Source organism: Heterocephalus glaber, unplaced genomic scaffold (genome assembly GCF_053883595.1).
Source record: "Heterocephalus glaber isolate CG9 unplaced genomic scaffold, H.glaber_assembly_v1.0 deba00000594, whole genome shotgun sequence".
NCBI classification, from domain to species: Eukaryota; Metazoa; Chordata; class Mammalia; order Rodentia; family Bathyergidae; genus Heterocephalus; species Heterocephalus glaber.
Window position 1 is genome coordinate 903,895 of NW_028258151.1, and position 72,089 is coordinate 975,983.

Here is a 72,089-nt window from a genome sequence, read left to right on the forward strand (position 1 = left end):
CCTCCTGCCTCAGCTGCCCAGAGTGCTGAGATTACAGATGACCACCACCATGTGCAGCTTTTACTTTCTTTTAAAGTACATCACTTAATTCTCAATGTACATCAACTTATTTTTGTGAATTTTTTCCCTAAAAAGATGAGAAAGAGAGACTAACAGTAAATCCAGTTGAATCACATATGCTGTCCTGCCTATCTAGGGTGGGGTCAGGGTATGATTGTGAGCCCTTGAAATGATCATTTCTCACCTGGCTTCCCTCCTAGCACTCCAGATTGCAGGTTGTATTATTGTTCAGCAGAGCAAAGGGAGCGCTGGGATGTCTGCCTTCCTTGCAGCTGAGCACTTTTTATTGTCTCCCCAACTAGCAGAGAGGTCTGTGGATTTTACATCACAATCATTCAGGATCATGGCTCTCTTTATCCCATGCCATTTCCAGCTCAGTAGGTTTCACTGTACTGAATTTAGAACTGAAGACTTGTGTGTTTTAATTTTGTTTTAACTAATTACATTTTAAATGTATTTTATGAAGCAGCTTTGGGAAGTTTATTAAAATCCATTTAAAAGAGCCGGGGATTTAGCTCAGTGGTTTTGCCGCCTGCTGCACAAACGCAAGGACCAGAGTTCTATCCCTGGTACCAAAAAAAAAAAAAAAAAAAAAAAAATCCATTTAAAAAGAAGGCTTTGCAGAGTTCAAATATACTAAATTAAATGAAATATTCAGGATTACCTCATTTAGTTGTTGACTCCCTAGAAATTATACCTGGTGGATTTCTGGAAAGAAAATGGTTCTTTCCCAGAGGAAGGAAAAGGAAACTAATGGAAAAAGCTTAAAGAAGCAGAACAAACTGAGGAAGGAGACTCTGCCTCTAGTAATAGCAGAGGAGGCAACGCCTGCTGAAAACCAGTTTTGAGAAAAGTATCTTATTTGCAATCTACTTAGATATAATTTACTTGCTTGATTGTTCAGTATTTAGGAACACAGTAGTGTTTCCCTGCTAGAATGTGAGCTGCACAAGGCATGGGTCTTTGTTTTTGCTGCAGTGACCTAAGCCTCCAGAATAGCATCCAGCACATACCAGCTGTCACGTAATCACTGGTATCTGGGTGAGTGAATTATCTACAAACTCTTCCGTCTTGGAAGTGCTTACTTTCTTCCTCAGAGGAGCTCTCTTTAGGGTCCCTCCTGCACCTCTCCCTCTTCCTGCCCAGTGTCCTTGCAATGCATCTGAGTTCCCTGGAGAACAGTCTTAGGAGGCCATGGTCAGCTCCCCGGAGAACAGTCTTAGGAGGCCATGGTCAGCTCCCCCTCCACAGTGTAGTAAAGAGAATCCCTGGGGCACAGTGACGAGAAAGTGAGCCTGTGGCCCTCTTGGTCTTAGCTGGAAAGGAGAGGGGAATAAAAAAGGAAAACCAATTCAAGGACTTAATCCTACTGAGACCACAAACTGGGAGAGAACTTTGAGTGTGGGTGCCACACTGTACCCCAAGTTGCTCTGATTTGTTGTGGATTGTCTCAGGACTGATGGTAAAGGCTGGAGTGAAAGGCTCTGTAGATAATAGTCTCTCCCCATCCCCTTACTGAAAGAGTACACTGGCTACAGTATTGGATTGAAAGAGATAAGAAACTAAGTCATAATTCTGAGATATCTCATGACCTGCCTGTCCGCGAGTGACAGCCTGGCTGGCAAAATCAAAATGGCCCAAGAAGGGGCACTGTCAAAGCACAAGGGTGCAGGAGAGCAGACAGGAGGAGGTTGTACTTGCTGACCCGCCAGACCCTCCTTCGCCCACCACCTCTCTTCTCCTCTCTTATCCTTTCTGTAATCTTTTGCATACCTAATTCCATCCTAGCATGAGCTTTTTGGAGGACTTGAACTGATTTACCCTCAACAGCCTGCTAACTAAAATCCTCCAGTATCGGTGCTGAAGAAAGAGACTGTGGGTAAATGTGCTATCTTCTAAAAGCCTTACTGGGAATAATGTACCCCCAAATGTAGATGGCAGGTGCCAATTCTGATCATGTGATGGCATCACTGAGGGAGGTTAATGATCCGTTTCATAGGTAGCTTTGGAATATCTTTAAACCTTTTAAATAGGTATATGATGTCAGATGTGTTTGCAAATCTCCCTGAAGAAGGTGGAGAGCTTTTAGCACATTCATCTACAAAGTTATCAACAGTGCCGGTTAGTTAACTTGGTAGTTTGTTCACAAGTGACGGTAACTTAAAATCTACATTACATAACTTATTTTATGCAATAATAATGATGCTTCTATTTCCCACCCCATGCTAAATGAACTTCAGTTATCTCTAGAGCTCTGCCAACTAAGACTTCAGTACACAGAGAACCAGTGCTACATCCTTTACCTAACACCACCCTTTAAAAGAAATTATGCCCTAATTTACAAAGTTCCTAGCAGAAAAGAAAAGTACTTGAGAAATCAGTAGGTTAATTTTTTGTTTGGGGACTAAATCTCAGTTGAAGATGCTTCAACTCCCAGCCCAGACAGTGCCGCCCATTAACCCACAGGGAGGAGAGGCGGGAAGCTCCTCCAGCAGCTGTTCTCTGGGACAATGTTTCCACCAGCATCACTTCCATCAGAAGCAGGCAGGACATCTGTGTCAGCAGCACAAGTGTTCTGTGTCAGCATCTCTGTTTCACACTACCCGCTAAGTGCATAAAGTTTAATTAGACCAAAGGCCAGGAGTGGTTTGTTGATAGCTCCACCTGGAAGCTATGGCCTCCTAGGAGAGTATAGTTCCTGCCCCACCCTAGGGAACCCTCTATGTCAGGAAAAAGCCAACCGCTCACAGCTCATGGCTTGTTCCCTACAGGAAACTATTCTCAAAAAGTAATAACCTCACCCCTGAATCTAGTGGAATATTTATGGGGAGCTGGGAATCCGTAATTTGTCTGGACACTCACAGACACCTCTGTGCTCTGCTACTGCTGACCTCAGCCAAGGCCCCTGAGTTCATCCCAGGCAAGTTTATCTGCTTTCTCTCTGACTTCAGTGGCGGGAGGGAAGCAGACAGCAGACAGCCTGAGCTCTCTGTCAGGCGTCAGGCAGGACTGAGGGAAGGGACAGATTGTGCCTCTCACAGACAGTGGTGAGAGTCCTAGGATGAAATGAGAACTCCCCTCCCTTCCCCTCTTCTCTCAGTGTTGAGTCTGCATGAAAAATACTTGCTCTGGAATCTCCATTTTTTTCTGTTCCTAGTAGGATTGAGTGATCAATCTTGAAAAATTCAGAAGAGATGCTGCAGGGCAGGGAAAGGGCAATGCAGATTTTGGTCTTTCCAGTTACCAAGGGGAGAGTTAAACCCAGTAAGTTTTAGAACATATCGAAGTACTTGAAAACCTTTTTAAGAAATAAACATAAGAGGGGACTTAATAAAACTGTGCTAAGAGGAGGAGAAATCAGAGGTTTCGCTGTGATGATGACAATCAGATACTAACTTCTAACAAAACAGTTACTACCTCCAGCTACTACTTTCCTGACTACTAGCTGAGTGCCTTATATTTCCAGATCTCCTGGAACCTTCTTTTTCTAAGAGGAACAATCACCTACATCCTGTGTTAACATATCTGTTCTGAAGCTCACACACACACACACACACACACACACACACACACACACACACACACTCCAGCACTTTTAAAGCATTACTCTTCATTGCAGAAATGTCATAGAATAGCCAAGAAATTTAAGACAGTTATCATGATTTAGACCAAGTAAAAGCTCTTGTCTTGGGTTTTAGACATTTGCTTGAAAAAATCTCTATGCCAGGCCCTGACAGAGACTCAGAAAGGACAATGGATCATTTAGTGTGGGGCCACTCATGTCCTCAACCAGTAGCACTTAGACTATTCCGCCAAATGACTGAGTAAACCCCACTAGTTCTTGCAAAATATGATAAACATGATTTCTTCTGTTTTGCCAATGTCTAGTTAATATTTTAAATATATACTTTCTTAGCATTCCCGGAATTACAGACATGAGGATCAGGGTAAAAATACACAGCATTCGGTGGCACATGTTACTTTGTTAATGCAGAGTAACAGTTTTCACTTGGACTGCATCTTTTTGAAGGATTGCAAAGTGCTTTACTCCTGTCACTGCAGAGACATTATTCAATCACTTTGAAGACATAAAGAACCAAAAAAAAATCTCTGAAAATGAAAGAAGAGAAATGCTTTTTCTACTAATAAAAAGGAAAAGGGAAGGTCATAGGAAATTACAGACTGCTGGTCTTATATGAGCACCAAAACAAATGACCAAATAAGCCTCTACCACACCTCCTAACTAGCAGTGAACACAACTCTTTAGTGAGCATCACACCAACTAGGATTATGTTGGGCTTTGTTTCTGTTATGTTTTGTTTTTTGTTTGGAATCACACTTAATGTCAACAGGTTTTTGAATCCAGCATTAAATAAACATGATGCTATGCATGAGGAGTGAGAAGACATGGGTCTAGCCTTGTCTCTTCCACATGATTCCGAGTAAACCTCACTTATCCCTTTATTTGATGGATTACCCACCAGTAAATCAGATAATACTTTTAACTTGTCAGTGTCTCTTTAACTTCAGCCCTTAAGAAGCTTAAAACTGGGACTCCAAATCCCTAGGATATTTCCATCTCTAGTAAACACTCCACCTAGACTGGCTACCAGACTCACAGGATCCCACTGCTGGAATTCGTCCCTTTGGTATGGCAGGTTCAGCATGGAAAATGGTCACATCTGAAATCTAGGGTCCGACTGCGTGTCCCTAGCTGATCAGTGCAGTGCGCACACTTCATTCAAACAGGCTCAATCAAAGGCTTTCTCCCAGGACACCAAATGGAAAGACAGAAAGACTCACAAATATTAAAAATGGTCAGTTTAGAGAGTCCAGAAGACATTTTTTAAACTGTGAAAGAAAGGAATGGAACAAAAAGGAATGGAATGGACCGGGAGTGCTGGGATCCAGATGTTCAGCTGTACAACTCTCCACCTCCATCTGGAGTCTGCCAGGTGCCCTCGTGTTCTGAGACCCAGGCCTGTGGGTCATCCTGAGGGCCCACAAGTGGATCCTGGCTCCAGGAGGTACCAGGTGAGGGAACCACTTTGCTGACTGCTCAATGTTTCTTTCATGGATCAGATGAGCTTAGGCTACCAGGATGATATATGAACACGCTGGTCCCTGTGGGAGAACATCACTACCAGGAAGAACAAAGTTGGTTTTGTGAGACTTTTGTTACACACTGATGTTTATGTTACTCATATAAATATATAGATATTTGTGTAAATATTACATATACAGCATTTTATATAATGTAGAATTTTTACAAATATATTTTATGTATTCAGTTTACATCAAACATATTTGTTACTATGAGTTGTGGTAAAACATATGTTCCTTGGTGATCTAAAATACTAGTCCCTAATAGATTAACGTGTAAAACCAGTGTTGGTAAATGGCAATAGCAGTGCATAATACAATTAAAGTTTAATTATCGAAGCCAAATCAATAATTTGGAAAAGGAAGATATGAAGGAAAAACATCTATATAAGATGTTTACTTATAATTTCACTCATGCCATTTTGGATGCATCAGTAAGTCTAACAAGCAGAATAAATACATTATCCCTTCTAGAACTAGACAGAGCTGGAAACTTTCAGCTCAGCTTGAGACAGACAGGTAGTAAAGGCACGGGTGCACAAGGTCTTCTCTCAAGCAAAACCAACCAAATTTCCATCTCAAGGCCCCACTCAAGTGTTGGAGCCTAAATGCTAATGCAAAGATCTCAAAGTCTGACCTTCATATTTCATCACTTCTACTCCATCTACCATTTTGTATTGGCTTTTTCAGGTCTATCATGTTATTGATCAATAACTGAATTTTTAAATCCTGTAATTTTATCATTTAATTTAGATCTCTTAATTCCATATGGAAAATAAAATTAGTCAGAATAAATAAATAGAAATCAAAAACTCGAGCAATTTTACATTTGTATGACTCCAAGACATCATAGGTATGTTTTTAAATCACTAATTCCTCCAGTCAGTCATGTTGAAAGTCAACTTGTTCTGTAAATGTCTAGTCAAGCCTAAAAATTCAAACTCTGTGACTCAGGGCTAAAAGGAAAGTTTTAATGCTTGAAAAACATCATCTACCTCATGATTTTTTTTTTTTATTATCAGCTTACAGGAGCTCATTATATCAGTATTCATTCCTCTTCAAAATGCATCCATGACTTACTGTCATATGTGCCGTATCTCCTTCAACTAAAGGTTATTCTCTTTGATATTTCCGAACACACACTCCTTGCTTTAAAAAATGGAGAGTAACTGACAAGTGTGAGAAAATAAGCTTAATCATCGTATTTTTTGACACTAGCATCACTCTTTCTGCTGTTTTTTCTTTGAGACACTGCGCCTCTTTACGCTTGTGCTGGGTCTGCATGTTTACGACATCTATCACCATAAGCCATGCCTGCCAGGGTACAGACACGGCGCCAGAGGATGGAGCGACATTGCGAGCTGAAGCCCTGGTAGACTGTGTCAGAGTGAGTGATGGCGGGGAGGCGTGGAGGAGAACAGCAGAGCCTGTGGGTTTCTACAATGCTTTATCTAGATCAGAATCTGTGCAAACCTCCTGTGTTGAGTGTTTCCTTGAACATTTTTCATATTCAACAGAAACCAAAATCTCATTTTTAAGGCTAGATTGTCCACCACCCCTAGTTATGCAACGAAGGATATTTTTCAGTGTTGTGTTTTCAGACTCGATGGGTACACAGTGATTTGGTATTTAATTCTAAGCCCACTCAATTCTTTCAGGAGAGGATCACAATCTTGTACGAAAGTGATATACCTAATGGAAAATTGCAAGTATTGGCTTTTCACTGCCATGTCTTTTTTCATAGAGGGGAACTGATAGACTCTGCTCCTTTATTTCACATTTCTGAGCACAGCTGCAAAATCCTTTATGATTTGCTTCAGCACCTGCTTTGCTTAGCTCTTGAAGCTCTTCCACATCTACCACAGATACCATGCATCCCAATCCTTTCAGTTTTCATCTCCAATAAACTGTGTCCAGGGAAGTGTGGTAGGGAGAGGGGAGTAGAGAGCCATGGGCTGCAGTTCCACATGTACAACCACTTCTATGTTAGGCTTTGGAAACTGACTCCAAATGATATCACACACAGAGTCACACAAACACACTGACAGGACATCCGCCATCCATACAAGGCTAACTGTGCCCCATGGCTGATGGCTTTCTAGAATAAACCCTGTGATTTATTTTGTGAATAGCATTTTTGTACGTATTAATGTTTTAATATATACCAGGATCTTCATAAAAAATTTTTATGCCATTTCCTTCATTTTTAAAAATCCAGGACTTTAGACTGGAAGTGGCTGAAAACCATGTGAGTAATATTCTTTCATACATCCTTGCCCCGGCACTTGCCAATTCCTTCCTGCCCTTTGCTGTTTTTAAAGCATCAGCTCCTTCTTGCCTCTGGCCTGGGGTCAGAATTTTTTCCTCTGCTCTCAGAGTACATCTGAATGGAACCCGTCACATTCTGCATTGTATGTTTTCATACAGGAGTATTTACCCCTCTCACACACTGTGAGACACAAAGGCAGAACATTACTTCTGTTAAACCTGAGTTGCCAAAGCAACAGGTCCTTTTCATTCCCTTTCTAAAGCGCACAACTGGTATTCAGGCGGCACTAACCGGTGTGACCAGCTGACATGGCTTAGAATTTCTACAGACCTCGTTGTCCCTGTGGAGTTGCATCTTCATCAAACGTCTACTGCACTTATTCTCACATCTTTATGCCGGTTTTCCTAGTTACTGTAAGCATGAAATTCCATTGAATATTAAACAAACATAAAACAAGTAAAGCAGAAATGCATGTTCTATTTCTGTGGAAGGTATGCTGAAAGCTTTGGGAAAACTAAATAAAGGAAAATCACAAATAATCTTGTGAAATTCGTTATGGGAACAACCACTATCCACAATGGAGGGAAAGGATTCTGTGCTCGGATTGGTCACGGGTGTCTTCAAGTTTGCTCCATCTTCGAGAAATCACAGCTGATAAGTATGACATATGCATGTTCTGAGAACATGACAAGCGCTCCAAGCAACAGTTTCAGGCCAACAAGAAGTCTTGCTTTTACATCCACATACTGGCAAATTAATTTAAGGGACAATAAAATGTTTAAGAATGCCTCTTAAACTTTCTTAGCAAACCTTTAGAGATGAACTGACAAATCTTTGGTAAAAGGCCTACTGAACTTTGTCCTAGCTCTTAAGGGTCACTAAGGCAGGGGAAAGAAGTCCAAACCAAACTGAAACTAAGGAAAGCAGGCCGTCCCTCTCTGATGGCAAAACTGCAATGTGCACCAAGTGGGCCCACAGCCCAGAGTCAGCTTGTAAAACCATGGAACTGATACAGGCTGAGAGATGGAGACAGAAGCCCAGTCAGTTTAGGTCCATTGGTGTCATTCCCACAGCCAGACACACAGCTTTCATTCTTGCACTGATTACACCCATGGCATGTTAAATTTTTAAAATGCTGAAATATTAAATAAAGATTATACATTAAAATAAATATTTTATACATTAAATCATTTCTAGTCAATATTATTGGACATCTCCTCTTTGCAGGCTCTAGCAAACAAACCAGGCCACAGCACAGGCCCTCCTGGAACTTATGGGCAGTTCCCTAATGGCTAGAATAGATTTCAAATATAAATTTTATAGTTATTTTACAATAATATTTATATTAATGTATTCATTATGCACTAAGGACTAGCTCCAATGGGCATTAAAGAAGGTTAGAATATTTTAAGAGAATGGTCGTAACTCTTTGGTTAAATGCCAGTGAGAATAACTGTACACTCCAAATCATATCCCCGTGCCATTGTCAAACTCGGTCTTTGGTTTGGTGGAATTATAAGACTTAATAAGTAAAGAAATGTCCTAAATTGGCATGGTATCAGTGTACCAGGAGTAGCCTCATTTGGTCTGGTTGCTGCCATGCAGCAGTGCTTGTAGAACTTTAGACCACGTGAGTCTGGAAGGGACCTACCTGAAGGAAGGGAAAGCACAGAGAAGGTAAGTGAGTCCCCCGTTCAGTGAGGTGGCACAGCCAGCAGCTCTGAGCCAGGCCTTTGGATGCCTAGCAGATCATGATTGTGTGGAAGTGCATCAAAGGTGGCTTGTTACCAATAAAAAAGTAGTGACACATGAACATTATGCCTACATCCACAAATTAGATCAAATGTGTGATTATTCCTGTAATGTGATGCTCATTTTAATTCCAGGATTTGTTCTTGAGCTGGAGAGAAAAGCATCAGTCTCTTCCTTGCTAATAATGAGCCAGGAATCGAATCCTCCCTGGGAAGCCCTTGGGAGAGGGCTGTGCCTATCAATATTACCAGCCAACCACCTCTTGTCACTGGGGAAATCAAGGCTGAAAATCATGTGAGGTGGTTAAAAAAAAATCCAGGACTGGGCTCCAGTATCTTGAGATTTATAGAAGGTTTTGTTTTAAAATCAATTTATAATGAAGAATAAGCTGAATTCTCAATCTTCAAACAACAAAAAAGAGAAATCTTAACACATGTTTATTAAATGGCCCAAGAGGAAGAAACCTATATGAACTGAAGCTGCATCTGTTATCTCTTTAGAATCCTTTCTTCTGTCCCTTGAAGAACAATCACACTGATCCAGAGGGAATTTTATTTTGATCCTTTGTAACATAACTTCTGCTTATTGCAAAAGAGATTAACATCTTGCCTGAACTCGGGCTTTGTAATATGATGTTAGAACATGTCAACTAGTGTCTTATTCAGATACCTCAAATAAGCACGACACTATGGACTGAGGCCTGCTCCCATAAGCCTCAAGGTTCCAAAGCTTTCAGTGTCACCATCGACAACAAAGCAGTCCACAAGCCCCTTGGAAATGCTCAGACTGCCACAGCATCCACCGTAGGCCTATTTATACTTCACAATAAAATCTAATTTGTAGTTACTGCTGAGAGTTAGGCTGCCTTCAGCCAAATTCCTAAAGAAAATGAGGACCTCAGAAGTAAACTTCTTAAACTTCTTAAAACAAGCATGCAATCAAAATTTCCAGCAGCTATGGGGCTTCCTAATTCAGCTAATTTAATACATGCTACTCAGCAGTTTTAAGGAGAGATATTTTCTAGACTATAGTGAGATCTCTTACCATTAAGGGGAAAAATTTTGAATAGAATGTGATTCATATAATATTAATGACTCTGTCTAATTTACAGTTTAGTAATAAGGTTATTTATGCTGCCAGAAGCATTTCATGACATTAGCGGTGGAAAGATAGCGGCAGACAGGAAGGCCAGGCCAGCCCAGTGCCATTTAGCAAATGCAGATCGGCAGCACCCTGCAAGGCTGCACATGGGACTGTGGCCAAGGACAGTGACCTTGACACCACAGTTTTATATGACATGCAGAAGAAGAGAGAGAGGCTAAGTCAATCTCTGTCCCATATTTTGGAACAAATGAAGAGCAAAAGTTGTCATTTAGATGAACACAGACTAGATGGAGATCAACTAGCTGCCTCACCTCAAATTTACCTCTTTTGCAGATCAAATGAATCCTTTCAAGTTTTAAAGTACAGATTTTTAAACTAGTTCTTTGCACATTGGCACAAGCTATGCTCTTAACCATGCTATATTCACATGCGTAGATGCACTGTCTGGTTACACACTGTTTTATATTCCTTTATCTGTGATATTTTATATTGTTTCCTATACTCAATTCTAAGAAGTAATAAACACATCTCATCCAGTGCTTCTCTATCTCACCTGCCACAGTAGTAAATAGAAGACTGATGCTGAAGAAATATTTGTAAATAAAGAAATACAATGGCAAAGTCTTGCCTGAGAAAAGCTTATAATATAGTCATTTTCCATGATCAGATATAAGTTCTACAAAAAGAAGGAAGTGATGGCATAAATAATTCAAAATAGTGGATAACTGGAAAGTCATTGATATTGTACTTTGAAATGCGTTAAGGCTGGCCACAAGTTTATAGGGCCATTTATTGCATAGCCAGCAAAGGATGAGCCTTGTGCTGTGTTAAGCAGAAAGATGAAAAGGGCACGACATACTTTGTCTACGCGCCACTCGTCCTCCAATTCCTCATAGCATTCCAATACCCTCCTATGGGGCCTGCCCTGTTAGATGCAGTGCTGCTGGACAGTGATCTAGGCACCACTTCAGGCTCCTTCATCTAAACTCCCTGCTCCTCCCTGGCCCACACAGGGGCTGGTTTATCTCTTACACTCAGCCACTTACATCCTCTTTTCCAGTACTTTGCATTTCAGGCCCTGTCATACAAAAGCAGAAAAGAAAGGGAACTCCCTGGCACTGATGCCTACATGGGCTGTTCACAGGGTCTGCTTCCAAGAACTTCTGGAGATACCGAAGTGCTGCAAGTATCGAGTATGGTTCTTGTGATTTACCTATAGTTTCTAATGAATTCACTTAATAGAATTCATTAAAGCGATTTGCTATTGTTTGTACCTTTCCTGCTGTGTGGGGCTAGTGCTTCCCTTAGAACTGTAGAAAGTGAAATCCAGGTCGCAGGTGCAGAGTGCCACAGTAGAGTCTGAGAGGAGCCCAGGAGTAGAGGCAGGGTCAGAGAAGGTATGGGATAAGGAAGAAAGGTGCTGCTGTGCACTAGTCAAAGGGAAGCAGTAGGCAAGGGATAAAGACAGGCAGGAAATGCTGGCAACCACAGAAAGAAGCGCATGAGCCCTGAAGTTTCAGATTGCTGCAGCCTCTGAGCTAGCTGAGACCCTGGGGCCAGGGCCGGTTCTCAACCCTCAGCCCTGAGTATGCTTCCATGGAACTCTGTCACTTTAAAGAAGCCCTGTGTATTCTTTCAAAACTTTCAAAAGCAAAATATACTGGCCAAGGTATGGGCTCTGGGGCCCAAATGCCTGAATGCAAATCTCAGTTCTTATTTAAATTTTTTTATCTCTAAATTGAGGCTAATCGTACCTCATAGGATTTGGATAAAATTATAACATAATAATCCAAGCATAGCTCTCAGTGCAATGCCATTCACCATATCCTACAAAAACTTTCCTCTCCGGTTGTCTTTACTTTCTCCCCTCCTCTTTCAGAGAGTCCATGTTCCTGGGAGCTCAGGGCCTCTCCCTCAGCCCCTCCAGCAGCTGGGCCAGGCACTCTGAGCAGCCCCTGAGGGTGCCTCTTGGTCCTTCCTGACTTGAGAGGGGGCCTTAAACCCCTGTGGAGCAAACTGAGCCGCAGGGAAGAGAAGAGAGAGAGGCAGGTGGGGGAAACCCCTCCATCCCCGTGTTGCTCCGGTGACCTGTCTTCGGGAGTCTCCAGCTGACTTGCTGAAGGACCCGCTTTCCAGTTTCCCTTCTTCCTCACTTGCACTTCCCTGCACCTCCCAAATACTGAGATTTTAAAATTCCTCCTTGCTTTAATTTCTACATCCCAGATCAAGACAACCGTTATTAGGATTGTTATTACTTGAACCAAATTTGTGGGTCTCCCTCACTTGAAACCAAAATACCAAAATAAAACAATGGGGCAGAATACACATCTTACCGCAAAACCAGATACTGAAAAACAGAAAAAGTGCTCAGCCACTCAGCACTGTGACCTAAGGATTTTTTTAGAGGTTACTAAAGGTATTTTTTTTCTTTTTGGTGCTGGGGATTTGACCCAGGGCCTTATGCATGCTAAATGTGCTATTGCTGAGCTACACTTCCAGCCCACGATGGTAATTTTGAAGAATAAACGCTTCTTAGAATAGTTTACTAATAACTATAATAACTTACAACAAGATGCTTTCTGTTAAAAGCTCTGATTTTTCAAGTATATGTAGAAACAAATTCTTAGAAAAATAAACATTTATCTCCCCCCTTCTTCCCTCCTGCACCTGAGAAAACTTCATAGGCCATTTACCTATATCTTCCCCATAAATTGATGCTCAAAATTTTATCCTCTTGAAAAGAAGCCCATGAAGGATCATAGTTTGCATGGGAAATGATGTTAAAAGTGTTTAATAATATTCATCATAGGTAAAGACTGTTTATAAAATTATATAACATGGATCTGTTTTAAAATACAGAAGTGGTGCTGCCACCTGCCTCGCAAGCTCAAGGTCCCGAGTTCAATCCCTGGTACCAAATAAATAAGTCTTCAAAAATTATTTATCCTCGGTGAAACTGGAATTTCCTAACGTCTCTCACTATGTAGAGAATTCAGTGGTGACCTTGAGCTCGTGGAGATCCTCCTGCCTCAGAAAGTCTTGAGTTTGATCCCCAGAGGCCAAAACATATTTTTGGGAGTCGGACATGGAACCTGTCGCGTAGGCTGCGCCCCAGCCGGACCATACCGCGTGGGCTGCACGGTATCTGAATCTGAATCTGCACAGCAAAGGCACCACAGGGGAAGGCCATAAAGGCCACTGTTATGAGCCCCAGAAGATAGAGCAGAAGTGAAGAACAGAGAGGGCCTCTCTGAGTCTCAATGAAAATTGAAGCCCACTGGGAAAGTGAAGAAAATCTCTTCAATAAAGACACATTGGACCATCATGGTTGCTAAGTTAGTGGGATCAGCACCTCCCATAGAAACCCAAACTCGCTTAGCGGGTAGGACAACTGGAATCTGCAGTAGAAACTTGCAGGGTTTAATCCTGCAGGAGGTCAGGGACCTCAACTTGGGCTTTCCAGCCAGAAATCAGCCTGAATCTCAGTAGACTACAGCTGGCTTTCTGAGACTAATCGACTTAGACCTACACACTGCTACCCACATTGTCTACCAGGACAGCAGAAATATATCCTGAGGAAGACCTTATATATATATATTTTTCTTTTCTTTTCTTTTCTTTCTCTCTCTCTCCCTTCTGGCTCTGTATTTCTCTCCCTCTTTGTTCCTGTTCCTATCCAATTTTGAATTGTTTCTCTCTTTCTGTACTCTCAACTCTCACTATTATAGGAAGGTGAATGCAATTTCTAGCTTCCCTAGTGTTGTCAGTTTGTTCTGTACTGTCTTTGTTCTTTGGCTCAGTCTTTTCCTCCTGTCTTCAACAGATTCCCACAATTTGTGTGATCTTTCTGTGTCCTCTAGCCTCACCTCTAACCTTTCCCTCTCCTATCTCTCTATCCCTCCCTCCCCAACCCCTTCTAAATCCTTATCCAGAAGGGTAAGTTTGCCATATTGAAGGGTTTATTTACTACAAACATATTTTGGGCTGACCCTAGATTTTGATCTAGCTCATGCAGTTAAAGGTGACAGATTAACTGCTACCACAAATTGTCATTTTTTAAGCTGTGTTTGATGGTATTGTTGATGCTGATTGTGTCAATTGGGATAAGGTGTCCTGATTGATCTGGTATTGTCCCTGGTATACTGAAAATGAGATTGCCTAAGAGGCATTAAAGACTCAAAACCTAAAAAGTCCACCTATACCTGGAAGATATCTGTAAGAAGCAATCACTCCATAAGGGCTCTAAACACAAGTAAAAAACGATACAATAAAAAATACTGAAGTATCACCCCAGGAAATAAAGCAAAACAACCAACAACAAAATTAAAAATGAGAAGACACCTTAGCAAGACACAAACCTAGACTCCCAGCTCATCAAGGGCAAATTCTAGGGGAAACAAGGTGAAAAAATATGATAATCAACCACCTGGATACCCTGAGCTGATAGCACAGGAAGTAACAAAACCGATGAATGAGGCTCTAGAAAAATTCAAACCAGAAATAATTTCCCAGATAACTACAGAGATGGTAAGCAGAATGAAAGACATGATTAGGGATTCTAGAACAGAAACAGATAAAATAGATGAGCTCAGGACCATGCTGGAAGCCATAAATGCCCAGCATAGGAAAGAAATGGAATACATGAAACAGACTCAAACAGATATCCAGGAGATTAAAAACTCCATTGAAAATATTCACAGCAGATTGAGCGAATCTGAATATAGAATATCAGATATAGAAGGCAAGACTGCAGTTAGTGACCATGAAAACAGAGATTTCTTCAAAATAGTAATGGACCAGAAGAAATCAATCCAGCAGCTGCTAGATGATGTGAAGAAGAATAACATAAGACTGATAGGAGTCCATGAAAAAGCAGGAGAAAGTACAAATGACATAAAAAACCTCTTCACAGAAGTAATAGCATAAAAGTTCCCAGACAGAGGTAGAGAATTTGATATACAGCTAAGTGAGGCATATAGAAGAACTCCAGCTAGCCATGGTAAAAAAAAAAAAAAGCTATACTTAGACATATAATAGTCAAGATTCTAGAAACCCAACAGAAGAACAAAATCCTACAAGGAGTTAGAGAAAAGAAACAAATCACATATAAAGGAAAGCCCATCAGAATCACAGCAGACTTCTCAACACACACCCTCAAGTTAAGGAGAGCCTGGAGTGAAGCATTTCAAGCCCTAAAAGAAAGTAACTTCCAACCTAGACTGTTGTGTCCTGCAAAATTTATCTTTCAAACTTGATGGGGAAATTAGATACTTCCATGACAAAGAACACCTGAGAAATTTCATGAACACCAAACCAGCACTCCAAACAATTCTAAACAATATCCTAGAAAAAGACAATGAAGGGCACAACTCCATGTGGCCCAACAGAGGGAAGCCATTAGGCAAGGCAAGAAACTAAAGGGAAAGAGGGAAAAATAAAAAATAAAAGAGACAGCATCAGTAAAACATCATGACAAGGATGAGTCGATATCTATCAATTATAACCATCAATGTTAATGGCCTCAATCCACCAATCAAAAAAATAGACTGGCAGAATGGATTAAGAAGTAAAACCAAACAATATGTTGCATACAAGAAACACACCTAATTTAAAAAGAAATTCATACACTGAAAGTAAAAGTATGGAAAACAGTTCTCCATCTGACAGGAACCCAGAAAAAAATAGAGGTAGCAATATTATTTGCAGACAAAGTAGATTTCAGACCAAAACTAATTAAGAAAGACAAAGAAGGTCACTACATCCTTGTAAAGGGAACAATCCAAGAGGAAGAGATGACAATCATAAATATATATGCACCAAATACAAATGCCCCCAACTATACAAGACAAATATTAATGGACATGAAAAACCAAATAAGCACTAATACAATTATAGTGGGGCATCTGAACACCCCACTGTTACAAATAGACAGATCATTTAAACAAAAAATCAACAACAAAATACTATAACTGAACCAAACTTTTGAACAAATGGGCTTCATAGATGTCTACAGATTGTTCCACCCCACAAAATCAGATATACATTCTTTTCAGCTGCACATGGGTCATTCTCCAAAACAGACCACATGCTACCTCATGGGACATGCTTAAGTACATGCAAAGGAATTGAAGTTATCCCCTGTATATTATCAGACCACAGTGCAATAAAATTGGAGATCAATAGCATAAGAAACTCCAAAACCCCCACAAACACATGGAAATTGAATAACACTCTCCTGAACAACCAATGGGTCAGACAGGAAACTAAAGAAGAAATTACAGTTTCAACAATTAAATGATAATGGCAATACAACATACAGGAATCTGTGGGACACAATGAAAGCAGTTCTATGAGGGAAATTCATAGCACTGAATGCCCATATTAGGAAAACAGAGAGAGCTCAAATAAACAACCTAATGCTGAACCTCAAGCTCCTAGAAAGAGAAGAGCATAACAAACCCAAAGCTCATACAAGAGAGGAAATTATAAAGATCAGAGCAGAAATCAATGCAATGGAGACTAAAAGAATGATACAAAAAAATGAATCAACTGGTTTTTCGAAAGAATAAATAAAATCAAAAAACCCTTAGCCAACCTTGTGAAAAAAAGGAAAGAAAATGCTCAAATCCATGCAATTAAGAATGAAAAAGGTGAAGTCACAACAGATCCAGCAGAAATCCAGACAGAATCATTAATACCTACTTTGACAACCTGTACTGTAATAAAATGGAAAACATAGAAGAAATGGACAGATTCCTAGATACATACAAATTACCAAATTTAAAGGAAGAAGTTATAAAAATTCTAAACACCCCAATTACAATCAGTAAAATTGAAAACATAATTAAAAATTTATCAACAAAGAAAAGCCCAGGTCCTGATGGCTTCACTGCTGAATTCTACAAGACATTTAGAGAAGAACTATTACTACTACTCTTTAAACTCTTCAATGAAATTGAAAGGAAAGCAATACATCCAAATTCATTCCAGGAAACAAGTGTTACTTTGATTCCAAAACCAGGGAAAGACCCAAACGAAAAAAGAGGACTACAGGCCAATCTCCCTAATGAACATAGATGCAAAAATCCTCAACAAGATACTGGCAAGCAGAATACAGAGGGTCATCAAGAAGATCATACAACCTGACCAAGTCGGATTTATCCCAGGGATGCAGGGATGTTTCAATATACATAAATCAATAAATGTAATACACTATATTAACAGAGTCAAGGACAAAAAAGCATATGATCATCTCAATAGATGCAGAAAAAGCATTCAACAAAATACACACCCATTCATGATAAAAACATGAGAGAAAATTGAAATAGAAGGTCTTTATCTCAACCTTAATAAGGCTATCTATGAAAAACCAATAGCCAACATCATACTAAATGGTCAAAAACTGAAAACTTTCACGCTAAAATCAGGAACAAGACAAGGGTCCCCACAATCACCACTCCTGTTCAATATAGTTCTGGAAACATTAGCCACAGCAATTAGACAAGAGAAAGAAACAGAAGGAATGAAGATAGGAAAGGAAGAAGTTAAACTGTCATTATTTGCTGACAATAAGATACTCTACATAGAAACAGAAGGAATGAAGATAGGAAAGGAAGAAGTTAAACTGTCATCATTTGCTGACAATAAGATACTCTACATAGAAGACCCAAAAAACTCTACCAAAAGACTTCTAGACTTAATTGACAGATTCAGTAGAGTAGCTGGATACAAAGTAACAAACTCACTGAGAGAAATTAGAGAAACAATTCCTTTTACAATAGCATCCAAAAAAATGAAATGTATAGGAATCAATCCAACAAGGGAAGCAAAAGACCTCTACACTGAAAACTACAGCACTCTGAAAAAGGAGATCAAAGAGGATATAAGAAAATGGAAAGACATCCTTGTTCCTGGGTAGGAAGAACCAATATAGTGAAAATAGCCATACTTCCATAACTACTATACAGATTCAATCCAATGCCGATTGAAATGCCAACAACATACTTCACAGAACTAGAGAAAACAATCCAAAAATTCATTTGGAACAAGAAGAGACCTAGAATAGCAAAAGCAATTCTAAGCAAGAGAGACATGGCTGGGGGTATCACAATCCCCAACTTGAAACTATGCTGCAAAGCTACTGTGATAAAAAGAGCATGGTACTGGCAAAGAACAGACCTGAGGATCAGTGGAATAGATTAGAAGATGCAGAAGCAACTCCAGACATACTCAGCCACCTCATCTTTGACAAAGGAGCCAACCACCCTCATTGGAGGAAAGATAGCCTATTTAATAAATGGTGTTGGAAAAACTGGATTTCAACCTGCCAAAGATTAAAACTAGACCCATACCTATCACCATGCACTAAACTAAGATCAAAGTGGATTAAAGATCTAAGTAGTAAAACAGAAACACTAAAATTGTTGGAAGATAAGTTCGGTAGAACTTTTGAAGACATTGACATAGAAAAAGACTTCATGAACAAAACCTCAGTAGCATGGAAACTAGCACAAAGAATCAACAACTGGTATCTTATCTTATTAAAAAGCTTCTGCACTGCAAAAGAAACCACCAACAGAGCTAACAGACAACCTACAATATGGGAAAAAAATTTTAGCAGCTATACCTCAGACAAAGGACTACTATCTAGAATATATAAAGAATTGAAAAAAATCAGACCTCCCAAATTCAAAGACCCAATTCAAAAATGGGCATCTGAAATGAACAGACATTTCTCAGACAAAGAAGTAAAAGCAGCAAACAAATATATGAACAAATGTTCAACATCACTGGTCATTCGAGAGATGCAGATGAAAACACCACTGAGATTCCACCTCACCCCAGAAAGAATGGCTGCTATCAAGAAATCAACTAATAATAAATGCTGGCAGGGTTGTGGGGAAAAAGGAGCCCTTCTTCATTGCTGATGGGAGTGCAGACTGGTACAACCACTGTGGAAATCAGTATGGAGATACCTCAAAGAACTAGGACTAGAGGTCTCATTTGACCCAGCTATCCCTCTGCTGGGTATCTTCCCCAAAGAATTAAAATAATCATACCACAGCAATATATATGCACCCATGTTTATAGTAGCACAGTTTGTAATAACAAAAGCTTGGAAACAGCCCAAGTGCCCATCAACTGGAAACTGGATAAAAAGATGTGGGGTTTTTTTTTTATAAAATGGAGTACTACTGAGCCATGAAGAACGAGAAACTGGAGACATTTATATCTAAATGGATGCATATTGAGGCCATACTCTTAAGTGAAATATATAGGACAAACATGTAAATACCGGATAGTTTCTCTAGTGTGAAAAACTGAAAGTGTAAATAAGGATTAAAATGAAAAATTGATAATGTGAAATAGGAAGAAAAGGTTCAGAGGGGTAGGAGAAGTGGGAGGGGAAAGGGAAAGGAAAAAATATGAGAAAAGGAAAAAGTGGAAACAATGTGTTTGTAAATAGGGAAGGGTGGAGGGGGTTAAGGGAGCACAGGGAATGGAAAAATAAGAACCAAGATACATCATGTACAGGTACAAGCACCCAATGATAAATGTAAACCTACTGTATACCTAAAATGTACCAATAAAAGAATTTTTTAAAATCAGAATTATACCTTACGGTCAAAAAGAAATAAAAAGTGTTCACAATGGAAGTTTAGGCTGGTAAGCAAAAGATAATATTAGAGTAGTTGTTAAGATATGGATCCTAGATTCAGGCAGAGTAGATTCAAATCCCGGCTCACTCTGTTCTAATGCTGCGTCCGTGGCTAAAAAAATAAAATAAAAAATAAAGCTTATTCTACAGCTTTAACATTAATTGTCCTCTCTATGTTGTGGTAGATATGGCAATAATATAGAATACACGGAAATTGGATATAAGGATGAGGGATGGAATAGATAGATGGGATAGTATAGGACAGATGGGTTACTAGATCCCATCTAAGAGGCCATTTTGAGGAATGAATGAAGTGTTTTTTATCTTAGTAAATATTACCATCACCCCCCTGGTTGTACTTCCTTGGTTTCACTTGTTCACACGTTCCCCTCATCTCCCTCCTCTAATGGATCACAATTCCTATCGCTTCCTCTCTGAAATGTATCCTGCACCCATTCTGTTCTCTTTCACCTCCACTACAGATTTCAAAGCCACCATCATCTCCTGCCTGAAGCACGGAAATGCCCTCCAAATGTTCCACTCTGCCCTCTGCAAAATCCATCCTCCATACCACAGCCAAGTGAGCATCCTGTCACTCCTCACTCGGACTCTCCAAGGGCTTCCCGCCACCCTGAATGTTGGCATAAGGCAAATTTCTGTCACCTACAGGCTCTTATGACCTTGCTGTTCCTGTGATCACTGCCCCCAGCTCATACCATGATCTCCAGCACACACGGGCCTTGCTGTGCAAGCAGATCGAGTGCATCCTCGCCTTGCTCTTCTACAATGTTCTTCCTCTACATCTTGCAGGACTCACCCCACCTCCTCACACAGATTTTGTTATATATGGTGCTCTCTTGGGCAGCTTTAAATGCCCTTTCTTTAACAGACCCAACACCAGCTCTCTTTATTCCTTCATGCAGAATTACTTCCTCAAGTGACGTATTGCTATCTATAACTCTCTAATCAATTCAGTTGTTTAATGCCTACTTGCCTCATTAGAACACAGAATCTGTGAAAACAGAGACACTGTCCAGCTGAACAGAGTGAATGACCTCGAGCTGAGCTCGCCACAGCACCAGTTTCTCTATCAGTTCCCCACGTAAGGATCATGAGTTGTTTTTGCAATGCGGAAAAAAAAATAAGCTACCTTTTACTTTTTTTGGTACCAGGGATCGAACTCAGGTCCTCGCACTTTTGAGGCAGGCGGCGGAACCACTAAGCTAAATCCCCAGCCCTAACTTTTTCTTTACCATGTTATTCCTTAAAAACATTCATCTATCCCAATACTAAGGTCTTGGATATTTATTTTCTATATTCCTTCAGTGGCACTGTTGGATTTCCACATGAGACCTAGTTTCTAAAATACCATAACTTTAGCAAGATAGAATTCAGTGGGCATGGAGTCCAGGTGTCGTCCTGAAGGACAGAAGACTGAGGGCCAGCTGGCTGGGACAGACAGCCCTTCTGGCCAGAGGGGCAGAGTCACAAGAACATGTCTCCGGACAAGGAGCTGTTCCCACAGCTGTGGACAGTGAAAAGGGACACCCCTGACCCAGTGGGTGAAGAGCTTTGTGAATGACCACAGTGTCCTTCCAAGGAACAGGAAGACAGAGGGTGCCTGAGCTGCTAAGACAGAACCGAGCCCAGAGCCTGGGCCGGCAAGGTAGTTGCTGCAAAAATAAGATGCAAAAATAAGTCTTTTTCCAGGAAGGAGTCTAGACTTATCAGACCTGATGTACTCTTCTTGAAGTGACACTCAAGCTCTCATGTGATTTTAGACCTGTTCAGTATTCCTCAGGTGCTCAGTGCCCTGGGGAGGCTTTCTGGTTCCCTTCAGTGTCTGCTGTGCCAGGGATTTGCAGTCCCTTGACCTGAGGTCAGGGTCAGGAATGAGTGAGGAATGGTTTGGAGCCCCATTCTCAACACTCAGGGCTGAGAGACCAGCTACAACTAGCCCAACTCAGAAATTCTTGGCTAATCTGCATTTTACTGAAATAACTCCCCAACCTGAGCCTGAATGATCTCCATTAAAAACACCCTAAGAGCCCCCGAAGGAGAGAAATCCCATTGCCAGGAAGCCCCAAGCTTCCCTCCAGGCATCTTCCAGGGCCATCCATGGCTGCCCACCTGGGGTGGTGAGCTCTGGTGCCCAGGGATCCCAACCCCAGCAGATCCGGATCCTGGCACAGTAATTAACATACATCACAAAAGGGAGACTCAGAAGTAAAACAAAGGGATTAAAAAAGTTAAACTGGAAGTTTAAAATGTGAAATGTGTAGCTACGGATGCTAAATGGGTCAACTGCTTTGCAACTGACATTGAATTGGCTTTGGGTTCATAATGGGACTTGAATATTTCTACATGGCCCTTAACAGGCACATAAAATTTCATTACTATGAAAGAAATGCATTTTCAGTGTTGATGGATGGGGGAAAGAATACTTACAAAAAAGGCAAAAACAAGTTTATGGCAAACTTAAGTTTGTTTTCTCAGAATACTGATAAAAAGCTTCAAATAAGTTAGAATAGCATAAAATGATTATTTATGTACCAAGGTGATTAGAATGGAGTCTTTTTCACTTTGTAAGAAACAATTTTAGACATTTACATAAGTGAATTCTGTTTTGAATCTCTGGCAGAACATTTACCAAAGAGTTCCTAGACTCCTTGATCCAGACATTATTTGCCAGGTGAATTAACTTCTAACATTCAGACTTTCTACTTTTACATGGAAGATTTCCCTTTATCCTCTGCCTGGTTTGGACCTGGTGACATAAACATAAGCAAGTCTGCACCAAACAGATGGCATGGTCTCATTGTTCATGTATTCGCATCTGGACTTAGTTTCTCTGGGTTCACATTCTGACTGTGGCACTGCTGGATTATTAGTTGTGTGACACTGGGCAAATTACTTAGCTTTTCTATGACTTTGTTTTCTCTGCTTTAAAATATAATACTACCTAATTCAAAGATCAGGAACCAAGGAGAAGTAATACAAATACCCTTTCATCAAAATCATCCAACTAAAAACAATTTTTAGGATTTGCATTGATTCACAAGATCAACATGCTCCAGGGTTCCTTTCAGACCACTAGGGCCTAGTAGTTTCTACTGTTCCCCCTCATCCCACCCCCACTCCATCAACTCTGCGTAGTACAGGGCCTGGCACAAAGCAAACCCTCTAAAACTGCCAACATTAGCTGCTCATCAGATCCCTTAAAAGTAGCCTCCTTTTAACAGGACACAGCATCCAATCCAGACCTTCTGAGTACAGATGCACAACAATCAGGCTTTCCCAGGCATGTTGTCTTGACCTCCATGTCCCTTACTGCCGAAGCACATAGTTACACCTGTACAATTGAAGACAACTCCACACTGAGCACTACCGGGCACCAGGCACCGTCCTTATTACTTATAACATGACCTCTCTTTGCTTTTAATCTTGGCTTTACTGTGGGAGAAACAAAACTGTCAGGTGGCCCCTGATGCCAATATCCTTATAGACAGATAATTCCATTTCCAGGTATTCTTCAGTTCTTAGTAACAATGTTTGATTCACCCACAATAATTTAGTATTCAATTCCAATAGTACTCAGTATTTTCATAAAGAAAGGCAGTGGCAACAATTTAAACACATTTTTTAGGTTTAACTTTTTTATTGATGTGTGCTATACATGCAAGAAGAGATAACTCTACAGCTTCCTGTATTGTCACTAACCAAACACACTCATGCAAAGATCATCCAGATAAGGAAAGAAAACACCATCAGTGCTTCAGAAATTCCCCTTAAACCTCCTCTCACCAATCCCCCCACAAGAATAACCACCATCCCCAACTCTAATCCACCTCTGTGCTCTGGCTGCATCTGCACCCTATGTACGGGGGATCCTAGAGAACAAGTGCAACCCTCCGTGAGCACCGGCTCTATTGCCATGTAACTGCAGATGGTTCATGGTAATGCCCTGTGGAATCCCATTCCTGGATATGCTACAGTTTACTTGTTGGGCAGTCTGAAGCTGTTGCAGTTTATGTCTCTTGGTGCACACATGCACACTCTGCTTGAGCATCCTCCTGGGGGTCAGTTCCTGGGCCACAGCTATACCTGTTCTCTGCTGTAGTAGCTACTACCAAATAGTTTCCCCAAGTGGTGATGCCAACTTGCACCCTGTATCAGTCAATGTGCATCCACTTCCTCCACATCCTAAGCAAAGCTTGCCATTTTCCTGTTTTCAAATTCTTAGCCACTCGCCTAAATATGAATCAGCTTACTCCTTACCCTGTGCCACAAAGCCTGCGCATCTCAGCATACTCTCTGGTGCTGGTCCAGGATAACCATGTGTCTCAGCACACTGGGCCACCAGAAAGATAGGCTTGCACAATGAACAGCCTAAAAATAAAATCTCACCCAAAACAAATCCTGGAAAGTCCAGGTAGGTCTCCCCTGGAAGTTTCTTACAAGGTGGTGACATTCCAAAACTGCATACAAAGCAGGACATGATAAGCATACCTTTTTTTTTTTTTGCAGTACTGGAGGTTGACCCCAGGGCCTTTGCACTGAGCTACATCCCCAGCCCTTGCTATCTCTTTACTCTGAGACAGGGTCTCACTAAATCACTAAGTTGCCCAGGCTTGAACTTGCAATTTTCCTGCTCCAGCCTCCCACCATGCTGGGATTACAGGCATGTGACACCATGCTGGGCTTCTTGGCAGATACTTAATCAGCTCTATCTAACATCCCAGTGCTATGTCAACTGCCCAAGCTCTACCCCTTCTCTCTTCTCTCTCTTCTGTGCTGGGGCTCATCTCCTCCTTCTATTCCCCTTTCTGATGCTTTGTGTCCAACTGCTGCCTTTGGAACTCTCTTCCTCTCACTCCACATTCTGAAAAGTACTCAAGTCCAAGGTAATGGTCTGCCTTAGGGGTAAAGGAAGGGCAAATCCTAACACTATAATTGGGTTCTTCTTATTAATCCCCGCATTGTGGGGGGATTTCGATATGCTACTTTCCACCTATCTTCCATTCCAACCCGAGGCCCTGATAATTCCTGTCTGTGGGTGGTTTGGCCAGGCAGTGAGCAAAACAATATGGAGCCCAAGGCTTTGCACACTACACTTTGATAAATCTCAAGTCTTCAGAGGGGCCTTTCCCTGTGAGTCCTGGAGGAGGCCAGGAGGAGAACCTTGCCTTTGAGAAGCAGGGAATCTGAGAGAAGACAGTCCCTCCTCATTGCAGGAACAGGACAAGGCCTCTGAGGGCTTAGAGTGGCATCTGCTTATGTGGTGTCCTGGAGCTTTATCAGAAGGTGGCTGGATGGACAATCTGTGTACAGAGCCTTTGTACCAGCTAAAAAGTCACAAAAGGCAATTGTAACCAGTATGTGTGTACTAAATTAGACAGTGCTTTGTCCAGGGGAAATGAATGGGCCCCAGGCCAGAGCGCTGCACCTGGCCATCGAGGTACAGCTTAGCCCTGAGCCCTCTCTCCTCACCATCAAGCATTTTGGCAGAGCATGAAGGGCACCACTGTGCACAGTGTTCTGGCAAGGGTGTGGCCAGAGCTCAGAGGAATGGCTCCCTGGTGCACTAGCAAGGACAGACCCCAGATGGCGGCAGCCTCAGCCTAGGAACAGGCCCCAAGGCTCCATGCTATGGAGCAAGAACCATGCACCATGATAAGGGACCAACTTGTAGTTTATGTGTCAGATAGGACCATAATGACCCAGCACTAGAGGCCTTTTTCCTGGTCCTGAACCATGTAATTTTCTGAACATTGCTATGATCCTGAAAGAATCAGCAACCCAAACAAAAATTGGGTTTCTTGGCAGCCAGGTAAGGTGAACCTGGTGTCTATTTAATTTGATTTAAAGGCAGTAAGAACTGGGATGTTTCTTGTTCACTTGAGTTTATTTCTTCCACCTGTCATACCTGAATTATAGTTAGTTATTTTTTAAAAAATAACTTTTTGACAAGCAAAACAATAATATTCAACTTGCAAAATGACAGTGAAATCACTCCTGGTTAGATCGACTTAGGTAGATTTTAATTTTGTCTATGTTAACACTAAAATATAATCTGAACTTTGAATGTAATCCTGTACAATTTTATTGATATGGGACCTAACAAGAGGTTATAAACTCACAACATAAAGCACAAGGTATCCAACATTAGAGTAAGTAGAAATCTGAAGTTACCATGTGGGTATTGAAGCAGATTACTTAGGAATGCTTGATCTTTGTTCCACTGCTTTTTAGATGCCTTTTTTTTTTTTGCCTGAAAAGCAGAAATATATGAAATGTGGCTATTATCTTATCAGACACTGAATCATTTGCAAATGTCTGCAACTGAAATGTTTATTTTGTGAACACAGTGGTGTCTTGTTTTAATGTCATTAGACAGTAGTACTTGAATATTATCTCGCCTGATTTTGAGATGGTCAAATCCATAATGATTGAAGTTAATATTAACTTTATATGTCATTGAGAAGCATAAACATCACAGTAAAAACACGCAACAAAACATCTAAGAAGAATTAAATTAGTGTTATTAGCATTTAACCTAGAATAAGTATGGTTTTCCAATAGCTTTTCTTTGAAAATAAAAGTTAGATAATAAAACAAGTATTAATTAAATATGTGACACTTTTTCCTTTGTAGACCATTCATGGAAAGGGCTATAAGCATTATTATGTCTTATTGTAGCAAATAAAATAATAATAAATAGTAAGAATGACAGAAAATCTGATCCATCAATTATGTTGCAGACTTTCAGTGCCTTTCCTCTGAAGAGTTCAGAGTACTTGAAAATGGATTATCTTAATATATTCCATTTTCTGGAAGGGTAAAAGACAAATATAACTATCCCTGATGCATAATAAAGGAAATGAGAGCACAGCTTAATAGGTTGTCAAGACCACAGTCAACTGTTAAATTATTCATATACATGTACATTTAGCGGCTCCATGTTTTTTAAATAGCATGTTTTTCTTTATTCTCTATGTTTCAAAATGCCTTTAAAACTTTAAGACAAAGCTAAAATATTACTTCTTCCATCAATCCCCCCTTGATCTTCAGGAAGAAATAAATGGCCAAACTGGCTATTATTAACCAGTTCCTGAATCTCAGTTGTTTGGATTTGGAAGAATTTCCTTAACTTGTGTTCAAATACAAGCAAAACTAAATACAAAATCCACCAGGAGTAGAAGGTATGATTGTATTTGGGAGCTGTAGCATCCATAACTTTTTAGATTTCCTGTATTATCCAAAGCTTTTGTAAATGTAATTTTTGTAATTAATTATTAGAAAAGCAAAACAAAGCAAATAATGGGGGAAAGGACATAAAGTTTTCTGAGATATCACTTTAATCTACAACTAAGAGCAGTTCCAAGACTAGGACACAGAAGCTATAGCTGAAAAGGGGGAAAGGACTTTGGATAGAGAGACAAAAATCCACCCCAAAGAACCCCCAAATTTTATTTCCTTCACGTGTTCTATCTAGATGCTACTCTGTTCCTAAGGCAGTGCAGGGGATGTGCAAAAATACTGGGGTACCTGTGCCAGTTTCAGGCAAGTGTAAGACACTGGTCAGATAGAGATGTCTACTGAGAAAAATAATCTCTCTTCATTAGATAAAAGGGAAGGACTCACTTAGAGCCTTCTGGTGGGAAGACTCAGCACAGAGTCAGTCCCAAATGGCTGGAGCCCAACAAATGCTTCTTGCTCCCACGTGTGAAGCTGAGCGTGAGTGGGTAACAGTGCCCGCAGGCATGCAGTGGTGAGGGGAAAGGTCAGGCTGCCCAAAGGGTCTTGAACACCGCAGCGCACTCAGGAGAAGCCTTTCTCTCTCTCTCAGTCTTGAGGTGAGCGCTGGACTGGGGGCAGCTCTGCCCTAAGAAGTAACATGGGCCCCTATTTCCCTCTGGAGCCTCTGCACTGTTGGGAGAGGCTGGAAAGTTGCAGGCCCCAGGGTGAAATCCAGCCTATTTTTGCAAATAACATTTTATTAAAATGCAAGCGTACTCATCTGTGTCTGCATCATCTTTAGCGGTTTTCACACAACTATGCAGGGACTACATGGTCACAAAGCTGAAAATATTTCCTATTTGGTCCTTCACAAAAAGTGTGCCTGTCCCTGCTCTAGGCCAGTGGGCTCGCTGGGCGGTAGGGGCGACATGGGGGGGACATTTAACTTCCCATCCGGGGACGAGAAAAGCACACAGTCGAGACTCCAAGGCTCAAACCTAGGAACAGCACACATTACTGCTCTCACCTTTGACAGCAGAGCGAAACAGAAGAAGCCTGGATCTTGCAGGACAGCTGCCAGTCTCCAACATGATGCACTTGTTTTGTCCCTCTGCCTCGGCCGGGGTCACGTAAAGTAACACACACCCGGTACATGTATGGCCACTTCCTCGTGTATGCCATGTCCTGGACCAGGTAAGAAACATCTAATTGCTACAAGCAGGACAATGCATTTCTGCTACTGCTGTCAGAGAGGCCAGTGAAGTACAATTTGGTACAAGGAGAGAAGTGTAAGAGAATGTAAGAAAAGTGAGTGTGGAGCCAACCCAAAGACAGATTGGGTTTTCACTGTACCACACAGTGACCTAAGCAACTAGGCACACAAGAAGTGTTGACCACACACAAAATATCCCTGGAGCCTCCAACAAGTCCCCGTTTAAAAAGGAAAAAAAAGTCTGTGTATAAAAAGATCTAATGAACAGTCACAATCCCAAAGGGACTTAACACTCCCTTTACTCTACAACTATATGAGATTAAAAGTTAAAAAGCCATCGAAGTTGATCTTTGTATTAGGATAATTCCCCACAGCAAGTTTTGCTATTGTCTTTGATTCCATTTTAAATGTCTGTGCACTGTGCTATCCTCACCCTTTTCCTAGAGGTGATTCCCATCCCATGGGAGCTTTTCCCAGCACCTGGGATATACAGTGCAACTGAGAGAGCAATGAGTTAGAGGTCCTCGCTCTTCTGCTTCCCAATCACAGGAACTTGAGGATTCATTCCACACACTCATTCAAATCGTGTGCCTTCCCTCCTGCAGGCAAGGCTGCTCTGAGAGACAGATACCAGAGTTGGAGCTACTGCCCTCTGAGAGGCTGTGCTTTGATGCTAGAGAGACTGAGAGGAAGGTGGAATTCCATCAGTGGGCACATGCAGGCTGGTCTGGAGGATGAGACCTCAGATGCAATGAAGAAGGAACTTGGCAGAGAGGGAAAGGAGACATGAAGGTCAACAGGTCAACGGCAGCCAGAATATCACCATCACCGAAGACTGGCTAGGAAAGAAGACGGAAGAAGACGGAAGCAGACCTGGAACACCAGTGAACCTGATGTCTATTCAGTAAGCAAAATGACTGAAAGTTTCTATGAAGAGGGGTGACTTGACCAAGGACCTTTATGGGATTACTCCCATAGCAGCAGGCACACGTGAATGCACTGCAGTTAGAGAGACTAGTTATAGGCTCTGAGAGTCAGGAAGCTATGAGAACAAGGCAGATGAGAAGAGGTGATCAGTAGGGAGCAAATTCAAGGAAGTATTTTCCCTATGCCAAAGCCGATCCAAACAATTAGCTCACAGAGGCCATACTCAAAACATGATGAAGCAGAAAATACAACACTTAAGATGACAGAAAAAAGGACATTTCAAAATTGATATGGCAAGGCCAGGAATTTAGTTCAGTGGCTCCATGCCTGCCTTGCAAGTGCAAGGTCCTAAGTTTGATCGCTGGTACAAAAAAAAAAAAAAAAATTGATATCGCAGAAAAATAACTCACCAGAATGTGTCTCAAACTTCTCTTGATGTTTATGAGGATTTTAAACTATTTTGGAAGTAAGAAAGGCAGTAAAACTAAAACTCTGGGCGGGGAGGGGGGGATGGAGGAGCAGGTTCCTCCGGAGTGAGGCCTTGGAGGAAATCACTCCTCTCTTAGGTCCTTTGTACTCACCAAAGCTAAAGGGATTTTCTAGGCTCTGCTTTTTAAATTTTTTTTTGACTGGGAAGACTCTTTCTCTCCCTCCCTCCCCCCCCTTCTGTCCTTCCTTCCTTATTGTACTATATTTTGCATACAATAAAATGTACATATTTGAAATGAACAGTTTGAAAAGGTTTGATGATGCATATACCATATAACATTAAACTATGAAATATTCCCCTCAGCCGCTCTCCTCCTCTCCCCAGTTCCCTTGTAATTCTTTACAATCAGGTAACTACTGACCTCATCTCTATCACTATACATTGATTCTCCAGCTCTAGAACCTCATATAGCTCAGCAGGTATTCTCTTGTGCCTGGATTCTTTTGTTCAGAATGTTTTTGAGATTTATTAATGTTTCTGCATATATAAGTATTTTATTGATAAGTCAGTTGTGTGAATATTCCACAACTTGTTTATCCATTCATCTCTTAATGGATATTAAGGTTGTTTTTAGTTTGGAATTGTTGTTTATAAAGCTACCATGAACATTCATATACTGATGTTTTGTGGACATAGGTTTTCATTTTTCTTGGGTATAGATTTTCATATATTTGTATATGACCCAGGGTCATATGTTTAAACTGACAAACTGTTTTCTAAAATAGTTATAATTTTACATTCTCAACAGAAGTGTATGCATTCCAGTCGCTCTCGTCTTTCCAACCCTTGATATTGTCAGCCTTTTTCTATTTAAGCCATTTTAGCAGGTTTATTGTTTATTGCTCCTGTTTCTAATTGTCCTCTTCTGACCATAAACAATGTGATCATGTGCTTACGCTCATGTCCTTCCTAGCCATTATATATTTGTGTGTGAGAAGTACATGCTCAAATCCTTTACCCAATTGTTTTATTGCCATGTGTCTTAATTTTGAGTTGTAAGAATAATTTACATATTTTGGAAATAAGTCCTTTGTCAGATATATATATATATATTTTTCTTATAGTCTATGGCTTGCCATTTTATTAGTGATATTTTTAGGAAGGTATAACTTTTAATAAAATCAATTTATCCACTTTTGCGGTTAGAGTTACATTCTATGTGCAAAATCTTTGCCTCCTCCAAAATCTTGAAAACCTTTTTCTTCTACAAGTTTTATATGTTCAATTTTTACTCTGGTCTATAATCCACTTTCTTTAGGCAATTATGTATGATGATCAAGGATCTTCTCCCCCTTATTTGAATATGAACATGTTCCAGCATTGTCTGTTGAAAATATTGTCCTTTTCTTATCACATTTCCTTGGCACCTCTGTCAAAAATCAACTCATTCTATGATTGTTGGTCCTGTTTGAAGCCTCCACTCATTTATTTCTCTCTTATTCCAAAACCACCCTACCTTGATTACATACCTTTAATAAAGCTTGCAATCATGAAATAAAAGTCCTCTAAATTTATTTTTAAGAATTACTTTGCAACTCTGGGTCCTTTATATTTCCATGTATCTATTAGAATCAGTTTGCTAATTTCTAGAAAGAAGTCCTCTGAGACTTTGAATGAGCATCTATTAAAATGTATTGATCAATTTGTGGAAAAATTTCAGTCTTAATGAGTTTTCTAGTCTACAAAATATGGTATCTTTCCTTTTTATTTATCTTTTAAATTTCTCTTAACAATCTCTTTTAGTTTTCAATGTAAAGATCATATACATATTTTGGTAAATTTATCAATATGTATTTTAGACAGCTGTCTTAGAAGTTAACTATTATGGGAAATAATCTTACCCATTATTTGTCAGTTTTATTAATTTAAATCTCAGAATAGCCATCTTTTCAAATTGGTGCTAGTGGAGGAAAGGTGTAAGAGGGAGGAGGAGTATGTCCCAATTTGAAACATTTCCAAATAGAAGATAATTTCTTGCTATACTAGGAAAATACAATCTGTAGATGAAATTTCACTCAACTCTGACTTGGAAGAATTTCAACATATTATATATACAACTGAGACAGTAAAAGTGAACAGCTCTCCCTGGTGTCAATTATGGAGCTACTTACCAAGATAATTAGGTCTTTAAGGTTGAAAGCAGATCCATCACGGATTATCCTGTCTGTAAAGCTACATATAGTTACCACTTTAAAATTATCGGATCTGTCACATTAATGTGCACTATTAAAATGTTTTCCTTGGGCTGCATATTTCTTTTAGCAGATTTCCCATATTTTAGTTTGAATCAGCAATAGCATTTGTGCAATTACAGAGATTGCAGGAGCCTAAAGATGGAAAATAGGTAAAAATGTTTTATCAGCAGAGTTTTATCTAGATGGACAATTTCTCTTTAAAGTGCTTTTGGGAAATCTAACTACCTCACTGAACTTTTTGTCATCCACACAAAAACAGTGATGATAAAGAGGAAACTAACTTTCTGAAGCATTAAATATTATATTATTTCTCTCACCAAAACCCCTGATGGGTATTTTATACATTTTCCTTAAAAAGTAGATTAGCTGAGATTCCTGAGATAAATTATAAATATAATAAGATTAACTTACACAATGCTTTTTCTATTTGTGATCTCAATTTTTCTCATATCACTCAAATTAGATAAAGAAGGATTAGGTGTTATCTAACCAGAAAACAAACTTTAAACAAAGATCAAAGAGATAGTGATTTATTGTATAGAGACTTGGCTCACTGGTTTTCCTTTCTATCCTTTCGTCCTTCCTCTTCTCTTTTTGACTTTGGCTTTTAAGAAGACACTCAAAACTCCAAATAGTAAAGAAATATTAGCAATAATAGTAGTTAGGTTATCCAGTTTGCATTGGAAATAAACACTGCAATTCTACAATCTTCAAGTCTCTGCAAGGTGAGTGTTATTATCTCCACTTTACAAAGAAACTGAAGCTGAACTGAGTGTAAGTAACCATTTGCAAGGTCATATGAACAAGTCAAGAAGATGAGACTGCAGGGAGATAGATCTTTCTCAAATGGGAGGGGATAGAGAGATAGATGGAGAGAGGGGAAGGGAGGGAAAGGGGATGAAAAAGGAATTGAGATGTATTTTATACATGTACCAATTCCACACAAGGAATGTAAGCATTTTATGCTGAAACATGTAGAAAGGAAGGAAGGGAGGAAGGAAGGGAGGGAGGGAGGGAGGGAGGGAAGGGAAAAAAAAAGTTGAGACTCAAACTTCAGAGCCAAATCCTTCTGCATCATCAGATGGCTCCCACGCTGTCCATTGCTCTACAGGGCTAGGAGTCTACATGATGTGGCCTCTATTGGGAGCAATCTCCACACCAAAGGCTATCGGCTCCACCACGGGCATCACTGGGTTGAGATTCAAATGGTCAGAAGAGCCTAATTGAACACTAGCAGCTACCAGTCTAAGGAGCAGACTCGCCCACCACTCCTACAGCTCCACCTGAGACTACCCAAAGGACACCACGGACATCTCACCTCTTCTCTGCTGGCACGAATTCCTTATGGACCTCAAGCCATCTTGGGCAAGCAAAGGGGAGTGCAAACTTCAAATAACTAATAATTTATTGAAAGAAACAGGATTACTCCAAAGAGGCTGCTGTACTGGCTCTGACCCCAATTTTGTTTGTTTAGGGGTTTTTTTTGGTGGTACCGGGGATTGAACTCGGGACCTTGCACTTTTGAGGCAGGTGGCAGAACCACTGAGCTAAATCCCCAGCCATCTGATCCCAATTTTGGAGAGTTTGAATGTTTAAATGGAAAAGAGACATAAACACAAAGTAATCGAAATATTGCTATTGTCAAGTCTGGGACATGCTGATAATTAGCAAAAAGGGACTCATGAAGATCAGATGAGCTATGAAAAAACAGAAGCTACATTTCTTACATATCTGTGTTTGGTGTTTTGTCATTTTATTGTACTTTTATAATTTGATTTCATTAGCATAAACTAAAGGACAAACCAAAGGAGGACTAATCCTTTCCACAAAATTAAGCTCAGTTGTTTTCAAAATCTACAAAAACACTCATCTTTCTTGGGGTTGCTTATGAAGAAAGTTAAAACCATTTGAGCTATCTCCATACTGATTTCCACAGTGGTTGCACCAGTCTGCACTCCCACCAACAATGGAGAAGGGTTCCTTTTCCCCCACAATCCCGCCAGCATTTGTTATTGGTTGATTTCTTGAAAGCAGCCATTCTTTCTGGAGTGAGATGGAATCTCAGCATTGTTTTCAACTGCATCTCTCAGATGACCAGTGATGATGAACATTTTTTCATATGTTTATTTGCCGTTTCTACTTCTTTGAGAAATGTCTGTTCATTTCAGATGCTCATTTTTGGATTGAGTCTTTAAATTTGGGAGGTCTGATTTTTTTAAGTTCTTTATATATTCTAGATGGTAGACTTTTGTCTGGAATTAAAAGCATCATACCACAGTAATATAAGTGCACCCATGTTTATAGCGGCACAGTTTTTAATAGCTAAATCTTGAATACAGCCCAAATGCCCATCAACTGGTGACTGGATAAAGAAGGCATGTGGGTTTTTTTTTTTTTCTTATAAAATGGAGTACTACTCAGCCATAAAGAATGACAAACTAGAGACATTTATAGCTAAATAGATGCACACTGAGGCCAGACTCTTAAGTGAAATAAATAGGACACACATGTGTAAATAACAAATAATTTCTCTGGTGTGAGAAACTGAAAATATAAATGAGAACCAAAATGTATGATAGATAAAGTGAAATAGGAAGAAAAGGTCCAAAGAGGAAGGGGAAGTGGGAGGGGTAGGGGAAAGGAAAGAAGGGAAAGGAAAAAATATGAGAAAAGAAAAAAATGGAAACAAAGTCTTTGTAAATAGGGAGGGATGGAGGGGTTGAAAGGAGGGCAGGGGAATGGGGAAAAAAAATAAGAACAGCAATATATCATGTAAAGGTACAAGTTCCCAATGATGAATGTCATTATATTGTATACCTAAAATGTACCAATAAACTTAATAAAAAAAACCATTTAAGTGATCATTTACTTCCATCCACTAAAACTTCTACCGGGCTTCCCTTTAAGGAATCTTTAAAGTAAGAGAGTTTTTAGTTTCAATTTAGTTGTCAACATGCAGAAAAAAGAAAGGCTCAAAACAAAAAAGCAATATAATCTGAAAATTGAACATTAAGAGGAAAAACTACTCCTTCGAGTGTGGCCTTCACTGTCAATCAGAATTTCTGTCCAAACTGTAAAAACAGAAGGAGAAAGCCTGCTTTGCTGTGAACTGCCGAGTGAATTGCTTTTATTCTGCCAAACACCCCAGATGGTTTTCTTACAGAAACTTCCATCTCACACTCACATTTGTTTATTCCCATGCATGTAACTCTGCCAGGGTCTGAAACAGGTACTTCACTGATCCACTGAATATGATTTTTAAATTACTTCATCTTAGCTAAACTTTCAAGCCAGGGCTGACACTGTAACTTCACTGAGTACTTGCCTGGCATGCTTGTGGATCTGGGTACAATCCTCATCATGACCCAAAAATAAATAAAATAAAATAAAATTTCAAGCAAAGCAGCAAAAGAGGGGCCATGTACTTCCTTTCCCTTTTTAAACCTTGAGTTTGAAGCTGCTATTACATTAGTTTAAACCAACTAACAACTAAGTGACCCAAGAAACCATACATTTGTAAAACAAAATATTAAATATTTATGAAATGTTTCAAGACAAATCTTTGTACTGTCATACAAATACTTCATTTTAAGGCTGTCTTGAAAAAGACATCTTTTTTTCAGGAGTAGATCAGAAATAGCTGTCTGTACACATACACATCTTGTTTCCAGATATTATTGTTAAATACATTTTAAAAACATTTAGTAACTGTTATTGAGTGTTTATTGTGGGCCCTATGTTAAACAGTCAAGGAACAAAAATACACTGTGGCATTCTGTGCAGGATCCATTCTGCCTTGGTGGTAGAGAGAAGACTGGAGTCTTCTGTAACAGACAAATAGATGAAAGCAGTGAAGATGGGTTGGAAACAAATCCAAGGAGAAACATAAACAGAATTTGCTATCCAATTGGATACAGTGATGAATAAGAAGTCAGGAAACACGCTCCCAGTTTGGGGATCAGGCAATGCTACTCGATGAGATTAAGAAACATCAGGGCCAGAATAGTTAGTGCAGCAGGCTCCATGTTATCCAAGAGATCTAAAGAGCTACTGTATCGCTGCTGTCAGAGATAATGGTATTCAAAGACCTCTTCAGAGGCCCAGTGGTTTGTTTCACAAATGAAAACGTTGGAATCCTTTCCAGAAAGGATTCATAAGCACTAGCAGGGTGTCAAAAGCATCAGATGGTGAGAAAACCTCTTCCACAAACAGTACTCACGTCTTGGATTCCTACTGCAGTACGGGTCAGTCCACTGCTTGGGATGATGCTCTGGAATGGATCTGATTATGGATATGAAGGAGAGCAGATCTGGGTAAATGGGGCCATGCATATCACACCCAGTGAGAGCCCCAGTGCAGGGGTTCACTTTGTAGCCTCTTGCATCTGCAGTGTTTGGGCAGGGAAGTCATGACACCTGTCCACACCTCTGCTTCATTTCTGTAAAATTAGGATTCATACTGCCAACTATAAAAATTTGTAATTTCCCTTCCCATTTCTGGACATTGAAACAGATAAAATTAGAGGGAATGTTTGAAATTCATCCAGAGTTTTGCTTCTCAAAGGAAATGAAAATGTTAAATTTCTATTCAAGTCAATAAGAATTTATTTCATATCTTGTTGGTAGTACATGTGTAGTATTTGAGATAAAGGGGTGCACAAGACCCAAGACCTTTAGTGATGCTATTTTAATGTCAAAGTATGAAGACATCTACAATTTGGAATTCCAAAAGATGAATACTTACTTAGCACAAGATTATTTGTCCTTGTGGGTCTGATTATAAAAGAACAATGGCAAGTTGGCCACCACATTTATAGAATTAATTATATATACATTATTAAATAATGTTCATTTTTAAGTGGCCACCTACCAAGATATGAAGCAAAAATTTATTTGGAAGATTAGAAATTAAAATTCCCTGCTTTCAATAAGAATCAAACTGACAGTGTCCTAAAATAAATTAAGATGGTTTCCTGACTGTGACTGTAAGGCTTCACTTCCTCCTCATACTCCAGCCCTTTTCCTGCTGGAGAAGGAATCTCTCCAAGAAATTATTGAGGAAGGAAGAGCTGCTTTGTACATTACATTCACAGTGGGGAGACTTCTGTAAATATCAACATGTCTAAGATAAACCATCAATTCTGTACCTGAAAGCTTTCTTTAGTGGGAAGTAGAATTTATGACATTTATTTGGATCTACATGGGTTGCATTAGATACTGAGTTCCACTGACATAAATGCACTCCAATTCCTGTTGTGATCATGCGTTTTGCCATTTCCTACAACACTAGCACCTACTATAAATGTCAGGAATATGCCCTCATCATTTCTCACTCTCTCTAATCCTTCCAAGGAACTCACAAACTAGATATGTACTCCTACGGAGGAGAGTTTGCAGGGCTTTCCCATGGCTACCTAGCCAATTATAAGTGATGACCTTGCCATATGTACCAAAGTCCATCCCTCTTCAAATCCTGCTCTGTCCCCATTAAATAAAATGTCTCTTTGGCTTTATCCCCCATCCTGTTTGGGACTTTTCCTTGAACTTCTCTTTCCCACAACAGTGAAATCACCCATTGGAAGATATCAGACAACCTGGGTGTTCTAAGGAGAGCTGCCAGATCTCCTGTGGCTCATCCATCCACCACAAGGCCTCTGCTGACTCCCTGCTTCCTTCTCCAAAGCTGAAAATAGACGAAATCAGCTATTTCGATCACAACAAAAACACAACATGCCATTGGAGTACAAAATATTTGTGTATTTACCAGTGTTGAATATGTGATAGGGTTATAAAAAATAGAAAAATGCAAACCATTATAGCAAAATTAATAAACTCAGTCTTCCCAAGTAGTTAAGTTGAATCCACATTGGTTCAGTAATCTGCCTCATTAGTGACCCATTTTAAAATTCTGTTCCAATTAATCCTACACATTCATGGGATAATCCCACGGGCAAGATAATCCTTAGATGTTCTCTTTATTAGTCTGACTCTTCAATCACTAGCATCAAAGCCTATAATCACACAGAAGAACCAAACCGCTCTTTATCAGTTTTCCCAAGCCAGAATTTCCTTCCACACCAGCTCACCTGCTTTGCATCCACCAGGGGCTTAAAATGAAGAAAATGTTGTCAGTCTTTTTTCCAAAGTTTCTCCCTTATTAAATTTTATATTTTTGTAGAAATGCAAGCTGCATTTCTCACTAACCTGAGAATCTCCATTTTCTTTTGATTTTACATTGCCTTCAGATTTGTCTGTGTGGAAAGAAACCCCTTCAATTTTCTATTACCAGAACATGTCCATTCTTCCCCTATGACAATAATTGCTTGTTTGCATTCCTCTCTCTATTAAACCATTCATCTAAAAGGCTTCATTAAAGTCATGCTCAATCACCACTGCGCCTGTTATCCTTTTTCTTTCTCTCTTATCAGCTTCTCAATTATTCACAGTGTGACTTCATTCTCTTGGCACAATATATCCTCGGCTCTCTCCCCTCCCTTTTCCTGCCTAGATAGGTCAATATAGCCACGCTCAACTGTTCTGCTTTTGCTCATTTTTATCCACACTGTCCTGTGATTCCTAGAGCTACCTTTTCACTTTCATCTCACAACTGCATTTTTCTTAATAAAAAAATCTGACTTCCTAAAAACACTTCCCTGCTTAAGCAGAAAAAAAGTCATCTCCACTAACTGTTCCTAGTCAGGAATCTGTGTGAAATACACTTTTAAAACTGCATTGGAACAAAGTAGGAAAGAAGAACAAAATAAGCACCCAATGGGCCAGGGATTTAGCTCAGTGGTTCAGGTGCCTGCCTTGCAAGCACCAGGTCCTGAATTCGACCCACGGTACCAAAAGCTAAAAAAGAAAATAAGCACCCAAGTATTTGCACATGTGATCTGCCCTGTAAAATCACATGATAAAAATAACCACATGCAAATAAGATTTCACCCCTCACAATAAAATATTTACTCGATAATAGGAAATATCAATCTGATATATTAATAAAAAAATTATGTTTAATCATAGGAAAACAGCAAGTCATTTTTTCCAGCTTTTTAAGGATATTTTAATCATGTGAAACCATCATAATGTAATGTAGGCACAGTGCTAAAATGTTACCAAAGATAAAATGGTTTTTATTAGTTTTACAGGACATATATTTGGAAAGAGTTGTTAAAAATAATTACTCTGAAGGACCTCTAAATATATTGAGAAACAATATTTTGACAAACAGCAGTAAGCAACAGAAACTATTGCTCTTTATACACTTTTGGCATCCTACTGCCATACAGTTACAGATTTATAAAATAAGCATCTTAACAGTGCCACACAGATCCAGAAACTGGTTACAACTCGTACCACACACACACAGCTTCTTGCCCTTCATGCTGAGCACAGAGCAGATATGGCCCCGGGGCCACTGGAGCAGTGCTTCCATGACAAGGACAACCTATCTCTGTAAGAACCATAACCACTTCCCTGAAATGTCTGAAATACAAGGGCACCATAGCTTCACAGTTTGAAACAGTGCCTGGATTCAGTCCGATCTACCTTTGTAGGTAATAAAAAGGAGAGCCAGTGTCTTACTCAGGGATGGGGAGGGAGGCAGGCTTTGTTCTCCCCGGTTTCTTAGTTATAATGCCACACAACATGCTGTCCACTCTCCAGCACAGGAGACAGGTGCTTCTTCCCTAGCTCTCCTATCACTGGTTCTCTTATCTAGAGCCACTCTGTCAATTTAGCTCTTCTTAGTAAACCACCAACACGGGAATTAAACTTGGATGGTGACCATTTGATGACTTCCACCAGCCACAGCAGTGTCCAGGAGGAGTGGACAAAACTCATGGTGCCCGCGAGAACAGCAGTGGGATCTGTTTCCATAGCAACCCCTAAGCCCCGGGGCACTGACACCGACAGCACAGAGCACCCAGAGCCTCTCTGACCGTTTCTCACTTGCTTCCAAGAACTCCGGCATGCGCACAAACTTAAACTTGGTTTCGTCTTTATTTCTGTGATTTCTTGTTACTAGGTCTCATCTTTTTATTCCTTTGTTTTCTTTAACATGAAACTAAATGTTAGCCCTGAAAAAAATGCTCATTTAACCAAATGGAACATTTCTTAGCCCAAAGCTTATTGAAAAACGAATCTCTCTAGTTAATACAAACTGTTCCACAAACTTCTTTACAATTTAAAAAATGAAAATGATACACACTATAGTTTATTTTTCCATAAGGTTCTCTGATCTAGAACAAATAAGAGCTTTTGGCATAACAAGTGAACACGAATGCTTTTCTTGGAATCATTTTATTAAAACGTATATATGAAAGAACAGCCCAAAAGAAGTTTTGCTCGAAGAACTTGGGGACAGTGGTAATTTAATTCTTCCCACGATAGCTTTAGAGATATAGGGAAAATTTACATAGCGGATGCCCAACTGCTCATAATTTTCTAAACAACTACAAAACAGTGGCAACGAAATGACAGCGCTATTTTGTGAAAATGGACACCTGTTCAAATTGTGTGTGGCCTTCCTCCCCAGAACTCAGAGATCTTGGGCCCAGCATCCCCACGCTCCTAGAAGGCTGAGGAGCTACGGCGCCATGGAAGAGGACAGCGCCAGGGAGGAGCCCACTTCCCCAAGATACCCACCCTGATTCAGCTGACTTCTCCCTCTCTGGACTCTACTTCCAACAACGGATTGGGCTGCAACACAAAGCACTTTATTAGATTGTCCACATGAAAACTTTGATACAAGAAAACAAGCATGTAAAGAAGTTTTTCCCTCAAGTAGCCAAGACAGACAAACTTCACAACAGAATACAAAAAAGTAGAAGACAAAGAACACATCCTCTAATCTAGGATAAAACCAAGAACAGGGTTTTTCAAATGGTCCTAATAAGATTATAGCATAAAAATTTCTCAAATTATTTTTAGATTGCTCCAAATATCTACTAGAATTAAAATTTTAATAGTTTTTCTAATACTATTTTTGCATCTATATGCATTAAAGAACAAGAAGTAAAACATAAATATTACTGCAGTAACTAAAATGTTTAAAGTGAAAATTACAGTACCTACCAAAACTAAGACAAAGCCTAAATAAATGTAACCACACAAGTTAATCTCTCCTACTCTAAGCCCTTTTTTTGTCAACTATATCACAATGCTGATAATGCGGTGAGTATACCTCTCTATGAACCAATGCTCTTGTCTCAAATGACAACTGCTCCAAAATAATAAAGCACTGAAGTAAATGTCATTAACATAATTGATGCTCATGGTTTGGAAAGTTCTTTATGACAAGCTTTCACAATGAATAAAAATGTGAATTTCTGAATGAAAACCCCTTACATTCATAAAGGCACAACTGGACACCTCCAGGCACTCACATAACTATATGATTATTCATTTCAATAAGAGATTTCTAAAAACAGTCTGTCCCTGAACACAATCTGCTGGGTAGGTTGGTAACCGGAACAAGGCAGGAGGCAAGAAAGTACTCACTGTCACCCTGGAGATAATTCACACAAATCTGTTCCTTTAAAAACAGCACAGAACTCAAAGCTGGCAGAAGTCAGCAGATACACGTGCCTAACTTCCTAGGTCCAATATTGACTCGGCCATATTTCTTCTCTACAATTGCACCCACATTTAAAATGATCCTTGTATTTCTAATTCCGTCCTACCTTATACGTAACACATATGCCCCAAAGAGAAAGGAGAATTTTCTAAGTGAAAAACAAAATAGAGATCTTCAAAACCATTCTTGTAACAAGGGATTCCCTATTTATACCAAACAGACATGAAAGCCCTGTAGATATAATTAAGCAAAATCCAGAGGATCTTTCTTTTCTTGGGTTACAAAATACAGACTTTTAGAAGAGCCTCAACTATAGTTTAAAAAAATTGCTTGACTTAGTTACTAAGTGCATTATAAACTCAGTCATAACTCTACTTATAAACTCGGCAAATTTAATGGTGAAACAATTAACCAATATTCTCTATCCATAAATCTAAACAATTTTTGAACATCTGATGTGGAAGTTTATTTCCCAAAATGATTTTTGAAAAAGCTCAGATGTAGCCCTGTACTGTTTTTCCTTTTTCACCAGCTCATACGCCTACTCAGATTAAAGTTTAAAAGCTAGAAGCCAAATAGGTAATTTGCTATGATAAGACACAAAACAATGACTAGGACAGATTTTATGGCATTTTTATATGATTATGTTTTTAAAAATGAGCAAAAACTCTTAGAACTTCCCTAGGAACTCCTGAGGTGTAGCTTTTATCTTCTCCTTAAACCTGGAAAAAAGCAGTCTCAAAACCTAAAACAAAACAATATAAGTTTTGAACTGACAATTAGACTTGATTTAGTGAGAGCAGACAGATCTTCACTTCTATCATAGTTACTCTGCATTTCTTGAGACTGAACATAAAAATGTATGTTACAATAATCTTAATGTTAGAAACTCTTCTACTGTACAGAAATATATCTTATCATGTCACTTTACAGTATTTCAAAATAATTTCACATAATCTTTGATATATGAAAGCACAAAATACTAGAAATGTATTAGACTTATCAGACAATATCTATTTGCCATGATATGCAAATTAGTATGTTATGAATAGCCAATATTTAGCATCCTTGCAGGCTGTAGTACAACAATAAAGACTATATATTTGCAAATATTCAATAATGTTTCTAGCTATTTGGCCATGCTCACTGCATTTTCTGTAATATGTTCTCTGCAAATTTTGGCAAGCATGTGGTTGTTTTTAAAAATATAAAACATAGGAGTTAAACTGGAGGCCAGTTTCATATCTAAGACACATACATATCTATACATCTTATTTAAAAAACTATTAAATGTACAAAGTATTAATAGAAAAAATTCTATCTTCAAAAGGAATGACATCCCCTTACTTGTTCTCCACTAAATAATTCTCTCTTTATTTACAGATTAAATGTAGGAAACATAGTATCAGATATGAATATGCATTTTAAAAACATTATGGAGGAAAAAGGCCACTATTTTGTATGGAAGCAGGGCAGTTCTCCCCTTGAAACAAAATATTTTCATATTAAATGGTATGACCTGACAAAATCTCATAAATACTCTAAAAGCTCAGTTGTTAAATGAAATGCTTTTACCTCCAAGGGCTCTGCTATGAAACAATTTATAAGTAGTTGAGATTATATTATTTTATATCTGATAACTGTTTATTAATAGTATTGGGTCATATATATGTAACATTAAACACTCAGAAAGTGGTCTGAACATGTCCTATATGCAAAATTTGTAAGAATTACAATCCAGACCAATTTGACAATATACGGGCATCCCCTAATCCTAGGAAACTGTTTATTGAGATCTATGGGGACATTGTTAGAAGCACCACATAAAAGGGTCCATGTATTTCTTGCAGGTAAGAAAGAAACTGAAATGTAAATCTAAATTGTTAAACAGTACACAAACAGCATAAAGCAAAAATTGACATATTATGGGAACTAAAAATGATCAAGCATTCTGTATCTACTTATTGGAATATGATATATGCTATGTGACTGCCACTAAGATTCACATAAAAAATCAAGGTTAAGCAACTGGGACAGTTTTGTGTATATTTCAAAGCAATAAAATCCCAATTCTAAAAGCATCCTATCATTGTTAACTATTTTCTAGAAATCCATTGTTGAAAGTGTGGGTTGATAGAGGCAACAGAAGATGATAATGTGATATAAAATTTTAATAATGCCTGCTAGGCACGGTGGCACAGGCCCTAATCTCAGCCTGCTGGGAAGCTGAGGCGGGAGGACTGCAAGTTACAGCCTGGGCAACAAGCCACTTAGACTCTGTGTTTAAAAAAGGGGGTGAGTGGGTGAGGATTTAGTTCAGAGCAAGGGTCCTGAGTTTAACACGTAACATGGGCAAAAAAATCCTCCGGGGATTAAGGTAAATTTTTCTTAAAAGCCTGAGAGAGAGAGATCAAAAAGGAGTCAATTCTTTTCTAAATGAAATATAGTGAAAATGTCTTATCTACTCATTTTCTATTTTTGTACGTACATTTTGCAGTTCTTATCACAGTGTTTGATTTTCTCATTTCCAATGAATTAATAATAATGTTGTAGGAAATAAAATTGTGTATGACCAATGCTATGTAACATATTCAGTACTCATTAGAACTGAGTGCATGGAATTTCAAACTGTTCTCAATTTCAAAGTTTGATGATGTAAAATTACATAATATATAGAGAGACATTGTGAACTATGCAACATTAGTAAATTCATAATTTACATAACACCAAGATTTTAGTAATTTAAGGGACTGCTTATTGACAGTGCAAGAGACATGCTTTTTAAAAATGAAAAAAATGAGTAATTTCCCTTCTCATTTTTTAATGCTTCAGTCATCTACATCCAGAAGCAACCACCAAATTTATATGGAATAGCCACAGAAAGCAAAATACTTTTTTTTTACTCTTGTACTAAAATTTGTTTTTAAACACTTAATAGAGAAAACATTTTTATTAAACAAAGAAAATTTCTAAAATCATACAATTAAAAGTCCCTCTCTAGGGGCCGGGGATTTAGCTCTGTGGTTCTGCCGCCTGCCTTGCAAGCACAAGGACAGGAGTTCGATCCCTGGTACCAAAAAAAAAAAAAGGCCCTCTCTGTTCCAGTTAGATGTCAATAAAGACCACTCTAATGTGCTAGAAAGGCACATGGTAGCTGACAAAGATGGAGGCTGGGGTAAGGGAGGGGACAGGAGAGACAGGGCACCACCAAGTGAGCTGGGTAGTCAGAGAGTCCCAGGGACATCCATTCTACTTATCACACTAAAAATAAGCACAATGAGGTGTGTAGTCAAAGAATCTAAATTATTTTCCGAATATATTTGAGAACACCAAGACTCTTTCTTCCAGCTTCAAAAATTAATCTAAAAATCAGGGAAAGTTGTAGTGATATAATGAAATTATTCTTTTTCTTCATGTAGATTCTCTCAAAACAAAGTATTTGATAATCCAAATACATGATCTTTTTCTAGATGTCTTGAAAATAACCTAAAACTATCATCATATAGAGAATTTGAGAACTCACATCCTAAAACATTCATTTATTGGCTCTCATCTTAAAACTTATTAAGTATCTGATTGTCATCCAAAAATAAAAAAACAACAAAATGTTTACAATGGAAATCACAATCAGAGGGCTTACATTTGACATGTGACCTTGTCACTGTTCTTTAAGATAGCCTCAGGCAGCTTTTCCCTCTTAACCTAAACTGGGCTGTGGCTTTCTGGGGCTTCACTGTCACGGAACCTCATCGTGGCAGCTGGTACTCTCAGCCTCGCTTCTGTCGCCTTTGCTATGATTTTCCCCCTCTTCCTCTTTTTCAGAAGGTGACAAGCCCTCGGTGTTTTCTGCAGGGCTAACAGCTGTTTTTTCCAGTTGCAAACTTGTGCTTTCAGCCCCACTGTCCTCGAGGTTTGTGGGCTTTGCAGGGTCACTGCTGGGCTCCAGGCTGGGCTTCCCTGTCTCTTCCCCGGGCTCTTTGGGTGCCACTTTCCTCTCTTCAGCTGTTTTGCTATTTAGGTGAACAGCAGTGGAGGAATTTTTGTCGTCCTTGGCTTTTTTGTGCATAGAAGTCTGACCGTTGTGACTGGAGCCAGGAGGGGCAGCCACCTTCTGGCCCTTGCTGGCCTCTGCCTGCTCTTTCCTTGGTGGCCCCCAGATAAAGTTCTCAGAAGGTCTGTAATGTTTCTGGGCAAATCGCAGGAGCTTTCTCCTCTCTCTCCTGTCTCTGATGGTATAAACAAAATACTCCAGCGCACTCTGCTTAATATTGGGAATGGTGTTTTCCACAAGGGCCTCGTGAAGGATAAATTTTACAAGAGGAGATTTAAAACTTTCATATCCCAGCTCACCGAGGCTTTTAAGAATACGGGTGATTCTTAGATAGTTGTGCTGAGACCTGGAAGAGAGGATTGAATAAAATGAGGGGGAAATTGTGCGGTGGAAAGCAAGAAGATGGAAATTACTGGAGTAACATTTTTAATGGAAGTGTAAGACAAAGAAATAAGCACTGTAATGACTTTTAAAAGGTCCTATCAGATACTATTATGAATATATCAGAATCTATTAAATGTATTAAATAAAACCTATGCCTTGAGGTAATGCCAATCTAACTCAAAATGTATAAACTCTTTTTTAGTTCATATTAGAAAAATATTTTGATTTAAATTTATCCTCACTAACGCTGAACTTTTTAAAATTGAATTCATTGAGGATAGATGATCTAACAGAGCATTTACTAAGTCAACTGGGGCACAGTATCATCTCATGTCGTCACAAGAAGGGTATACAGAACAGTAAGATATTTTGAGAGAGCCAGAAAGACAATGTTCACACACCTTTTATTTTAGTATATTGCTATAATTGTTCAATTTCATTAGTTGTTAATTTCTTACTGTGCCTAATTTCTGCACTGAACTTTATCATAGGTGTGTATGTATAGGAACAAAACACCATGTATGTAGGGGTCTGTGCCATCACATACACTGGAGGTCTTGGATTCCATGCCTATGAAGGAGGAGGAACTTTGGTACCTGTAGCATCACCACAGGTAACTAGGGCTCAACACAAACACATTACCTAGCAGCTGAGTGGTAGTATTAACAGTGTCAACTGATCAATAAGCCAACTCACAAGGAGAACAGCAAAAAAGATCTTATTTTATTGTATTTATTTTTTTGGTACTGGGGATCAAACTCAGGACCTTGCACTTGCGAGGCAGGCGCGGGAACCACTGAGCTAAATCCCTGGCAAAACACCTTATTTTCGAAGAATAATTCTGACGACACAAAACTGCCTTATCTGATAGAGCACAGTTTAACATGTGAAAATGTATCCTTCAGAGTTAGCCATGCCCTGGCTCTGTGTCTTAGCCAAAATTATAATGTCTAAGTCTCAGTATCTTCATTTATAAAATGGGAAAAATAGCCCACAACTTACTGGGCTGTTGTAAGAATCAAATGAAATGATACATCTTTAGGGCATATAAAAATAAATATCAGATACTATTTTAAACTAATATTTCAGTAATTATTACCTAAAGTTTTGTTATTAAGACTATATTGGCACCTGTCCTAACTTCATAACTGAATTTTCTTTCATTATGGCACGTTTCAACACCTCTACCTTAACCACAAAATTCTAAGTCTTATTTCCTATGGCCTTGATTCCAAAGACACATTGTTTCCAAGATTACACTAATCATTCCTCTATCACAACTTAGGCCATTATTGGACTAATGCTTTCCAAATCTATTTTGTTGATATTTATAATCTACTTCCCCAACTTCATTCAGATCAAACCTAGCTTTATTACACCTGCCTGGCCAAACCCTAAAGGAGTTCTCAGCTATGTGTATTAACCACATGTATTGTCAACGGCTCCAGTATTTATTTACCCAATATGCCCACACAACGAGAACCAGTGTTTATTTCTAACTTCCTAAAAACCTGTTTTATATTTTAGACACTGAACTTTTGCAAGTGTTGCATATACCTGCCCTAGATTCTAAATGTGCACGGAGTTTTTACTTAGGAATAAGAAGGAAGTTATTTGGGGAGGGTACAGAAAGATGCCAATAAATTATTTGAAGTGTGGAAGGAGGTACAGTTCTATGATCTTATATTTTAATACAGAACAAAGATCTTAATTATTCAGGGTACTGGAGAAGACAAACTCAATGATTTTTATCATCTACATACTTCTAAATGTTTACCAAAAAAGTATTATCTTAAGATTCAACGCTTTGAAGCCAAAAGGATAAAACATAGTAGAGAGGTTTCAGTTTTATGAATCTGTATTTTTAATAGGAGAGAAAAGTGTTTTAAACCAATACAATTTGGATAAAATTAAGATAATGTGCCATTAACAACAGGACTGTCTTGGTTGTTACATTCATGTGGAGTTTGTATATTCAAAAAACTTATCGACAAAACTCTTAAGTAACATCTGCTTTATAAATCTAAGAGAAAAAATGTATAGAAAGGTAGAAGAATGTTATAATAGGTGCTATGTGACAAAATAAATGCTATATTTGCCACCAGCTCAATTTCACATAATCTAAGATGAATCATCAAGTGAAATTTTTCGTGCACATTTGTCCATATCTACACATTCTCCAGTTAAAAATATTTACAAAACAGGATAAAAGGACAAAACCTGGAGGGGTGACAGGGGTGAAAATGATTGAAGTATGTTATGTGCACATACAAATATGTCAACACGAAACTCATGAATCCATTTAACCTTTATGCACTAATACAAAAAGATGGGAAAAACACACTCAGGTTGAAGAAAATGATGATCAGGATTCTAAATGAAACTACAGGAGGAATCAACTGGGTATTTCCGTATGATCTGAAGTAAACGTTACAGTGAAAAGCAAAATGGGGCAGAGGGGTGTTTTAAAACTCTGAGAGTGAGTGCTGCAGGCAGTCTTGGGTTGGACAGCAGATGAAGGGGAGAAGCTGGGCTTCTGAACAGAGACAAGGGCAAAGACAGTGACGGCACGGCCAGGACACGAGTTAGGTGAAGCGAGATCACACAACAAGCAAGAACCAGAAGAGAGAAAATGAAAGTTGGAAAGGATTACAGGACCTAAAATATGGCTCTGTAATACAAGCTGATGACAAATAAAACTGGAAATACATCTTAATGGTTAGTCTATATACCTGTACTTCCTGTCTGAAAATATTTCACTTCAAGCATGGTCACTTGTATCATCCATATTACTTCATTTCACTTTGATTCAATATTTCTCCTTTGCTTAGCTACTATAAATATACTCAGTTCCCTGACCACTCTAAAAAGCTCAAGATGCCTGATTAAAACTCAGATAAGCTATGACATTTAAGAATAAATCAGAAAAGGACCCAACTGAAGAAGAAAAATGAATAGATTTTCACATCATCCCACATAATTTGTTTAAATCTAGTCAATAAAATTTTTTGGCAACTAAATCAGAGATGAAACATGTTTTCAGACAGATTCCAAGATCCAGAGCTACAAAGGCCAAGAGAGGCAAGGGTGGAGGAAGGAAAGGTAACTGGATGGGCAGACAGTCCAGGCTCCCTCTCCTGATACTTAATTAAAGTTTTCAGGAATGGCTTTGTTTCCAGCTATAAATCAGAGGATCTGACAAAACTCTGAGGATGGATTTAAGATGAAGATATTTTTGCTCCAGATTTATTCATTCAAAAAAGTTACTACACAAGATTGTTATTCCAACCAAAAAGTTAGTAACAAGTGTGTATGTGGTATCTTTAAAATGACAAAAGTGAGTACACAGAAAACAAGGCGTTATTAGACCTGTTCCAAAGGCTTACTTTCAAAACGATGTTTCAAGTCAACAGTCACCTGGACATAGCTTCTCTGACAATGTGACACAGTCCTTAGAAACTGTCCAGAGACAGTACCCTTCATTGCTTAGGCAGATATATGTATATGTCTACTCACACTTCAAGTCTTCTACATAAATCACAATTAACTCGAGTAACGAGTTCACGAGTCTTCCAGTCAAGATCATAACGCTTTATGCCAATATCTTCAATGTTTGAGTATAAGCTACCATTTTACTAGTGCTGATTAAAACTAACAATGTAAAAAGATGGAAGTTCTAGAAAGACATAAAAAATTTAGATAACTGATGCCAAAATTCTGATTATTTTTGGCCAAAGAGGAATTGGTTAAGTTAGTTTTAATTTTTTTCCCTTAGCACTTGGCCAGTTCAGCTAATTATAATGTGCTAAAAAGTGCTTTAAAACTGTAGGTTTTATAGTCCAGCACTCATAATTCACCCTATAATTAAAAAGAAAAAAAGCTAGGCTGTATATGAAGAAAATATTTTTTAAAAATAAACTGGTTATGAGTATTAATGAAAGTTATAAATATCCAAGCAAAAGGACACAGCAAAAATAAATCCAAATAAGCTATGTTAAATATTTCTTCATAGATTTTCTGATTTATTAACCAAAACTGCTTGTTTATCTAAATAGTGAAGATAAATTATAATTTTTTGTGTTTTAATAAAAAGTATGGTCACATTGCATTCTTATAAAATGACTTTTATATGCCATAGGCTTAATTCATGGATTTGATCTAAGAAGGCACCAAGTGTGAAGATGCTAGCCATAGACCATGTCCCCAAAAGATTACAGCCTGCGAGTGTGGATACAAAGAACTATACACTGTACGTTCCAAGAGACATGACAGAGAGAGGGACAGGCCACAACTGATGCAGGTGGGAGGTTTCAGGAAGAAAAAGTCCTGAGACTGATGAGCTGTGTTTATATTTGGAATTCAGGTCTTTAGTTGTTGCTGTTTTTTTAACACAGAACCAGGAATAGAATGCATTTCAGGTTGGCTTTTAAATCCAAATTCCTAAACCCAGCTGTTACCTGTTCCTATGTTCTACACAGATCTCTGCACACAAGAAAATACCACTGCCACATCACTGGGGCTTTACTTACTCATTCAGATGCTGAAATCTTTCCTGCCAGTTAACAGCCCGAGCAACGTTCCCCATTTTATCAATCAATTTTATTCCAAAAAACTCTAGCATCATTTTATAAGCCAGGAGGAATCTTCTAATTGCTTCTTTTGTCTTTTTGAACTCCTAATATAAAGAACATAAAAAAAAAGTTCCCTGAAATAACTCAGTAGCTACCAGCACAATAAAATAACAGTACAATTCTGCCATCTCATATAAAGTGAAATAAGCGTGTGTTACCTCTATTTCATATGTAGTTAGTTCTTTAGCATAAAAGTTCAAGCCTTGCTCTCTCAGGGGAAACAGCCTATTTTTTTAAAAAAATAAAGTTTTTCTATTAACATTATCTGGAAAACATACATGGGGAAATAGGGCACAGTTCAAGGTAAACAGTACATAACTGACCATTGAATGTAAGTGTGGTTGTGCTCCAGCTTTTCGTAATCTCCTTTCCATTTATTTAGAACTTCTTCAATGTAAACACCTAAACAGTAAATATTAGAAAGAAAGCCAGACATTCAAAACATCGTAATGGCATTTAAAAATCTGAATCACTTGAGTTTATATTAAAAGCTTTTAAAATTTAAAAATAGCACAAAAGAATAATGCTTTTAAAAAATGAATGCCCTATGTCACATACTCGGTTATGTAATAAGCCTCATATTGAGAAAATAATGGTACCTCAAATCACAGAAAGTTTTATTGGGCAATGTAAAGCAGAGGTTAGCAAACGATGGCCTGCTGTTTTGTAAATAAAGTTTTGTTGGAACACTGCCATGCACATCCAAGGATGTACTGTCTATGGCTGCTTTTTACTACAGTATGAGAGCTGAGTAGTTGTGACAGAGAGCAATAGTTCTGTAAAGCCTAGAATATTTTACTATCTGCTCTCATACAGAAAACTTCCCCAGTGTTACTATCTCCATTTTAGTAAGTGAGGAAACTGTAATTTGTTGAAAGTCACACACTAGTAAGAAAGTAAATTTAAGAGTATAACACAGGTCTTTCTGCTTCCAGAAAGCAATTCATGGTTTCCCTGGAAGAACTCACTACAACAAAATTGTCCTGATTCTTAAGTCTATCGAGGTCCTCACAATTGACTCTGTGGCCATGTGGCCCATCTTCTAGAAAAACCACAGTAGCAAAGTATTTCTCTAAACCCTCTTCTCATTCTTGCTTCCTACAGTATCACTGGTTTTTAGGCAAGGACTGCTCTCAAAAGGTTTGGTAAAAGTTGTTTTGAATCGTACTACTGGCTTTAATAGCATGTTGAAACCATTTGCTTCTGTAATATTCTGTTTTCCCCTCCAATTATTTCTACTCCTACTTAATAAGTAAAATATGCCTTTGCACAACATGTTTACTAGCAAGTGAGTGAGCATGCATGTGAGGATGTGTGTGTGTGAATGTGTACATACTGGACAGGAAAGTGTGGTAGTTGATGTAATTTATATAAAACACCAGAGTAACATTTTATGTCACTTTGAACTAAAAATTCTGACCGCCGTCAATCTCACAAGATTTCAAAATAAATTTTGTAACAAAGATTACAAAAAATAAATATATTGCTTGACAACAGTGCTTTAAATTACTATGTCAAAAATAAATTCACTACTGGAAACAAAAAATAAAGTTAAAACTGTCATATTTTATGTTCAATATTTTTAATACTTAAAGGTACTGTTTTAGCTAAGTTTTATGAACTTCAGAGTAAAATTAGCCATCTACTGTTGCATTTCTTCAAAAACTTTTCTTACTCCAAGTTCTAAAAAGAGTAGTAATTTAATTAATATTTTTCTATTGGTTTTAAAAAAAATACAACAGTGCAGTCTGTTCTGGGGATTTCCTTCTAAAGCAAAGCAGACTTCTGGCTTACCAGAAAGTTCAGGGCAGGTAGGTTGGGCTACTTCAGCAATGTTCTTAGCTGCAGCCAGTATACCTCTTAGTGCACAATACCAGGGTGCCCTCCTCCTCATCCCCACTCCAGCCTTTAGATCTCCCTCCTCCAGTTAGCTCACCAAAGAAGGCAACCTCTTTCCCTTCTGAGAGCCTTACAATCTATGACCCTCACACCCTGTCTCACAGTGCTGTGGATTTGGTTTTGTTTCTACTGGGAGCAAAGAGCAGAAACCAGGACCCTCTGGTCACTTCACACAGAAAAGGACTCCAAGGAGAGAAGCTGGCTTCAGCTTCCCTGGCTTGAGCTGGGTAAAATGAGGATGCCCACCATGAACCACCATGTGGCACCTCAGAGAAATATGTCATTCTGCAGTCAAATTACCATAGCAGCTGCCTCCTCTCGGTAGGGGTTTGGAACAGATCCTGTGAGGGCAAGTGTAGCACTGTGAAGGAGACAGTTTGCTTTGCCGTGCTGGATGGAGACCTAATTCGCTGTAGCTCCCTGACCGTGACTCTGAAAACCGACAGGAGGGATGATTCCAAAGACAGCAGCACTTTACTCACACGCTACAGAATTTTCAGGCATGGTGTATCGGAAAGAGCAATCAACCCTGGAAGCTAGGCCCACCCTACAACTGAGCCACCCAGCAAGTCAGTCCTTTCAGCTTCAAATCCCAATAAGCTCACCTTTAATGTTAGAAAGTTGAATCTGAACTCCACTGGAGTCCTCAGTAATCAAAACTTTACAGTTCTCCAATCTCCCATCTTTTCCTCTCTGAAAAATGTTATTCTGACTACCTTTCAGATAATAGCCATGATACACAGATGGCAGAAAGGGACTGCAATTAACAGCTGTTACACCAGGATTCACCAAGTGGACAGAACACCTTGAGGGCCTAGGACTTTGGAGACACATTAGACTGCACAGCAAAGTCAAGTTAATCAACGAACAAGTGCAGTAAGAACCCACTGAGCATGGAATAAACAAAGTATACATAGGTGCTTGTATTCTTTAAAGTTTGCATTTTACCATGGTAGCAGGTTACTCACCATCTGGTTTAAATGGAATTTTATTCTTATAAAAACGAAGATTGCTCAAGTCATTTTGATATCGGATATCTTTGAAGTTCTGCTAAAGGAAAAACATAAGTCAATCTCTAGCATATGGAAATATGGAAAAGGCAGAGGGCCCTTCTTACACATGTTCTTACTGCATCATAAGATTATAAAAACAGAGAGGAAATACCTTACATTAAAAAAACTTTATACTCTTACTGGGTACTGGTGTCGGTATTTGTACAAATCTCTCGCAGCATAAAAACTTCTCTTTGGTTTAGCAGTTGCTTCAGTGGAATCACCATCCTAAAATAAAAAGTGAAATTCCATTTACATGTTGAAGCAATTAAATTTGCACTGGAAATTTTCCAGAAGAAACTTAAAATAATGAATGTCCATAAAGAAACCTAAAAATTGCCAGTCTCTCCAAACTCATGAAAATATCCTAAGTACCTTTTTCAAATAATGCTTATCAGCAACATTTACTAGTATTCTACTTTCCTTATTTGCACAAAATAATTGTGTCCTAAGGTATATTACTAAATTTAAAAAAAATTTTCTCTTTACCAAATGACTTTAGAGGACAAATGTTATGGATCAATATCTATCAGGGAAAAAAAAACTCAGAATGAATTCAAAACATATTTTACCAGACGTAACACAAGTGTGCAATGACAAAGCTTATTTTAGAATACCATATACAATACTAAAAGAGTGTTAAGGTGATAAATCAATTTTACAGAGAAAACTGTCATTAAATTTGCAACGTTTATTTGTACTTGGAAGTCAAGGAATATTTACGAAAGAAAAGAAGGATTTTAAAACAAACTAGTTTTCTAAACTCCATCCTTATAGCACCATAGCAAATATGGCAAGGCATGAATAATCATCTATTCACTCAGTGATATTTAAAAGAAATACCTGTAAAGCAACAAAAAGCTCTCAAATGGAATGAACATCAGATAGAATTTGTATGTGGTAGTTTATTCATATTATTGACATTCTAAGCAAAATTCCCACCACCATGCAGCCATTTAAGATGCAGGTCAACAGAATCAGTCTGTGTTTTCTAACTATATGTAGTACTATAATGTATGATATGTATGATAAAGTCTTTGTATCTGGTGTCACACAGAAGGAGAATGAGACTAATGAGGAGGAAGACTACACATTTTAGACCTGAATGCTCTGTAAGAGCTTTTGCCCCAATTCCTTTTCAGATCATCCTCCACCCGTCTGTTGACAGACTGGCACGCTGTATGCAATGTTCACACATTTTTGAAGTGATGCGATTCTCACTCTTACTACAAATACAAAGATTCCGACTTTAACACCATATTCTCTGATGTTTAGCATTAGTTACTCTGTCATGTTACATAAGCAAGGAAAAGCTTAAATTCTGGTCCTTGCCACACATTTCAAAATAGCTCTGCCTAGCAAGTTTCTGAATCTATTTAGCCTGAGCTACAACCATATGAATCATCATCTACATTTGTATAGAAAGGACTTTCCCATTTACAAAGCACTCATATGTATATTGTTTCATTTGATTCTTACAAGTCACCTGGTTGGCAATTATTAGTGTTTCCATCTTAGAAACAAGGTAACTGAAGCTTAGATAAATTGAACAAAACCCAAAGCCCGGTAACAGTGCAAGAACTAGCCAGGTTCCAAATCCAACAAATTAGGTTTGAATCAATTTCAGAAAAAAAAAAAAAGAAGAATATATGGGAAACTCTGATATAACATCAAAAGCCCAAAACTTGGAATCGGGAAACTAGTGTGAAGTATAATTCTGCTACTTAGTATTTGTGAGGTCTTCGGCCCACCACTAGCTGAATCTTAGTTTTATCATCTGTGAAATGAAGATAGTGACCTGTTCTTCAGGACTGCCATGAGAATGACTGCATCCTCAGACCTTTACCTGCACCGACCTGCCAGCATCTGCCCCTGCTCCTCCAACCACTCTTCCTTTGGGGTTCTCTTGACCCTTTCACTGCTCAGGCGAGGATTCTGCTCTTAACATAGTTCCTTTCCCTAAATCACCAAAACTTCCTTCCTGGATATACCCCTCACAAACCAACATGCTGTAGCATCTCTGCTCTTAAATACACACCACCTACCATGACCCAAATCCACCCCCCAGTTACAGATCCATACCTCTGCTCCCTTTTACAATTAATCGACACCAAAGAACTGCTCAAACCCCCTGTTTTTCCTCTTCTTCCTTCTCTCATGACCCAACCCAATCAGGCTTTGTCCCTAGCATTCCATCCAAGTGGCTCTAAAGAACTTTACCAACAAACACTGGCTTGCCAGACCCTTTCCCAGTGCTCATCTCCGAGAGCTGCCAACAGCCCTGAGCCAGCGAAAGCCTGGCTTCCTGTGGCCCAACACACTGTTAGCACCTGGTGTGCTGGGTTACTGCTGGTCTCACCTGTCTCCTTCCTCAGCCTCTTGTATTGGCTCCTCCTCTTCACACCTTCTGAACACAAGCATGACCAGGGCTTAATCCTCATCACTCCCTGATGACCTCTTATCTTCCCATGATTTTAATACCAATAATCTTAAATGCTGACAGTCCAGCCCTGGACAGCCTCTATTAACTACTTAACAACTCCATTTGGATATCCAATAGAATGTCAAACTCAAAAGAATGCTTGACTTAACCTCCAAAACTGCTTTGTCCCTACATTTCCTCTTAGATAAGGACACCATCATTTGTCCAAAATTCACTGGGACCACGATGACATCAAGGACAGAGAGGTAGACAGTCTACAGTATACTTCAGAGGCAGCTCCAGTGATACCTAGAAAGGTGCTGACTGTTAGAAGGAGGGAATAGTGTGGTTGGGAGTCAAAATGTAAAATTAAAAACATTTTTCAATAAGTTCGATGGTGACACCAACAAGAAAAAAAAGTTATTGTTAAAGGCAAATGGGGCAGCACTGGTGTGGTCTAGTGTTTATTGAGGTTGAAATTAATTGACTGAAACACTAATTGTTACACTGCTTTCCACAGATTGGTCTGGTTAGTTGGATTGACTCTCAGCTGTCTTTACTGGTAATGCCAAAATTACTTAATTGGGAAACAAAGGGGAAGAAAAATACTGGAATAAACAGTATCTAATACTTCCCTGCAAGAGGATTAGCAGTGCAAAAAAAAAAAAAAAAAAAATGACAGGCAAGGCAATCAGAGAAAAGAGGTAAAGAGGCACTCAGAATTCCAACAGGTCCAAGGCTCTGACTCAGCTGACAGACATGCTTGGGTTTGCATTATTCTCTCTCTGCAAGATCTTAGGCGAGTTTCTCCTTCTCGGTAAACCTTAGTTTTCTCTCAGTAGGGATTTTCTCTCAGCAAGCTCCCACCCCGAAATTGCAGTTAATGTGAATAACATGCTTCCCTAGATCTGCGGCAAGGCTTTAGGACCCCTCCTTCCCTAAGCAGGGATCATCATCAAGAAGGCGAGGAGGCTCTCACGGTCACATGTTGGGGACGGTTCCCTTAAACTCTCTAGTTACACCAGACTTGGGGCTCCATTTTCCCACTCTGACTCCCAGAAGCTGATACAGAGGAGGCCTCCCGTAGAACCACATACCTGCTTTTCAGAGAGGAGATTATACAGCTCCTCCTTTTTAAAGTTTCTAATTATTTTCAGTCCATCAGAGGTTAAAGGGGCCACTTGTGTCTCTGCTACCCTGTCTTCCAAACTGCATCGGTCTGTCAAATGATTCAAGCACATTTGGATCAACAAGTCTTCCGGGTGAAATAAGATTTTTGAGGAATGCCCTGAACTCGGTGAAAGGCCTCACCTGGACTAAGAACTGGCGTTTTAACTTTGGATGCGAACCTTCTATGATACTTTTAATGGCTGTAGGGGCGACTGCTGGCCGCCTGGCATTTATTAGCTTTTTCCCCAACGACACCCACGAGATGAGTTTCACAATCTTCTATTTTTAGACAGGTTCCTCCCGCCCCACCTTTGCATCCCCCAGCTGCACTGCAAAGGCGAAAACACCCATTCAAGTTGGGCTCGGGCTGGAGGACTTCCCCGTGGCGCCCACGGCCAGGCCCAGGCCGGCCCGTCCCCGTCCCCGTCCCCGTCCCCGTCCCCATTCCCGGCCCAGTCTCCGGCCCAGCCCCGGCCCGCTCCCCGCCGCCCCACGCCGCCCACCTGCCCGGTGCCTGCCGCCTCCTCGTCCGCGTCTCGAGCGGGGCCGTCGCGCTCCTCCGGCTCGGGCTCGGGCTCCGGCTCGGGCTCCGGCTCCGGCTCCCGCCCCGGGCCCGTGCCGCAGCCCGGCCCCTGCTCCTCGGGCTCGGGCTCGGGCTCAGGCTCCGAGTCGGTCTGCCAGGTGGAGTCGCAGTCCTCCACCGTGGTGGGCTCGCGGAGGCCAACCCCGCCTAGCAGGTTGCCCATTGAGAGGCGGCGGTGTGGCTGCAGCAACGAAGGCGGCTAGGGCCCGGGCATGGCCGCGCAGGGACGCGGAGGGCGGGGAGCCGCCGGGACCGCCCCTCGGCTCGCACCGCCCGCCCCGAGCGCGGGGACGCCGCCGGCCGCCCAGCCTCGGACCGCCTCCCGGGGACCTGGCACCTTCCCTCCGGAGGGCCTGCTGCCTGCTACGTAACCTGGGGGACCTCCACCTCCCCCACCCCCCAGGGCCTGCTGCCTCCCCCGGGGGACCTGCTCCCTACCTCCTGGAGGCCTCCCCCTCTCCCCCAGGGCCCACCCACCGCCTCCCCCGGGGTGACTTGCCACCAACATCCTAGAGGGCCTGCCAGCCCACTCCTACCCCTGGTCCTGCAGCTACCTCCTGGAGGGCATGCCATCTTGCCCCTGCAAGACCTGTCACATCCTCCCTGGACAACCTACCACCTCCCCTCCCTTCTGGAGGTTCTGCCACCTCCCCCTGGAGGGCTTGCCACCTCCCCGCCAGGCCAGGCCTGCCTTTGCTTGGCCTTTGGCATTGCCCAGAGTGGATAGGGTCTGCTGCTTCCCCTCCACTTGGGCCAGGGGAAGAGTGAGCCTGGCCATCCTGAGAGTGAGAACAGGGTCCTGTCCACACCCCAGCCCCTCTCCCAGCTGGTTCAAGAGGAGGATGAATTAGCTGCCCCAGAAGACTAATAGTACTAAGGCACCACATAACAGGAAACCCAAGATACTAGGACTGGACTTAGGGCAGCCATCCAGAGCCCTGGTGGCCTAAAATCAAATCTGTTTATCATCTCAACGAAAGAGCAAATGTCTCTTGAAACAAAAAGAGCAAGATCACCTAGACCAGCACATTGATCTATGGATAGTTCAAACTAACAAGCTCCCCAGTCAGTGCTTGGTATAGAAAATTTCTCAGAATCCCAAGAACAGATAGGCTGGTTCTAAGGGAAGAATCCTGGGCTCCTTGGTCTGGTCTGTACTTGAAGAGGAGGGGGATTTGTTATAGAAGTGCTTACAGATTAACAGAATCAGATGAGTGATCTGGAGAAAAGTGACTATGGTGAAATTTGTGCTCTTTTTAGAAGAAAAACTAGAAGGGGGGAGCATCATCTGCTGGTGCTCTGGACAGGGTTCCTCCAATCCTGGGACCTTACAGCCAACTTGGTAGGTACTCGGTACGCATTTGTTCAATGGACACAGAGAATGGGCTAGATGATAAGATTAAGCAATTGTAACTGAAATGAATAATTTTTTAAAATGCCCCATGATGAAATAGGAGGCCAAATCAAGGCAGTTAGGTGTTTCTAAGCTCAGAATCAAGAGAACAGGATATCCACCCTGCAGATAAATCAGGATTGCCTCTCTTTGAGCAGTGCAATAGAAAATCTAGGCTGTTATTAATCACTTTCTGACCTTGGACAGGTCAGTAACTAGCTGAGACCCTAATTCCCTCACCTATAAAATGGGACTAGGTTTTTTCCTCTGGAGTGGCTTCCGGATCTGACCTTTTATGATCTCATGACTGGGAAGAGCTCAAAAACTACTAATAGACACAACATACAGAAAGACTTTTTGGTCATAATGGTATGAAAGTTGATGATACTAAGATGAAGTCATTTTTGTCGGATCCTAACAAAATTATTGCCAGGAAGTTATAATGGGGGAGGGTTTGTGCCTAGCAGAGATAAATACTTTCTCAAGGACCTTCTAAAGGTGAAAGATTTATTCTTGTTCTACAGGAACCTCATGCTTTGCACCCCCGCTTCCACTATGCACAGAGTTCCTTAACAAAGTTTATCTTTAATATTGCTTAAATTGCAACAATCCAGACAAGTTCTCCTAACAGAACACTTTCCCACCAATAGTACCTCCACCAGTACATTGACTCCAACTCCTTCTTCCCATCTCTGAAACCAATGAACTCTGTATCCAAACAGCTTACATAAATCTCTCCCTCTTCATCTTGAAAACTTCCCTTCACCTCAACCTCCTTGAATATACCTAGAGTTTACTGCGGCATGCATACTCCCAAATAAATATCATTAGTCTTTGGAGAATCTCTTTCTGATTGTCATTTAGGTTGACAATGGCTTAGTGAAGGAAATATGGGGCAGAGACAAAACACCTGAATCCAATGATTAAAGCTGGGGATTTGATTTGTCTTCTTCCATTAGCAGAGGACCAGAACATACTGTAGCAGAACACACCGTGCCTTAAACATCCTGGTAACCATAACGGAGAATGTTCAGGGATAGTCCCTGGGCCCAGGTGCAGATCAAAGGTGGCCACACATTCTTTGTTCTCCTCCCACTGAGAAGTAGATTCTAACCCCCGACTCTTGAATTGGAGCTGGCCTCAGTGACTTGCTTGAAAAACAGAATCTTAATGAAGCATATTCTGGGACGTTCAAAGCTGGACCATAAGGAACCTGTATTTTCCAGTGGGGTGGCTTGAAGGAATCCCTGTGTAAGCCCTGAGCTGGCATGTAAGAAGTTCAGCCACCTTGAGGTTGTAGTACTGGAAAGGTCACTGTGGATGGCCTTCAGTCACCAGTCCAGCTGAGTCCTGCCTTCCAGCATCCCCTTCTGGATTTTACTGGTTTTTATTGGATCCTCCAGACCAGCCCATCCACCAGCTGACTGCCTTTTGGTGTGACATCTACTACCATACATGGAGCACCCAGCACAACCCCACTCAAACTCCTGACCTCTAAAACTAAGAACTACAATAACATGGCTATTGCTCTCGGTCACTAAACTTTGCAGTAGTTGGTCACATAGCTATAGATACTGGACCAGTGAGAAGTATCTGTGTAAATCTATACTTGTTTGTGCATAGAAAGGTGTAAGTAGCTACTGTAATTAAGTCCTTATCTTTTCCAGTGGATTTTGTCAGATGTATCAATTGTTATAGGACCACAGATCATCTGACAGCTTGTGCAAGGTGTCTTCTAAAGAACATAATTTCACATGAACTGTTACAACAACTTTATATAAATTAAAAAGAGTAAGTTTAGAGCAATAAGCTTGCCCACATTATGTCTAATCCATGTGCTTGATACAATTAATTCTAGGGGTCTTGGATCCCTTCGTTCTGTACACTGGAATACCTCAACTTTTGCATTATTCCTACCTTTGAGAGTATATAATATTCCTAAATTGACAATAAAGAAGCTTGTCTTTGCTTCATATTAAAAAATCTATCAGGCCAGGGATTTAGCTCAGTGGTTCTGTCGGCTGCCCTGTGAGCACAAGGACCCAAGTTTGATCCCCAGTACCAAAAAAAAAAAAAAGGAACTATTTTGGGTGCTGGGGATTTAGCTCAGTGGTTTCACCACGTGCTGCACAAACACAAGGACCCGAGTTCCATCCCTGGTACCAAAAAAAAAAAAAAATTCTATCACTTTGTCAGGCATGAGAGCCCACAGCTGTAGCCTTAGCTACTTGGGAGGCTGCAAGGAAAGACTTGCCTGAGGCCAGGAGTTCAAGGTCAGCCTGGGGACCATAGGGAGACAAACAACAAAAATTTAAAAATCATCTCCCACAGTACCAGGCACATATTAACAATGTATGCTAGTTTTAATCATTGTTCATCCAACACAGCTTTAAAGAACATTGAATTCTATAATAACATGAATATATATGAAACAAGGAGAAACTACTACTACAATGGATCAGTGATAATAAGATATATTTCTGACTCTCTATATCCAGAGACCATAAGCAATGTAGATAGTATGCCCATGCTCCAATGTAACTCTGTTTTCAATTTTGTTTTGAAAGCCTTCCAGATGAGGCCATATTAAAGAGGAACTGATGCTTGCGGAACTAAACTTTTTTGGATGAAATCCAACTCATTTGACATATCTCGTATATTTTTTATATAGTGAATTGTGTTTGGGGGACATTCACGAAGAAGGCTTGTTGTTACATAATTCCCTTTGAGAGTCTTTCCAATAAAAGAAAAAGGCAGTTCAAGGGCCATTTTGCCCCACCTTAGGAATTAGCTTCTCAGTAGCTCCTAGGAACCTGCAACCTATGGAGAAAAAAGAGAATGTTTACAAAAATTGAAAATAATAAAGATAGCATCCTAAAGAAGCACTTTAAATAAAAATTAATGTGCCCAAATTGTCACTTCCATTGACCTTCCATGGCCAACACCTAAGGGACCTCTGTATCCTGCAGCATAAGAACAGCCCTTCCTCCAGTGAGCCAGGCTGGACTGGAGTCCCTTCCCAGCAACTTGAGGGAACAACTTCCTGCAGCCTGCTGCTGCCCAGGCTCACAGGGCGTCTCTGAATGGACCAGGGGTGTGGAAATTTCCCAAGATCTCCCTTCTCCTAAATAGGAGTTTTTAATGTTCTTAATTTATGAAGACAAAATATTTGGAGTTATTTTTTCTGCTCTTTCCTCCTGACAGATGTTTGAAACTTTCCTTCTTGTATGATTCTGAGATCTTAACCCCCACCTCCCATTTCTACCTCTCCTGCATTTCCCACAGCCATTACTACACCATAATCCTTCCTACAAAAGACTTTTCTTCCTCATTGGATGTTGCAATTTGGTAATGTGTGTGTGTGTGTGTGTGTGTGTGTGTGTGTGTGCATGTTCCTTTTATCTTTACAAGGCTTAATTGCAAAGATATCTCTTCTATCTTTCACAAAATTCCTTCTTATCATTTCTCCCCAAATGAATAGCAATTCAAGCAATTTTTGTATACAAGAATCAGAGTTCTCAAGATTGCTCTAAATGAGATGCAGAAATATATACACCTACATCTGATTTGAACTAAACCAAATTTGTAGTAGCAAAGAGAGTTCTGTATTTTTAATTATTGATATAAAATGTCAAATATTTTGCTATCAAATCTTAGTGACAAATGAATTAAATTCTCTTGTTGGCACCCAAACTGCTGCCAAGATTCTGATGAACCCCTGGGATATTCTAAATATTCCACCTTTAATGTATCAAAGCACCAGAATATGGTAAGTGTGCGCTTTCTTTAAAAAAAAAATTGGTTTGTTTTTGTTCCTCCACTCTATCCCTTACTTTGTTTTACCAGCATTCACCTTGGACAGGCACTGCACCCAAGGCAAGAGTTTCTGGCCTTGATGGTTAGAGTGTATTAGGGAAGACTGTAAATTGGAAAACTTTAAAATAATAGTAATTATAAATGATAAGTGTAGTGGAGGTGAAGTGTGATGACAGGGCTCTGGCTTTTCTTCAGGGAGTAAGGGACATTTCTCTGGGTAAGTGACACATACATGAAGAAATGAAGGACAAGAGTAAGAAGTTAACCTGATACAAAATGCTAAATATTGCATGGTTTCTTTTATATGAAAAAACCAAAGTATAAATAATTTAGAGAACAAAATGAAAGACTGATGATTGGAAACAGGGAGGTAAACTCTGTGGAGATGGGGAGACCTGAGGATGGGGAGAGTCCAGGGGGAGGTTAGGGAAGGGGAAGTAAAAAGGATGGAGGATCAGGATGCAGTATGTATACAATCAGTTCTCTGCAGTGATGTATTTAATATGTATTGCAAACATATACCAATAAAAAGAAATATATACTAATATATAAATATATAAAAGCATATAAAAAGAGAAATCACAGAGGTAAAGATTCTTTCATAAATACTCTAGCTGCATGTTTTGTCCTTCTACTTATCATAAACTCCATTGGCTAAAATTATTCCAGTTTTAGAAATGAATGTTATAGTTCAATCATATTAATGCTGAAGAAATTGTTAATAAATTCTTTAAAAAGAGAACAAGGAGAAGTGAGTATGACAAAGACCTGCATGGAGAAGATTTCTTTCTGCCCAAGGGACTGGTATGGACAAAGGCTCAAGGGGACAGAGAGGCCAGAGCACCTGATTTAAGGCACTGGGGTTTGTTCTTGTTTCTGCCTTCAAAAACTACTTTTTAGTTTCCTTTATCAAAAGCAACCACATTTTTATTATTTCCATGGGGCTCTTTGTTGTTTTTATTATTTTGTCATAAAGTAAAAGTATAAGGCGTAGATGGCTGACCAGGCGGCCACAGTGCTTCCTGCAGCCATGTTTGAGCTGCTGATGAAGGCGCCTCAGCAGTAACGGGCTGCACCTCATGGGCTCTAAGAAGCACTGGCTCTAAGATGCATCTTATCTCAGAGATGTGTAAGTATGAAAAACTGTATGTTCTAGAGTCCATACCATACAATATGGTCCTTTCTATAAGGGGAAGTTTAACACTTTTAAAGCATTAATTTATTCCTAAGAATGAGTTTAGAATTCAAAGATCAAGTCTAGATTCATAGTCATTGTTCAATATTTTCACACCCTAAAGTCCTTTGTACCAATCACACTAAAGTTAGTAGTAATAAAGCAAAAATGAAAAATGAAAACATTCATAGAATTTATGTGTTGAATTGGTATATAATAACATAGCAGTTTATATCAACTAATGTAATACAAATTAGGTAATAAGTCATCATTTGCATAACTAAACAAATAAATTCAGCCAGTATACTAAAAATAGAATCATATTTTAAGTTTAAAATATTAACACTCATTCAAAGACAATGTTTGTAGTCCTCATTTAGGCAATTTAGCAGATTGTTAATGTTTTAAAAAGTAGTATAAACACTCTGAAAAGAAAATCTCAAAAAAGAAATTTTGCCTATCATCTCCAAAGTTACTGCTTATCTTTCATGAATAAAAATTTATAGCCTATAATTTTTTTTTCAAATCATTATATTCAGTATTTGTTTCTATTTTATGTGGTTTTTGTTCTTGGCCCTTTAAATTTATCTGCTCAGTTAAATGCATTACAGTAACTGAATAAGAAATGGATATGTAAACATATCCTTGGCTTTACCCGGATCCTGCCCCAATCATGGTTCTGCACAAAGAAGAGCTTAGATTGCGTTAAGTCTACGCCAACCCAAATCTGGTGTGGCCCTCTTTATAATGGGCCTATTGTTGGGGCCTCATAGACTCTTCAGCCATTCCATCAGCACAGCCCTGAGGGATGGTTATGTGCTGCAAAAGTCCAACTCCTCCAGGTGGCCGGCTCTTCAGAGACAGGGCCAATCCTGTCAGGCGACAATGGTTTCTTCCAGGCTTTATAGCTTATGTTGACCTTTAGAAGAACACAGACAGTGTAGCTTTGTCTTAGTTTGAGTGCTTTTCACATGGCTAATCTCTCTTGCACCAGTTCCCAATGATCTTCACTTCCCAATATTCATTCCCCTCCCTCAGTGCATGAGGAACTCATATGACAAGGAAAACGTGGTGGCAGTGACACCATGGGACTTCTGAGGTAAGGTCCTAAAAGGCATTGTAGCTCCACCTTAGTCTCTTGAATCGTTTGTTCTGAGGGAAGCCAACTGCCATATTGTGAGGCCATTTTCAACAGTGTTGTGGGAAGGCCCATAAGGAGAGGAACAGAGGCCAGCAGACAGCTTGAACAAGCCAGCCATGGAGTGAGCTGACTAGCAAGAGGATCTTCCAGCCCTGCTTAAACCTTCTGATTTGGCCCCTTTGGCAGACATCTTCCTGGAATTACACAAACACCTCCTTCCTCCAACATTTCAACAGTGCGCACTAAGCAGCCTTATTCTTCCTCAATTCCTGATTGACAGAAAATGGGAGAGAAAACAAGTGCTTATTGCTTCAGTTCTCTATATTTTGGAGTGACTTATTACAAATCATTAGAGCAACTCAACATTATCATTAGTCAATGCTATTTACCAACCAACTTCATTTACCCCACAAACTTTTGCTTTGCACCTATTATACATACTAGGCCATTCACTGGACTGAGGTTCAAAGATATACTGTACAAGGCACAATTATTGATCTCAGTCCTGATGACATATATAAATAAATATACATGACAATACCAATGCTTTGAACTAAATATTGAGAGAATACAAACAAGGAAGAATGATTTTACCAATAAGAGGGGTTATTTTCACTTTCTATAACCATTTTACATAGATATATGCATTTACACATTATAATTCTTTCTGGAAACCACTCATTGTGATCTGTGATAGATTCTTGTAAAATTACAATGAACCAGACACATCCCTACACTCAGGGATTAACCAGAGAAGATAAATTGTTGGAGGAAGGTTAAAATGAGGCCACCAAATTGGCATGTTGTGACCTCAGTGGGACCAGTTTCTGTGGAATAGTAAAAATCAGTGACAAATTAGAATAGAAAGAGGAAGGAGAGGCTGTTGATGTTGAACATTTATCTTTTTCAAGAATGGTAGTGATTGAGGGAAGGAAAGAGAAAGGTCAAGAGCATGCTTCTCCTTCTCACTATCCAATGGCTCTACAGATTTCATCAGCAGTAGCTTACTTCCTCTTCACTGGAGCTGGACACAAGAGGACACAGCAAAGCTGAGTCAGAGCTGGCACAGGGCACTCACAAGTCTGTGAAAGTAAAAGCCTCCTGAAGACTGCTGTAGGCACCCCACTTGCCTCATTCTCATCCCAGCCTGTATGGAGGCGGTTGCTTTCTGGCATTAAAATGAACCTTAGAGAAGATCAGAACAATGGTTACAAGTTTAAGAGCTGCTTAAAGATGTGATGTGATGTATGAATGTTGAAAACTGATGCTCAATAACTGCTGGTAACTGCTGCAAAGTAAGAGGTGTCACTGGAGAAGCTTGCTAGCTCCTACTGTCTAGTACTGGGTGGCATTTGCCATGGTAAATTCAGGAAGATAGCTACACTCAGCCACAAGGCTCAGAACCTTTTACTTGTCCATGTCATTGAATTAATCTAACTTCAGGATGACTCATACTAACTCGTTCTTGGTATGTGCTCTCAAGAGACCATCCCATAAAACCACAATGCCAACTCTTAATTCACAATGAGAACTGTAACTGATAAGCTAGTGTGCTTCAGCTTCTGCCCACCCAGCCCGGTAATAAATCAGAACAGAGGACACTATGGGATTTGCATGTTTAAAGAACTTAAAGTCCACTGCCTCCTCTTGTGTATGAAGGGAAGCGTAGCAGTATATCCTCTACTTTACCCGAGGAAATGTCCTGCTGGGCATACCATGCCCTTTAGAGTCTATCTTTTCATAGGTTCCACCAGTAACTAAACTGCTTAAATAGATAATTCAGGCAGGATATTCCAAAACTATAAGAACCTATACAACATGGGCTCCTGTCAAGTGGAATGCCAGCAAGAAGATAGGTTGCTACAGGCTCCCTGCTCTGAACTTTGGAATGTACCAAAGTGGCTAGGACAAAGGAGGAACACCTGGGGTTTGTGGGTCATGACTATGTATCAACTGGATCTAAGCACATCAGGTTTAACAACTGGCAAGCTAATGATCAAATTCCTTCATGTATGAGCTCAGACTGTATCAGGGGCTTGGAGGCATTTTGTCTCTTTGTGGTAATTTCTTATTTTAATCTGAACCAATTTATTGTTGAAGCAAAGCTTCATCATCAGAGGAATACTCTGTTTCCCAGTTCCTTAAGATATTTCATTGTTACCCCAAGTATAACCTCTAATAAAAATTAGCAAATTGAAGGGGCATTGATATTTTTCTTCTTCAGACCCTTTGTGATAGGTGGTGTATTACAAGCCCTTGGTAAGTGCTTTCTGATGAATGAAAAAACAAGCCCAACTAGATGTTATAGTTTAGCTCTAAAACATCCCCTCAAAATCCCATGTGTTTAGAGGTAGTACCTAGTCAGAAGAAGCAAGTCTGGGAGTGTTATGTAGAAGAGTGTATTCTTGTCTTTGGCCCCTCTTCCTTCTCTCAGCTTTCTGAATGCCATGAGGTAAGCAGCTTTTCTCTACCATGGCCTTCCACCATACTGTTTTTGCCTTAGAGCCAGCTAAGCATGGACTGAACCCTCTAAGACTGTGAGCCAAATAAGTCTCTTCTTTAAGTTGTGAGTGTTGAGTGTTTTGTCCTAGTAATGGGAAAGTAATGCAAACAGTTGGTACAAGAAGTGGGGTCATTGCAGTAACTGTACCTGGCCGTGTGATTTTAAAGCCTTTGGAACTGGTTTGCAGGAAGAGTTGGGAAAGGTTTGGAGAGCTGGCTAGAGAAACCTTAGAAAGCTGAGCAGAGATTGATGGGAGATGCTGGTAGAAACTCAGAAAACCAAAATGCTGATAAGAATGCATATAGTAAAGGTTAGGCTCATAAGGTAGCAGATGGGAATAAAGACTATTCAAAACTGGGCTAAAGATCATGCATGTTTCATTCTGGTAAAAAAAAAAATGTCTATGTTTTGTTCATTTCCAGTGAATTTATGTAAGGGTAAATTTAAAGGTAGTGGACTCATTAATCTAGTGGAGAAAGTTTCAAGGTAGCCCAGTGTTCAGGTTGTGAAACACATCCTGATAGCTGCTTTGAGCCAGATCTGTAGTAAGAATGAGGAGTAAAAAGCAGAGGTGAATGATTTTAAAATTGTACAGCTTGGCCAGAAAGGAAGCTACTGTAAAGTTGGGGTTAAGTAAAACATAGATGCTAAAAGAGATTAACATTTTTTAAAAGCCACCTATTTTTCACTTAGACAATAAGAAAGATGCTTTGGGGACATATCAAGAAATAGCCAAAAGCCACCCATTGTAAGCTCAAGGGTGTAAAAGGCTAAACTCCTTTAATAGACATTGTTTTAAGAGAGCCTAGTGTATCCTGCTCATTCAGGGCTGCCTAGGAAAGCATTTTTTCCTGAATTTAGCCATCCAGGTACTCAGTGGCTCTTGAGGTGGGGGAGCCAGGCTATTTTTATTGCTCAAGGCAGACCTTGGCATTATCCACATGGTTCTGGATTTTCAGGCATGCAAGAGTTATAGAGTCATTGAGGCTTCAAATAAAATTTCAGAAGGCCTAGGAGGCCAGACAAAAATCTGTGTCAGGGTCACAGTCCCTGCTAGGAGCACTTGATCCATAAAGCTGTGAGAATGAAACTGAAAGTGCATTAGAGTACAGAAAATTAAAGCTGCCAGGAATGTAGGATGGATTCTGGGGGAAAACACAGGCAGTGAGCAAAGCCAGCCCATGAATGAGGCCATGTGGGCAGCAACCAACAAGGCCATAGAGGTGGGGCTGCCCAAGCCCTTTGGAGCTCATATCACACTAAAGCCTGGTCAGGTACTGGACATGGAGATACAGGATTGTTTGCCCTGATGGATTTCAGTCTTGCTTTGGTCCAATTCCTTTCTATTCATCTACTACTCTCTTTTATAATGAAAATTTTACTCTGTGCCTTTGTGTTTTAGAAGTATTTACTTTTCTTTCTGATTTTTACAGGGGCTCATGCTAAGAGTTTGTCTTGAGTCTCAGAAGAGTCTTTGGACTTGAAATTTTCAGCAATGCTAAACTGTTAAGATTTGGGCAACTAGTTGTGTCTGTGATATAGATATGATCATTAAGAAATCATTCAGAGTGGCTCAATCTGATCCCAGGTACATGAGCCGCACTTGCCAAGTATAAGAAAATAACTATATATTTATTTTAAAATAAATTCTAACCCATCTTGTCATTTTTCCCCGGAAGTAACTGCATGAATCATTGGTATGACCAGCACTTCAATTCAGATAGTACTGCATTTAGTAATCTATTTAAGTAGAAACCTTTCTCCTTACTTCCTCTTTTATATTTTGTAGAAATAGAACAAAACCCTCCTCAGAGTGTAATAGATTTCTGGACTTGTACTTGAGAGCTAAGGAACTCTAAATAACATAATTCTCAAGTATCTACTTTAACAAGTAAAAATGTCATTTGTAGATCTCTAAAGTACAGACCAATCTGCAATGTATATAATGCTATACACAGAGGAAGTTTCTCAGTGAATATTAATGGATGATTATTGAGATTATTATACAAAATGTTTCAAAATGAAGAGAAGCAAAATAGATTAAATCCTATGAGAAAATTGATCCAAAAATATTAATAGAACTTAATAAAACATTTGTATTTCAAAATTTCTTAACACTCTTTCAGAAAAATATAAATCTCTTTCTTGAAAATAGTAAGGGGCCACAAGAAATCAATGCAGCAGCTGCTAGACAATGCAAAGAAGAATCATATAAGACTGAACAGAGTCAATGAAGAGACAGGAGAGAGTGCAGATAACATAAAAAAAACTGTTCACAGAAGTGATGGCAGAAAATTTCCCAAGCAAGAGGAAAGAACTTGACATACAGGTAAGTGAGGCCTATAGGACTCCAACTAGCCTTGATCAAAAAAAAGACACATAGTCATATAATAATTAAGATTCCAGAAACCCAACAGAAGAACAAAATTCTACAAGTAGTTACAGAAAAGAAACAAATCACATACAAAGGAAAGCTCATCGGAATCACAGCAGACTTCTCAACACAAACCTACAAGGCAAGAAGAGCTTGGAGTGACATATTTCAAGCCCTAAAGGAAAAGAGCCTCCAACCCACATTGATGTAGCCTGCAAAACTATCTTTCAAAATTGATGGAGAAATAAGATACTTTCATTACAAAGAGCAGCTTAGGGACTTCATGAATACCAAACCAGCACTCCAAAAAATTTTAGACAATATTCTAGCAAAAGACAATGAGAATCACAACTCCAGGCCCAGGAAGTCCAGCAGAATGCATTGTTGTTGGGCACAACAAGAAATTAAACACAAAGGGGGAGAATCCAAAAAAAAGAAGAAGTCATGACAATGATAAGTCAATATTTATCAGTTATAACTATCAATGTTAATGGTCTCAATTCACCAATCAAAAGAAATAGACTAGCAGAACGGGTCAAGAAGCAAGATCCAACAATATGCTGCATACAAGAAACATACTTAATTCAAAAAGAAACTCATAGCCTGAAAGTTAAAGGGTGGAAAACAATACTCCATGTGACAGGAACCCCCCAAAAAAGCAGGAGTACCTATCCTCTTCGCAGATCAAGTGGATTTCAAAGCAAAATCTGAAACACTTCTGGTCCTAAGAATTTCAGATAAGAGATAGACAACTTGTATGTACAAATCTATTGTGAACATGTGTTTTCATTTCTTTTAAGTAAAAATTTAAGAACAGAATTTTTTTTTGGTATCAGGGATCGAACTCAGGTCCTTGAGCTTGTGCAGCAGGCAGGCGACGAAACCACTGAGCTAAATCCCCAGCCCAAGAACTGTTGGTTCTTAACAGTAATACAAGAAATTTCTATACTGTTTTCCAAAATGGTTTTATCATTTTACATTCACATTAGCAGTATTAGAAATTTCTAACTGGTTCACACCTAACCTGCCATTTGTTCTTTTAAAACTTTTAACTTAATCTCCCTAATGAGTGTATAATACGATCTTGTAATTGTACTGATTAGTATTTTCCTGACTCTAGTGTTGTACACCTTTTCTTGTGCTGTACCGGGTATTTATCATCTTTTTGTGTCTACTTTTTAATTGGGTTGTCTATTAATGAGCTGTAAGAGTTCTTTATATATTCTGGTCATAGGTTATATGTATTATAAATAAGGTCTGTTTAGGGACTACTTTTCATTTTCTTAATGATGTCTTTTAAAGTTCTAAATTTTGATGGGATCTCATTTATCAATTTTTTTCTTTTATACATCATGTTTTTTATATCCTAGGAAATTCTTACCTACTCTAAATTCATGAACATTTTCCCTTATAATTTCTTCTTAAAGTTTTATAGTTTTAGTCTTTCATATTTAGGTTCATAGATCCTTTCAAGTTATTTTTATGTATGGAAATAAAGGGCGGAGGTTAAATTTTTACATACAGATACTAGGTGTTCTAGTACCATTGGTTGAAAACACAATCTTTTCCTCTGCTCTTGAGTTGAGTTTATATTCTATGAAATGTTAATGTTAAATAATCTTTCAAAGAGGCTTCCAGGTAGGCATGCCACAGCTCCCAGCACAGAGGAGGTTTCCGGGTCAGTGTGCCACAGCTCCCAGCAGAGAGGAGGCTTCCAGATAGGTGTGCCACAGCTCCCAGTGTGCAGAAGGCTTCTGGGAAGGCGTGCACAGCTCCCAGTTTGGAGAAGGCTTCCGGGTCAGCATGCCACAGCTCCCAGGACAGAGGAGGCCTCTGGGTTGGCGAGCCACAGCTCCCAGCCCAGAGGAGGCTTCTGGGTGAGCCTGTCACAGATCCCAGCCCACAGGAGG

General features: G+C 39.6%; 1 protein-coding gene across 8 annotated transcripts; it reads right to left on the minus strand.

The window, feature by feature from the left end:
• Positions 1-3,770: 3,770 nt before the first annotated feature.
• Positions 3,771-58,025, minus strand: Ogfrl1 (opioid growth factor receptor like 1). Of its 8 annotated transcripts, none has more exons than XM_087205134.1 (9): positions 57,699-58,025; positions 53,745-53,831; positions 53,520-53,601; positions 52,852-52,983; positions 50,976-51,054; positions 50,811-50,877; positions 50,551-50,696; positions 28,213-28,370; positions 3,771-26,217 (listed from the first exon to the last, which is right to left on the minus strand). In XM_087205134.1, the coding sequence occupies exons 1-9, from the start codon at positions 57,939-57,941 to the stop codon at positions 26,195-26,197; spliced, it is 1,017 nt and encodes a 338-aa protein (XP_087061260.1). In that variant the 5' UTR covers positions 57,942-58,025; the 3' UTR covers positions 3,771-26,194. The 8 variants fall into 8 exon arrangements, with proteins under 8 accessions (XP_087061260.1, XP_087061261.1, XP_021099414.1 ...); XM_087205135.1 differs by lacking the exons at positions 3,771-26,217; positions 28,213-28,370 and adding exons at positions 28,380-35,834; positions 36,230-36,291; XM_021243755.2 differs by lacking the exons at positions 3,771-26,217; positions 28,213-28,370 and adding an exon at positions 37,746-45,983 and having other exon boundaries at positions 53,520-53,598; positions 57,699-58,020.
• Positions 58,026-72,089: the final 14,064 nt, after the last annotated feature.

Coding starts and splice junctions, on each gene's coding strand:
- Ogfrl1 (XM_021243753.2), bottom strand. CDS start 57,941: ATGGGCAACCTGCTAGGCGGGGTTGGCCTCCGCGAGCCCACCACGGTG. Junction 52,984..53,519: donor AATTCCATTTAAACCAGATG/GTGAGTAACCTG, acceptor GTCGGTTTTCAG/AGTCACGGTCAGGGAGCTAC. Junction 50,697..50,810: donor TAACTACATATGAAATAGAG/GTAACACACGCT, acceptor TCTTTATATTAG/GAGTTCAAAAAGACAAAAGA.